General features: G+C 41.3%; 2 long non-coding RNA genes across 3 annotated transcripts; both read right to left on the bottom strand.

The window, feature by feature from the left end:
• Positions 1–8,636: 8,636 nt before the first annotated feature.
• Positions 8,637–44,328, bottom strand: LOC133049166 (uncharacterized). Of its 2 annotated transcripts, none has more exons than XR_009691231.1 (3): positions 43,999–44,328; positions 39,653–39,714; positions 8,637–10,209 (listed from the first exon to the last, which is right to left on the bottom strand). It is a non-coding gene; the product is annotated as an uncharacterized LOC133049166 (long non-coding RNA). The 2 variants fall into 2 exon arrangements; XR_009691232.1 differs by lacking the exon at positions 43,999–44,328 and adding an exon at positions 40,167–40,287.
• Positions 32,861–37,893, bottom strand: LOC133049167 (uncharacterized). The gene is made up of 3 exons (XR_009691233.1): positions 37,812–37,893; positions 36,764–36,855; positions 32,861–34,582 (listed from the first exon to the last, which is right to left on the bottom strand). It is a non-coding gene; the product is annotated as an uncharacterized LOC133049167 (long non-coding RNA).
• Positions 44,329–72,089: the final 27,761 nt, after the last annotated feature.

The raw sequence follows: 72,089 nt of genomic DNA on the forward strand, positions 1-72,089 counted from the left end.
TGTGCTTGTTTTTTATTTGCATGAAAAGTATTATAAACCTATTACATTACAGTAGTATACAGCCAATTGTGTTAGCTGGGTTCCTAGACTAATTTTGTTGGACCTAACGAAAAAAAATTAGACTTATGGAACATGCTCTTGCAACAAAACTCATACGTATGTAGGGGACTTAGTGTAATGTGAGTCTGAACCAAGACAGGAGATGTAGGGAATAAAAAGGAATGGACAATTCAAGAAGTATTTAGTAAATAAAATAAAAAAGGACTGGCTGACTGAATTTAGGGGAGAGAGACAGACAGAGAGGGGAAGGGAGAGGAGGAGGAGGGAACAAGAGAGAAAAGAGAAAGGTGAGGGGATGGAGAAAAGGTAAATGATGAGGTTGGGTGGTGATCCAATGGAGGCAGTGCCATTAACTCAGGCGAGCAACACAGGAGAAGGACGAGGTCCTGGGGAAACAGGCAGTGCTCATCTTGGGGCTGGTTCGGTTTGCGAAACACAGACTGTAGTGCAGTTTGTGGAAAGAAAGCTGTATTGCCATTGGCAGCAAGATTCTTCCTTTGTGCAGATGAAATTCACAACTCAGGCCATGAAAAGGGAGAGCGTGTCAGGGTTCCTCTTTTATTTGGTGCTTGGTTGGGGACGGGTGTGCTTATCAGCAGTACTTAATAGGACTTTACACCACCTGCCTCTTAGGCCCACCGCTTACCTGACTTGTTTAGGAGGATGAGGGGGTGATACTTGCCCAAGCCAGCTGGAAAACAAGACGAAGGACTCTACAAGTGCCACAAGGGCCGACTAATGCTACAGTGAATCCAGAAAAGGAGACAGGACTGTGGGTGAAATCAAGAGAGTGGCCTTGCTCTTTTTCATAAGTCCGGAGGAGGCACACAAGTCTTTTCGGTGCTGGGATGGATCACAAGCAGTGGCCCACAGACAGGAATAAGCTTTGGGTGGAAGGATCGGGACCTGGAGAGTACACTGGGAGGGAGGGGGAAGGGAGACGGGTCCTGAAGCCCGGGCAGGGGTTAGGACTCAGCAGGGCAGACCAACGGCGATGTGGCAGAGATTTGGGGTCCGTAGACTACAGTTATTTCATGGGCTTTTATGTAAATTGAAGTCATTAAAATTAATTTTGCACTGTGAATTTTCTGAAGAGTTTCTCTACATTTCTTTGGATAGTTGATATCCTGAGACCAACGAGATTCAGCAGAGACCTTTATCTAACAAAGCCTTGCTTTCTGTGTTCACAGTTGAGGATTAAAGGACTTTCTATTACTTGAGGGGGCTTAGTAAGTGTTGATTACAATGACTTGGAAAATCCTTAGGGCATCAGATGGTGATGCAGCCTAAGTCTTCCAGAACACATTCCACTTTGAAGCACGCGGTCCAGAGGGCCTGGAGAACAAGGAGGCAAGCCAGCTCTGGCCACTGAGTGATCTCAAGCAAAGGGCATGACCTTTTTTTATCTGCAGTTTTCTAGTCTGTAAAATGGGAATTGTAATTTCTTCCTTCACTCAATGAATGCTTTATGAGCATCTTCTGTGTACCAAGCAAGATTCTACCCATGTTACAGAGTTATTTTGAGAATTAAATGAAGCAACATAAGTGAAAGTGCTTAGTATAGGGTCTAGAATCTACCATGTGTGAGTTGTATTCACTTTTTTATCCAAAAGAATTTTTTTTTTTTTTTTGCTACAACATGAATGGGCATTTGAGCCAGTATTGGGTCAGGCCAACAATGGGCCAAGCGTATTCAGAGTGCTTGTTATAAATATCAGGATGTCTTGCAGGGGGAAAGGATTGACTGCGTTGGGGATCCAAGAAGGAGATGACTTTTAATTTAAAGGTACATTTTAGAAGCAGTAGGATGAAGGGCAAAATGTTGCTCTCGGGAAAGCGAACCCTATGTCAAGGTCATTCTGGGAAGTCTGCATAGGGTGTAATGAAGCAGCACAGATGTTCCGAGTTATGACCTGTTGGGTCTAGAACATTGAGAAAGAACTATCAGGTAGCTTGCTTCATCAGCATGTTTAGAGTTAAGGTGCATGACAAAATAACTGTTCTCCTGAGACATCTTAACTGTAAACACTGCAATGCACTCACTGAAGCCTGGGAAGTGAATCTGCAATTCAGAATACATATTTGGAATTAACTGGTAAGGACCCTGATAATTCATATATTAGCATTTCCCAGTGCCCTGGGTAATTCATTTTTTCAAAGAGTAAAGGAAGAAAGCCTGACTCAAGCTGGAAAACATGTTTTCTCTCAGTATTACTTTTGCTTCCAAAATGAGTTGATTCATTATCAAGGGGTGTGGGGTTTTCCATTTTCCTTTTATAAACTGGACTTTAGCCCAGACTGTGAAGAGCCTAATGAGGTTGGTCCGAAGTCACAATGAGATGGAATATACCTGATACTCAAAGAGAGAAGGGGAAGATCCAGGCTGCTTGCATGTGTCCCCCTGGTACTCTGAAAGACAGTAACATCACTTGTTACATTATGATAACTGTCACTGCCAGATTATTTTTCAATCTTCCCAATAAACTTTTAGCTCCTCAAGAACAAGGACTGTGTATTATTTTTAAATTTTTTTTAAAATTTATTTATTTTTGGCTGTGCTGGGTCTTCTTTGCTGCAAGCAGGCTTTCTCTAGCTGTGGGGAGTGGGGGCTACTCTCTAGTGCCATGCACCGGCTTCTCATTGTGGTGACTTCTCTTATTGTGGAGCACAGGCTCTAGCCACATGGGCTTCAGTAGTTGTGGTGCATGGGCTTAGTGGCATGTGGGATCCTCCTGGACCAGGGATCAAACCCACGTTCCCTGCATTGGCAGGTGGATTCTTAACCACTGGACCACCAGGGAAGTCCAAGGACTGTGTATTATTAATCACTGTAACTCCCGTTGCTTAAATACCCCTCATAGGAGAGGCTCAGTAAACGCTTTATACTGAGCAAGGGGTTCTGCGAATTAGAGGGGTGGATGGACCAAGAGAAGGGTAGACAGATAAATCTTGGGTTCCTGACATTAAAGAGATAAATGCCATAACAATACAGAAATGGTGCTCGGGTTAAAGGGGAAAAGAGACTGATTGATTGGGGCCCAAAAGAGTCGCTGAGGAGGGATCCGATTTTAGAGTCTTTTAAGAAAAAGCAAACATGGATCTGTTTCAGCTCAGTTTCTCCTAATCCATCCTGCTGGGACTCTAGAAAGAAAGCTGGTATGGGGTAAATGAGGCTGCCTTGTGGTGATCAAGAACTAGGAAGAACTCCAGGGCTTTCCCGAGGGACAGAAGGCCCTTCTCCTCCTTGACTATGGATCTGTAATCCTGAGAGGCAAATCTCCATCAGCCTGAGGTGGGAGGGTTACAGGGTTCTAGTGCCCACTGAACAGCCTCCAAATGGTCACTTCTCATAATGGATGGACAATGGTGGAGTAAGGGGTGGAGGAGCTTCTGGGAGTGGAGGCCGTGGGGGTCAGCTTGAAGACTTCAGGGTGGCAGTGTGAGTGCCAGGGGCCATATTTCATACCAAGGGATTTGGTCAGGTCAGCAGCTGCAGGGCACCGGAAGCATAAACCTTTTACTTCCAGGGCATCTCAGACTGAGCCTATCCACAGAGTAATAAAAAAAAACTGCAACCGGCCAGAACTGGAAACAGCCAGAAGAGGGCGCCTCCAGGGACAACTCTCTGGTCTGCAGAGGAGCGAAAGGTGAAAATGTTAATCGGGACCCCAAGGACTGTAGCCTGCCAGGCTCCTCTGTCCATGGAATTCTCCAGGCAAGAATACTGAAGTGGGTTGCCATTCACTTCTCCAGAGGATCTTCCCAACCCAGGGATCGAACAGAGGTCTCCTGCATTGCAGGCAGATGCTTTTCCATCTGATCTGCCAGGAGCTAAAAAGCTGTGGGGAGGAAGGGACTGCAGGGTCCCCTTCCTGGGCAACACTGACCCAAGGCCCTTTGAGAGAAGGTTGTGCCACAAGAATGGTCACTAGAGAACGTAGTCTCTGCCTTTCTTCTGGCCAGTGGAACTTGAAAAAATAGATCGACTCTCAACTAACTGCATGGAAAGCAGCAGATACAAATACATCTGTCCAAGGGAAACCTCTCCACTCCCCAACGCTTTACATGATTCACATGAAGATCTGAAATTTCTTTTTTTTTTCCTGATCTGAAATTTCAAATTTATAATCTACACATTCAACAGGGTGGGGGATATTGGAGGGGCGGGATCAAACGTACTGTGAAAGAGAAAGCTTGAATTTATAGATTATTCTATTGCTGTCATCTCTAACCATTAAGGATGTAGCAGATCACCATTTTTAAGAGCATGTGAGCCAAATGCTAGGGTTTCAATCCAGGCTTAGATGCCTTTTACTCTGAGACTGTGAGCACGTCTCTTCACCTCCTAAGTCTCTGCTTCTTCTGTAGAAGGGGATAATAAGAACACCAATCATAGAATTGTTAAGATTAATGAAAGTAATCCAAGTAAATGCTGGCACATAATAAGAACTCAGGCTTCCCTGGTGGCTCAGCTGGTAAAGAATCCCCCTGCGATGAGGGAGACCTGAGTTCCATCCCTGGGTCAAGAAGATCCCCTGGAGAAGGGAATGGCTACCCACTCTAGTATTCTGGCCTGGAGAATTCCATGGACTGTATAGTCCATGGGGTCACAAAGAGTTGGACACAACTGAGTGATTTTCACTTTCACAATAAGAACTCAGGAAATCAGCATTCATATAAAATATGACTTGAATAATAAAATTTGAATTGCATCACATTTGGCCAAACATTCCCAAGTTTCCTGGGCTTCCCTGGTGACTCAGTGGTAAAGAATCCACCTGCCAATGCAGGAAACCACCTGCAATGCAGGAGACCAAGGTTTGATCCCTGGGTCAGGAAGATCCCCTGAAGAAGGGCATGGAAATCCACTCCAATATTCTTGCCTGGAGAATCCCTATGGACAGAGGAGCCTGACAGGCTACAGTCCATGGGGTCAGAAAGAGTCACACACAAGTTAGTGACTAAACCACCACCACCACCATCACCACTAGCTTTTTTCCTACATAATTACTGGTAGAGTGAACTCATGAGACAAATCAAAAACATATATTCGGATACAGTCTTTTCCTTCTAAGATACTTAAGGATCTCTTGTTGAGCCTCCGAAGTTTTTACAGAATGTAGTTTGGAAACAATTGCTTTATTCGGCCAAAAATAAAAGCCATACATCCTAACCTGATTATAGTGAGTTCAATACTTTACATCCGGCCCACTCATGCTGTAATAACCATAGACAACGTCTGAAGTTGGCTCCATTGAAGCTCCTTCTAATATTTGGTGTCTGTCTGAGCTGGTATGATCCTGAACCTATGTGAAGGGTACATAATTGACACTGCCAAGGAAAACAGTTTAGAAGACCTTAGGTTAGAGGAAATGAAAATCTGTTATTTGGAGTCACTGTGAATAGACACAGAAGCTTTTAAAACATATATAATAGGATGAGAGAGTTGGACCATGGAAGAAGGCTGAGTGCCAAAGAATTGGTGCTTCTGAATTGTGGTGCTGGAGAAGACTCTTGAGACTCCATTGGACAGCACAGAGATCAAACCAGTCCATCCTAAAGGAAATCAACCCTGAATATTCATTGGAAGGACTGATGCTGAAGCTGAAGCTCCAATCCTTTGGCCACCTGATGTGAAGAGCTGGCTCTTTGAAAAAGACCCTGATGCTGGGAAAGATTTAAGGCAAAAGAAGAAGGTGGCAGAGGATGAGATGGTTAGGTAGCATTACCGACTCAATGGACGTGAATTTGAGCAAACTGTAGGAGACAGTGAAAGACAGGGAAGCCTGTTGTGCTGCAGTCCATGTGGTCACAAAGAGTCAGACACAATTTGGCGACTGAACAACAACAATGGAATGGTGGTAAGATGCTCAGTAAAAAATTTGGGTGCCTGTGAACTTCACGTAAAAAATACACTGGCACAACATGGTAAAGCAATTATACTCCAATAAAATTAAAAAAAAATACAAATAATGGGGCTTTAACAAAGGACGTAGAAAGATAGAGTGATGAGCAGATATGAAAACAGACTAAGAGATTAACAACCACATCAAATTTGCTCAGAGGTCTAAGAAAAATTGGCCACTGTTTCTGTTAAGTTATTTATGTCATTTAAAACTGTGATATGAGGTGTAATCTCTATTTCTGTTAAAGAAGAAAAAGGCTTTGGAATTTGATTGTCACTTAAAGATGACTGGAACTTAAGTCTGTGAATCACTGACTTCTTTTAAACCTGTGTTTTAAAAATATTAACTGTGGGTGGTGAAGTTAAGGGGAAGGCCTGGGGAAAACTTTGTTTCATGTCTACCCTCCCCTCTGTTCTCTTCTCCTTTCCATTCCTTACCCTATGTCTCTTTCATGTAGCAAATAGCTGGGAGTTGAATTTCATGTGCTTAATTACATGAAATAATTACCTAAATTTTCTGTTTTGCCTGGAAGCAAAACCACAATGGACAAGGCTATAACCAAATGATAAGGTTATGACAGCAACTAATTAGGAAAGCCCAATATACATGAACAGAGTTTTGCCATTTCCAAATAAAGACTAATGAAGTTAATATTATTAGGACCTAATAATACAGAGCTATATTATGCTGGTAGACAATTAGGCATAATTGGTAAGTAATCATATGTGTAGCCTGTGTTACTTTTATGTATGCAAATTATACTTCTACAGGTTAAGTCTTCTCATTTTAGGTCCACACAACAGTATTATCTCAGCAAAGCAGGGTTGGGGTGAGAGAACTAGACCAGAAGTAACTGACAAAGCAGAGGACCCATGAAAGCAGACCCTGCATTCCTGGCAATTGGAGGTCTTGGATAAAATACTAGGGTGAGTGAAGGGAAAGCGATTCATGATAAGGCAGGAAGGAACACAGTAGGGATGGAGAAGGGATTTAGGGATTTTTTTTTTTTTTAAGGAGGGGGTTTTGGTCAAGGGTAATTGAGATTTTTCCTGTTCTCATTACCCACCTTTCACCACTCCCTCAAAACATTTATGGTATCCAGAACGCCATAAGCAGTAATTATCTCCACAATTAGAGACAAACTTTGATAAGCAAGCCAGCTGGCAGAGGTAACATGAAACTCTTTCTCACTAAAATGTTAATGGCTAATACTGGATCCTCTGCTATTTCCATAGGAAGAAAAAGTAAGAGTATGGCAGGGCTGTGGCACCAGAGGTCTTCCCAAGGAAGGAAAGCATATTAAATGGCAACAGGAGAGATAACTAACACTTACTGAGTACTGTGGCCAGGTTCTGTTCTAAATGCGCTCATGGGTTAACTCATTCCCTCCCAAAGCACTTTGTCTGAGGAAGGTACTCTTACTAATCCCTATTTTTCAGATGAGAAAGCTGAGTCACAGAGAAATTAGGTGACTTGCTCAGGGTCATGGGGGTGAGACCAAGATTTGAATTTTGGCATTTCTAGTCCTAGAGCCCATACTCTTGGCCATTGTTGTTGTTCAGTCACTAAGTCAGGTCCAACTCTCTGTGACCAAATGGACTGCAGCATGCCGGGCTTTCCCTGTCCTTCACCATCTCCCAGGGCTTGCTCAGACTCTTGGCCATAGTTAAAAGGAAATTGATTTGGAGAGAAGATGGCCCAGGAGACAAAACTCCCCTATGATGTTGCCCAAAGTCAGCCTGTTTACTTCTGAGTGTTGGAATGAGAAGGAGTCCATGCAGAGGTGTTTTATCTTGTCATAGAGTTATGTATTTGCTACTTAGAACACCAGTGCTGGGGAGGATATTACATTGGGTCCTATGGAACATTTTGATACCGCCTTGGTTCCCATGTGTGTATGGCTCTGCTGCCTGAATTAGTGATCCTGTTGCAGTTATTTAAGCTTTCTATGCCTCTGAGTGCACATTTGGAAACTGGGTTATTTCCACTTGTCAGCTTCCTGACTCAGAGGAATGCCAAGGGTAATGGACTGATCCATGCAAAGTGCTTTGAGCCATCTCAAAGCTAACTGAACTTTGAGAGAACAGTGTAACTTGGCAGCTATATTTGGATTAAAAGAAGTGGTAGCATAGTCTCATAGTAGCCTCTTTAGATGTTCTTGGTTCAGCCGCCTGGTCTGCTATGGCCTCCTGGATTCTCCTCTAGACTTTCAAATGGCACGCTATAATGAAGGACAACTGTCTAGTAGACTTGGGCCATGTCCATATAGTCTGGGATTGTTCAAATTATGTAGAGATAAGAATTCCTAATTCAAAACAAGAATCTTCAAGCCAGGACTTTGAAAGCCATTACTTATCAAAAAAAGGTTAAAAAGAACTGGATCTACTCCAAGGAAACTTTTAACCTAATAGCAAACACCATACCTTACTATTCAATTCAAATGATAGTGATCTAATTGACATCACAAGGGCAGAACCATTGCAAAGTTGTTTAAAATCATCATCATAATAATAATGATTTATAAAGAGGCATGGGTAAGAAGATGCCCAAGACAAAGAGGATGGGGAGAGAAGATGTCTCAGTTGTAGCTACAATTAAGAAACTGCAAACCCAAAAGAAGTATAAAGCTACTTTTTTTAAAAAAAAAAAAAAGAAAAATGTGTCTGATTAATCCACACTATCTGGTGGAATTTCTCTTCCATTTTTTAAAGCATACAAATATTAATTACCAACCTATGTCTTCAAATAAAACAGATGAAAGCAGGAGGGTGATCACAATATTTTTAATAGATGCAGTTATTAACTCAGCGATTTAACCTTGGGTTCTTGTCGTCTTAGGACAGAGTTATATCTTGGGGCAGTCAGGTCTCTCTCGACCCAAGAAAGGATCATGTGAGCTAAAGAATAAACACAACCAGTGGGAACCAAGGTGGGAATTCAGGATCAGAAATAGGACAGATTAAAATAGTTTACGGAAGGAGCTTGAGAGCAAGGGAATGAAATCGAGTGACAGAAGGGAAGACCATATAGTATTAAGGAGCAACAAACCCAAAACAAGAAAAATAAGAGAGAGTTTTTCTGAGTGCTGCTCTAATTCAAACCATTTCAAATAAACACTATGACTGATTTCAGAAACCTTGAGATACAGATTTGGTTTCAAGAGGCTGAGACTTCCTTGTGGGAGCTGCCTAGGCTCATCAGTGTTTTGTTGGTGTTATTGGCAGCTTGTTAGTCTTAAACTTGGCAGTGTGTTTTCATATCTATGGATTCTTCTCTTTAAACACTAAGGCCCTGTCTACTCCTCACAAAAGGAAAATGGTGATACAGGCTTTTTAGTGTGAAAGTAAGGCACGGTATAATCTTCCCAGGAGAATTTGGAGACTAAAGCATCATGAGAAGGAATTTTTCAGGTCAAAAGCTGGTGGACGAGGTACAAGAACCTTCTTGGTGTCCCTTCTCCCAAATCTCATGGAAGGCGGTTTCTGCATTTGCCTCTGTCTCCCACTACCCCATTTATGATGGCGGTTACCTGGTTTACAGACACATCTTCACGGGGTCTTTGCTGGATTGAAAGAGGTTCCTTTCACTAAAGAACAGTGGGATTTGTGGGGGAAAAAGGTCATTTAGGTAAACTCACACCATGGAGACCGGAGGTAAGGGGGCAGGCCACAACCTTAAAAGAATGGCATAGCCATTGAGGATACAACAAAAACTGCTTAGCCAACTACTAGGCCCCAAATCGTGGGTGATTCTACTTCTAGTACACCCTGAGCCTCATTATACACTCACTGTAATGTATTAACATCTAAATGACAAACCCACAGGCACTATGATAGTAGTGAGGACAACCACACAAGGCCAAATCGTGGGCTGTGGACCAGTTCCTGATAATCCCCTCCCCTTCCCCAAAATAGTTGGAATAAGCCTCCCACTCGTTAGCCTATGAAATCACCCAGCCCATAAAAACTAACCACCCCTTCCTCCGGGCCCCTTCACCTTCTGAGGCGGCCCACACTCCGCGAATGGAGTGTAAGTCTCCCTGAATAAATCTGCTTTCGCTCTGCCTGCTCTTGGATTCTTTCCCGCAGGAAGCCAAGGAGCCTCCCTTGGCGGCCGTCCAGCGGACTCACCCGAGACCGGGGATGTGACCATCCTCTCTTGTCCCCGTATTCCTGCAACACTATGATTCTTCGTTATGTTCAATCTGTGATAAGGTCTTTGAAGGTCCACTCCCGAGCAGTTCCTGTTTTATATGTCAGAGAGACAGATAGTCACTAACCAGCCCATTTCACATAGAAAAAAAAAGTTCCTTGCGTTTGCTGGGGATGGGGTTGCCAGGGCTGGTGCTCTGCGTCTCCGTGTCTAAGCCTGTTTACAGGAGGTGAAGGATGGCTTCCTTGCCCACACTCTGCGGGCCTGCCACACCCTGCGCTGGCCTCAATGGAAGGAAGGGTGGAGCAGTCACACAGAGTTCTGACAATGCTCCAGGACTTTGCACACCAAGTATTTACTGAGACAGTCAGGTAATTCTTTAGAGAGGCTGGGCCTAACCTATAAAAGCTGGCAGAGGGACAGGAGAAGAAAGAAGTGCTCCCTCTATCTGGAAAAGGCGTGCTCCGTGCACCTGTAATAATTGCAAAAGCTGTGATACAGAAACACAGGGATGGTCCTCCACACCCTCTTGCAACTGGTCAGCCATCTGACAGATCAGCTTCAGGGCAAGGAGCCTAGGCAGCTCCCACACACCACTCTCCTGGGTCTACAGGCAGCTGTTTCCTCTGCCTGGAAGAGGCTCTTCTCACTTAAAGCTACCTTTTCTTCACAGAGTCCTCTCCAGCCCTCTCCATATCCCACTTCCTGTATTAAGCTTCTCCCAGCTGTCTCAGCCCACAGTCATCACTTTGTTCTTTGGCCTCCCACACCACTCACCCAGCACTTGGTAATTTCTGTGGTTTATCTGTTTATCCCTTCAACTCCCCCCGCCCCACAGCCGGACTTTGTCCGAAACAGTCAGCCTTGACGACGTGCTTATAAATGATGATAAATCATTGCAGTAGAGTGGTTTAGGCATGCCTGACACAAGTTCATGTTTATGTAATTTTTAAACTCAAACGAAAAGTTTCTCATGGCTAGAACTTTTGAAATGCAGTAAATCCTTAGCGTGTGACTGTTTTCAAACATCGTGGATTTGTTAAGGAGGCATAAGGAACAGGCCTCATCAGATCTGGGGAAAGAGAGGAACAAACAGCAGGTTCAGAGTCCTAAACGTACACTGGTGTGACCCACTCGCCCTGTTCACCCGGAACTTTGCTGGTTTCAACACCGAAAGTCCTGTGTTCTGGGCAAGCTCTCAGTCCCAGGCGGACCTGGACAGTTGGTCACTTACCAGGTGGCCAATGCACGTTTTGACAAGAAGCAAATGGAAGTCTTAAATAATGGACTGCACCTATTTTGTCTTCTCTCACCTCAAATCCTGGTGCCGCAGCCTCTCCAAGGACACTCCACTCTCGGTGACAAGTGGAGAGGCAGGCAATGATGCCCAGTTCTCGAGAAGGAACCTTGAGTTTATTCAGCCCTGCTCACTACAGAAGCCTTCTCAGGCCTGGGAGGACAAATGGTCGAGGGAAAAAGCTTTGTACAGAGTTCTCACAAAACAGAAACTAAAAGGAATATTTGGAACAGGAAACAGTGACCTTTATGGCACGATTCCCAAAGGGAAAGGCAATGGCAGAGATTCAGCAAGGCAGAAGTCCAGGGTCCACAGGAACTCCGTCTTACACCGAACACTCCACACCCGGCCTGCCTGCTCAGTGCCTCTCCAGAGCATCTGTTTTGATAACGCTCCTGGGTAATCAGGTCAACTGTGACAATTCAAGTGGCTTGGCGCTAGCGGTAAAGAATCTGCCTGCCAATGCAGGAGACGCAAGAGACATGGGTTCAATCCCTGGGTTGGGAAGATCCCCTGGATAAAGGCATGGCAACCCATTCCAGTATTCTTGCCTGGAGAATCCCATGGACAGAGGAGCCTGGCGGGCTACAGTCCATCGGGTTGCAAAGAGTCGGACACGACTGAAGTGACTTAGCACACACAGAACAGATAAACAAGAAGACTGGGATCTATGACCACAAATACCTCTGAATGTCACAGCAATCAGCAGGACTAGTAATACTTTCTGAGCACCCAAAATCTCTTATAAGAATGGATACATTTGGAAAACCCAGATGGTCCTGAAATGAGCCTAACAATAGATACATCATTAATAATGGTACACACAAAAATCCAGTCCAGGTTGATAGTTTGTATAATGATCAGAAATTTTTCCATAATAAAATAACAAAATGAAGCATTTTAATCTGCACAGCATATAACTCAGTAACTCACAACAACAAAAAGCTTAATTGGGAAATGGAAATGTTACTGCCTGTATCTCTTTATATCACTGAAGATTAAGGTGGAGCTGATTTCTCTAAGTGTGGTTTCCTTTGACTGACAATGCTCATGTGTCCCAGAACCAGGGGGTGGGGGGGCTGAAATTTAGGGTGTCCAGGGTGTACAGTGCAGGAATGTGCTCTAACCACCAGAGGGTATTCTTTCCTCCTCCGGATTGTAGGCAAGTTTATGGAACCACAGACTAACCCTAAACCAGCCCCCTACTAAAAATGGGCCAGGCCAGATCACAGGGAAGTGCATTGATTTGTAATATTCACACAAATTCCCCCTTGCCCTCCCATTTGAGAGAGCATTCAGTTTTCTTCAGAGAGGGTTCAAAAAGAATCATGCTGGCAGCAGGCCAACCTACACACACACACACACACACACACACACACACACACACACACACACACACGGCAGAAAACAAATCACATCTCTCCTGCTGGTCAAAACAAGAGAGGAGTCACTTCAGAAATAAGCCCACGTGGTTATTTCAGATTATCCACCCCACACGCACCTCCCCTCCAACAACTCCCCACCCCAGCCCCAACTCCCCATGGGTAGAGCAGGATTTTCAAGAAAGTGAGGATGCACTGGTCAGAAAGAAAGAGCTGAGGGATTTCAGGGGCTGTGGGGCCTCCTGCCTGAATTTTGATCTAGGCTAATTTACAACTGAAAAAGGCCGAGGTCTCATTGGAGACCAGAAAGCCTAGGAAAGTTACCAGAGAGCTTTGACAACGTCCAGAGTCAGCCTGGGAGTCTGTCCCAGCGCATTAATATACCAAGTTTAGAAAGCAAGGTCCTGGAAAGATGCCCTAGGGAGATGCCCAAGGGAGTCAGTTTGAATCCAGCCAAATGCTTACTCTGGAAAAAGAAAGACTTTGTCCCTTCCAGCTTGTCCAGTGCCAGAAGCTCTGTCAGGGAGAAAGGCCGTGAAATTGAGAAATATGGGATATTGGGTCATCTGCCCAAGTTGAAGGCAGCTTCAGCAAACCCAGACTTCAAGTTGATAGTTTCCTCTTGTTTTTCAAATGACTTCAAATAATACTTATTCGCTGCTAAAAATGCAAACAGTACAGAAATAAAAGTAAGAAGTGAAGCACTTTTATCTAAGAGCCAGCCTACTCCCTACAGCCCCACTCACCAGAAATACTGTGGATAATTGGCTCATGCTTTTCAAGGCTTTCGATTTCTATAAATTACAAAAAACTGATCTCTCTACTCATCTAGTTCTCCATCTCTTCATCTCACATATCTCTCAGTCATCCACTCGGGGGCTTTTTGTTGTCGTTTTGTTTTGTAAAAACTGGAGATCCTGAAACGGGTAGATATGATTTGACTTGAGATGTTCATTGCACAAATCATTGCATTTTTCCAGGTCCTCATTCCATTTAGTGGTGACACTGGGTTGTTCCATTGCTCAGATATGCCAAAAGCTTGTACCCTATGGATGGACATTTATGTTGTTTCCAATTTCTCTTCCTATTACAAAAATGCTATAATGCAATTCTTAATTAAAAGAAATAACTATTAATGGGTATTAATGGGTATTGATTAATTAACCCATTAATAACTATTAATAGGTTGTATTATGGCTCAGCCCCTGCCTATGCTAAGCCCTCTAGAGGATGTTAAGGTGAATAAAATAGATTTTTTTTTTTTTTTGCCTTCTTGGAGCTTGCTCTCTAGTGGGAAAGATCTATAAGCATCTTACTGATGCAAGAAAAAATGACTTAAATACTAAGAACTTGGACAAGTAAGATATTCAAACATACAACATATTCCCTGCCTAGGGAGCATACCGAAAGAAGTTATCCAATACTGACAGCAGGAGTGAGAGAAGGTTTCATAAGCAGGCTTCATCTATGGAGAGATTTGCTTTAGTGTGTTTGATGTAGGGAAACTGATATGGGAGCTTGTAAAACTCCTTTAAAAAAAAATTTTTTTTTTTAAATTTATTTGGCTGCACTGGGTCTTAGTTGTGTCTTATGGGATCTAATTCCCTGAGCAGAGTTTGAATCTGGGTGCTCTGCACTGGAAGTGTGGAGTCTTAGCCACTGGGCCACCAGGCAAATCCCCCTAAAAGCCTTAAAATCATCCTGTTGACCGGGACAAAGGACTCTAGGAGTTTTGCTTTTGAATTTCCTTTAACGAATACAATCTCAAATAGGACTAGGAATGCTCTGTCCCTCTTGTAAGCATGCTTGACTGAGTTTAGTTTACAACTTTGTCTGGCAACCTGAAAAATCCATTTACAAACACCCAACATGCTTATTGCTTTTGCTCTATCTCCAGATTTTCTAGGCAAGAGTGTGATCTCCACATAAGCGCATCACAGTTGAATTACCTGTTACATCTGGTGTGACTGTCCAGAGAAAGAGGTTTTACTGGTACTCCAAATCCAACGGTATCTTATGAAAAGAAAACATGAAATGACTTGCCTGTGATAACAAATCTCTGTAAGTCAGAATCTTCCCAGCCATCACCTACATATGCTGAAAGGAGAAGTTTTCTTTTCAAGCAACCTTAATGAGTAGGTCTTTTTCTTATTAACATCTTCAAAGTGCTTTGAGCTCCTCCCCAGACGAAAGGTCCTGTGTGAGTACAAATTATTATTATGCTCACAAAATGCGTATTCACTAAATGCAGGAAAAGTGCGAACGATTTACCTCCATGGCCTGCAATGCCCTTGAGACCCTTTGATCTGCCAATATAACCACCAATTATTCTATATCCTTTTCTCTCTAAATGCATGCATCAAAGCATTCTCATGCACACCCTTGTAAATCCAGCTGTTTATTCCACAGTAGCTCCTCTTAATTAACCCCGTTTCCTTTCTCTTTAGTTGGCAGCTGCTGATTCAGCCTTTCTTCGGCTAAAGAGAAGGTATATGCAACCCTGGGTATGGAATGGAAAATAACTCCATTTTTTTTTTTTTTCTCTACAAAGAGGGCCATGACATAGAAGATGTGTATTAGTAAAGATTCTTTGATGATCCTAGAAAAATGCATATGATACAGTAAAGTGAAAAAAACATGATACAAAAATGTAGAGATTGAATGACATGTACACACTGCTATTTTTTCTATGCATCTTGAGATTTATTGTTAACACACTGCTACATTTAAAACAGACCTACTGTAAAAATAAAAAATAAGTTAAAAAACAAAGTAGAGAGTTATCTCAACTGTAATATGAGTAATTTGTCACATGAAGTGAATCAAACCATGCCAATCACTGAACTGAATGCTTTGCCTAGTGATAGACTTTCATTTTCAGTATGAGGTAAGTACTGTCACCCCTCTTTTAAAGATAAACACGCTGAGACTTAGATAGGTTAAGTGATGGGATCCTCTCTGGCATTGTCTGGCTCCAAAATTTGTCCCTTTAATGAAAGTCATGCTGCCTTTTAACAATGATTGTCCTTAGATAGAGAAACATGGGTTTTTTCCCCCAACATTTTATACTTACACAGTTTCAAAAGGAAACAAAACTAACATATTAATGACATGAGTTGATCAAACAAAAATGAAGAGGACTAAGCCACTCTTTTATTGATGGGTGTGATGACAGGATAAATACAGGCAATGTGTCTTTAAGCTCAGAGTTCTCTAGATCTCTGCTTTCTTATCTTTAAAATAATGGGTTGAACCAAGGTACCTTAAAGCACTTTTCAGTTCTAATATTGCTTTAGTCCCTTCATTTCTGTTTATGCTTCAGAGATGGCACTTTTCTTGAACAATAAGTAGATTCCAGTTCCTTAAGTCTGCTCAAAGAGCTCTGCTAAGCACCAAAGAAAGAACCATGGAGCTGAGTGTTCAGTGAATTCAGTTTGTGAGTCATCTTTGAACACCAGGAAAGAATAAAGACTATTTGTGTTAATGATAAATGTTGAAAAGTACTAATTAATGTAAATTATTGCACAATTATAAAATTATCATTGTGAATCAAGAATAACATACTTTTCTGATCTAATTCTAGAGTAAAAGACAAGTTAGCCTGGAAATCAGAGCCAGGTCTCTTTCTGACGGGGGTTTAGTTTGGACATGTCTAGCATGCAGGAGTAAGAAACCGTTGGAAAGAACATGAAGAGTGGGTGTCTCCAGCTGAGAGGAGCATTTGATCTTTTCTTGGAAAATAACTACCTGCAACACAAAGGAGAGTTGCTTGTCCCCACGGAAGGATGAGTTCCTCAGACAGGAAGCATGTGGCACCATCCATGAAGAGCCATCTGTGATGCTATAAATATTAAGATGTCTGGGAAGTATGAAGAATTTTTATTTCTGCCCACTGAGCATTACATTTATTTATTTATTTTCTATTTCTGAGAGTAGTCTTTATTTGTAACTCTTTCATGCCCAGTATTGTATTTTTCAACACAGAGAAATGCAACGATTCAGCACACAATATCAGCTCAATGAAGGAAGCATATTAATATTTAAGCTTCAGTTAGTACAGTGTTTTTAAGGTAAGCCTTAGGAACAGTACCCTCTCCATAATTAATACTTAGAATTCAATCTTCTACAGAACCTAGAATCTTTCTTTAAATCATCAATTTAAAAAATCCTTCCAGGGATCAAAGATTCAGGAATGAAAAATAAAATCATTTTTATACTTGAAGAAAACATGGAAGAATTTCTTTATAAAGTTAAGGTGGGGAAGATCTTTCTATTACAACTAAAATCCAGAAATCATCAAGGAGAAATAATAATGTTAGATAAGGTTAGCAATATAACAATTAAAAACAACAAAAACACACACACATTTTTTTTAAAAAATGAAAGATTAACTACAAACAGATAAAAAAGTTTGAAATTCATATCAAGATAAAAAGTGAATGTACCAGTGTATGAGTTCTCAGAACAATAAGAAATGGATCAACAAGCCAGTAGGAAAACAGGCAAAGAAAATGAACTGAGAGTTCACAGATAAAGAAACACATATGGGAGATACTCACTTTTACTCAAGCATCTTCAAGAAATGCAAGATATAACTATTCTAAGTTGTTTTGCCCTACCCATCAGATGGGCAAAAATCTACACATTTGATAACATGTTCCATAGCTAAGACCTTGCGAAGGAAAGCATTGTGGGTAGAAGAATAAATTGAACAGCAATACAGAAATATCTATCAAAATTACAAAGGCACACAACCCAAGGCAAGTTTTAGGACCACTTGCTTGCACAGATCCCTTTCCAGGCCCTGGAAAGAGTCTCAATAATTCTTCAACATATTATGTTGTTTTTGAAAACTTTGCAAAAATTAGATATTTTCATCACGATTGTTTAAGACCACTGTTCCCTTTCCACTGAGACTCCCTCTCTATTCCACTTTCCCTTGTGAAGTGTGGCACCGAAATGGCATCAGGAGCTGTTGGGGTCAGGCTAAAGGAAAGTTGATGTGTAGATACATTTAGTCTGGATTTAGTAGCATACCTTTCTGTGGTATGCAGTCACTTCCATTATAGCCAAGTTATCGCCTGATGTCCCGCTGCAAGAACGGTTTCCAGAAATATTCCTATCACCCACTTTGCCAACTACCTGCTATCCTGACTAGAAGTTACAGGGCCAAAAGTTCTACGGAAATACAAACATGTCTTACGGTGCCTGATACCAGAATTATGTAGGGAGTGGAAAAGAAACAAGGTTTAAAATATATGAAGCCTGAAGCCAATCTATGGAAAATTATTTTAATTGTTAGATATGTAAAATTATAAGGGGACTCCTTAGCTTTTAACCAGTATCTGGTCAAAATGGATGTACTTCACAAAGTAGCAATTATAAATGGACCATGTATTTATAATCATTTTTGAAATGAGAATCATGTGAAACAGACTTTATCAGAATGTCTGGACTGTAGGGCACAAATCTATAGCAGCGCTACAAATGGCAAATGTTTGCAAGATTTGAATGCTTCATGCATGCCAACTGTCAAAAAATAATTTTTAAAATGTAAATTAACCACACTAAAGCAGAGCCTAAATTATCTTTCTGCTTTCTCTCGTTAAAATATCACAACATTGTAGCTACATGAAGAGGTAATCAAAGTGTATGCAGCCAATTAAAAAAAAGAAAGAAAAAGAAAGCAAAATGGAGATGTCTCAGGTAGTTAATCAGTAAAACTATCATGTTACTTTTCAGAATATTCATGGTATTTTTTTAGCTTTTCAAAGTTAGTAGTCTATTGTGATTTTCTTTCTATATAAATATTCATTTTCATGCCAATTTTGAATTGGATAATTTTGTATTCTTTTTCCTAACTAAGATGCACAGAATTATAATCCTCAGGGTACATACAACATGAAGCATTCTTTGTAATCATCCAATGCACTAGAAAACCTCAAGCATGGAAATTTATCTTACAGTTGTTCTTGTACAGGTCTGTGCAAGTTTATTCAGTCCCAAATTGTTTTGAAAAAAGATTGAACTCAGTAGGCTGAACAGATTATGGGCATATCCCTATAATGGACTATTATACAGCTCTAAAACTGGGGGCACACTTAATATTCTGGTATGGAAATGGCCACAAGATATATTTTTCAGTGAATATATCTTGGTGTAGATCAATGTGTACAGTATACTTTTTATTTTAAAAATAAGCAGAAAGAAAAGTAACATACATTACCATTTGTTTTGTTTATTTTTGCATAAATAGATTCTGAAAATGAATACAAGTGATTGTAGGGAGGGGGCACTGAGTGGACACAGAGGTGGGAATGAGATTGTTTGTTTTTGGCTGCACCATGCAGTTTGTAGGATCTTAATTCCCTGATGGGGAATTGAACCCAGGCCCTCTGAAGTGAAAGGGTTGAGTCCTAACCACTGGACTGTCAGGAAATTCCCTGACACCTTTTTAAAATGCCAGTGTAGTTGCTTGTTAGCTCTGAGTCTTAAATTCATATGTATTCATTTCAGCACCATTTATAATAGTCAGACTTCAATCAAAAGAATTTTGAAAACCTGAGTGAATTTTAAATAAGGATTCAAGAAAACATAACACCATTGAAAATATTAAATTATATGAAAAATCTTAAATTTCTGCACTTGGAAAGAAATAAAGGCAAACAAATAGGATTTATTGTCTTTAATATCCAATTCATACAAAAGGAAACTCTCAAAATTACTCAATAAATAGTGAGCAATGGATATGAATAGTCTAGCCAAAAATTTAAAAAACAGATAAAAATATTAAACTTAGAAAGCATTGTTAGCTTCTCCTCTGCTATACCCCCAAGTCCAATATGCTGCAAAGCAGTGTCATTTTATCTCCATTGTCAACATAATCACCATTATCACTGTCACGATTCTAGCCCAAGCCACCCCTTTCTCTCATTAGGATCAGTGCAGGATTTTCCAGGTGATCTAGTAGCTAAGACTCCATGCTCACCCCCAACGTAGAGGCCTGGGTTCCATCCCGGGCTGGGAAACTAGATTCCACATGGCACAACTCAGAGTTTTCATGCCGCAACTAAAGATCCTGAATGCTGCGACTAAGACTCAGCGCATTGGATATAGTCCCAGAAGTAGCATTGCTGAGTACTTTTTATAAATGAAATTCACATACCATCAAACTGAACCATTTCCTTTAACCATTTCAGAGCAAGCAAGTCAGTGGCATTTAGTATGTTCACAACACTATGCCACCACCTCCATCTAGTTCCAAAACATTCTCATCACTTCAAAAAGAAAGGCCATACTCATTAAGCAATTGCTCCCCATTCTCTTCCCCACTCAGCCCCTCACAGCTAACAATCTGCTTTCTGTCTCTATGGATTTACCTATTCTAGGTATTTCATGTAAATGGAATTGCACAATATGTAGTTGGTGTCTGACTTCTTTCACTTTAGCATGATGTTTTCAAGGCCAATCTACAATGTAGCTTGTATCAATACATCATTTGTTTTTTCTGTTTTTTTGGTTTTTTTTTACATCATTTGTTTTAATGAATAAATACTGTTTGACTACCTGTGTATGCCACACCTTGACTAAACCGGTCATCTGTTGATGGACACTTGGGTTGTTTTCCTCTTTGGGCTATTGTGAATAGTGCTGCTATGATCAGCCACCTTTTTGATGGGCATATAAATTAGTACTGAGCAGACTGACCAACGAGCCTGCTGGATTCCTATCCAGAGAAGGAATCTGGCAGGGACCCTCCACCACGGCACACCAGCTAGTGCCTCTGCCATTAGTGGTTAAATATGTTGAATAGTTATGAGCAGATTACCATAACTTGAACATATTAACAACTCATCTATTTCATCATCTGTTCACATTACCAATTTATCTACTTCCTTTCATATTTTCTTGCTTCTTTTTTTTTTTTTCTTGCTTCTCTTAAGCCCACAAAAGATTGAGACAGAGATGGGCATTTAATCCAGAGCAGCCAAGGATAATCTGTTCGAGTGACCAAGGATGTAGCCTGAAGTAAAAATTCAACCTAATAGGCATGATGACTGTCAGTTGGGTCAGTCATGGGGAAAATGAAAATATGAAAAGAAGTAGATAAATCGGTAATGTGAGCAGATGATGAAATAGATGAGTTGTTAATGGCATCTTGAAGGTAGAGCTTCCTGGGCGACAACTGCTGACCGGTGACAAGGGGACAGGCTGGTCCCCAGAGCTCTCCTACATCCTGAATGACCTTCACCTGCAGCCTATGTAGTTCTGCTAGTTCTTGTTCACTCTGTGATGTTACAGGAGCTCTGGCTTTATGGCTTGGATTCCTGCCCTCAATGTTTCTACAGCTTTCATTCCTACAAGCTTCCTAGTGACTGAGGGAACTTGAGTAATTCCTTGCATCCAGGAATGTGCTTCAGGAAAACACCTCTGAAAAGAAGTTAGGTTGCAGATACCTAGAGCTTTACAATCATTTCCACTCTCTGATTCCACAACTTCTCTCTGGAACTGCAATCTAAGGCAATAATCCCTATGTCAGGAAAATTCACATGCACAAAGAAGTTAATCTCAATTTTAGTTTAATGCAAGAAATTGGAAATCTGTGTCAAATTTAGGAGAATTTGAAAAAGAAAAAAAAGAAGTGTCCTAATTTTATTTAATAACTTATTTATTTTAAATTAGATGAAGTACTTTAATCTAATACCCGATACAGAATTATATAGCTATATTAACATTGATATATTGTTATATTAGAACCTTAACTGAAAAAAAGAAATATATATTCATGTGAAAAATATTCATAGAAAGAAATGACAAAATAGGAACAGTGTTTATCTTTGGGTGATATTTTTCCCCTACATTAAAAAATTTCTAATGATGGTGTATGGCAGAAATCAACACAATATTGTAAAGTAATTATCCTTCAATTAAAAATAAGTAAATTTAAAAAAATTATAGTGAAATGTGCATGTGTTGTTCTTATAATGGAAAAATGCTTTAAAAAAATAAAAGCAGAGGGGTTTCCCTGATGGTCCAGTGGTAAAGACTCCATGCTTCCACTGCAGAGGGCATGAGTTTGACCCATTTAGGGACCTAAGATCCCACATCATGCATGACATGCAGCATGGCACACAGCCCTACTCCCCACCAAAAAAAGGGGAATACAACATGGTTTTAAACAAAGCTTAATCATCCTAAAGTGATATTTATTTATTAGGAAAGAGGCAGTGACAAAAACTAAGTGAGTAGTAGAGTAGTGAGTGAGTAGAAACTAAGAGGAAAAGATGATGGAGATTTAAAGGATTTCATCTCTACTGTACTCCTCAAAGGAACCTGATAGGATCTGGCTTTTCCAGAAGAGACAGGATACTGCCTTTTGTGGCAAGGACAAAGAAAGGTTGGGGTAGCTAAGACACTACAAGACTTTCTGACAAGTTTAAGCCCTCCATGGCCGAGCAGGGCCAAGACCCAGAGCTTATTAGAGAAAACTTGTGCCAGAGAGGCAGTTCCAAATGGCCAGACTTGTGACTTTTCCGTGTGGGTCAGAAACATATGCCCATGATACAGCAGGGTAGTGAGACTACCAGAATGGCAGGCTATGGAAACTATTTGAACATTTGTTTCATGTGTATTTTTTATTGACTCTTCAGACTTGCTAGTAAAGAGTGCCTTTCAGTAGCTGAATAAGCTTTTGTAGCTTGTGCAACAGCAGAAAGGGCCAAAAGTTGGGGGCTGTGATCTGTTTTCAAATAACATGGCTTGAAATAATTTTTTAAAAATGATGTCAGGGAGAGATCTGGTAGTAAATTAATTCATTAAGCACATATTCATTGAGTGTTTACTATGGGCCAGGCACGACTGTGAGCCTTAGGGAGAGAATTTCTTGTCGCCATGGTACACACATTCTCTGGTGGGGGACTGCAAGGTGCAGAGAGGGGGATACAATAAATAAAAAGAATAGGTAAATAATACAGTATGTTGGACAGCTATGGAGAAAATAAAACAACGGAAGGCGTTAAGGAGAGTCAGTTGTCAGGTTTTAGCATTTAAATAAGGTGAATCAGGGAAGATAGCACAGGAATGTCCCTGGTGGTCCAGTGGCTAAGACTTTGTGCTGCCAAGGCAGGGGCCCTGGGTTGGATCCCTGGTCAGGGAACTAGATCCCTCATGCCGAAACCTCAACGAAGATGGAAGATCCAGCATGCCCACAACTAAGACCCAACACAGCCAAATAAATAATTGAAAATAAATATTATTTTAAAAGGAAAGGTAGCGCAGGGACATTGAAGCAAAGATGTGAATAAGATGGGAAATACACCTCAAGAAAAGCATTCTGGGCAAAACCCTGGGCAGGGCTGTATCTGGCCTGGTCAAGGAATAGCAAGCAAGGAGGTCAGGGAAGCTAGGAGCAGAGTGATTGAAGGGAGAGTAGTGCGAAAGGAGAGGTGATGAGGGAGGGTCAGGTCACATAAAGTCTTGAAGGCTGTTGTCAGGAGAATAAAGGGGACAGACTCACCAGCAGAGGCCAACAAGCTGTGGAAGCTGATAAAGGGAGACATGGCAAAGGTCACTTTTAAGAGTGATTAGGGCTCAATGGTGTCATTAGTGAGATAGGAAACACCAGTTCAGTTCAGTTCAGTTCAGTCACTCAGTTGTGTCCAACTCTTTGCAACCCCATGAATCACAGCACGCCAGGCCTCCCTGTCCATCACAAACTCCCGGAGTTTACTCAAACTCATGTCCATAGAGTTGGTGATGCCATCCAGCCATCTCATCATCTGTTGTCCCCTTCTCCTCCTGCCCCCAATCCCTCCCAGCATCAGGGTCTTCTCCAACGAGTCAACTCTTCACATGACGTGGCCAAAGTACTGGAGTTTCAGCTTCAGCATCAGCCCTTCCAATGAACACCAGGACTGATCTCCTTTAGGATGGACTGGTTGGATCTCCTTGCAGTCCAAGGGACTCTAAAGAGTCTTCTCCAACACCACAGTTCAAAAGCATTAATTCTTCGGCACTCAGCTTTCTTCACAGTCCAACTATCACATCCATACATGACTACTGGAAAAACCATAGCCTTGACCAGACGGACCTTTGTTGGCAAAGCAATGTCTCTGCCTTTTAACATGCTATCTAGGTTGGTCATAACTTTCCTTCCAAGGAGTAAGCATCTTTTAATTTCATGGCTGCAGTCACCATCCGCAGTGATTTTGGAGCCCAAAAAAATAAAGTCTGACACTGTTTACACTGTCTCCCCATCTATTTCCCATGAGGAGATGGGATCAGATGCCATGATCTTAGTTTTCTGAATGTTAAGCTTTAAGCCAACTTTTTCACTCTCCTCTTTCACTTTCATCAAGAGGCTTTTTAGTTCCTCTTCACTCTCTGCCATAAGGGTGGTGTCATCTGCATATCTGAGGTTATTGATATTTCTCCCAGCAATCTTGATTCCAGCTGTGTTTCTTCCAGCCCAGCGTTTCTCATGATGTATTCTGCATAGAAGTTAAATAAGCAGGGTGACAATATACAGCCTTGACGTACTCCTTTTCCTATTTGGAACCAGTCTGTTGTTCCATGTCCAGTTCGAACTGTTGCTTCCTGACCTGCATACAGGTTTCTCAAGAGGCAGGAAACACAAGACGAGGAATATATTTGTGCCAGGGAGGAAAGAGGAGAAGTCATTTGTTTGGAAGGTGGTTCTTTTGAGGTGCAAAGAGGGCCCCAGAAGTTAGAGCTGGTACATCAGGAAACAGGTCGGGATGGAGATGCAAGTGGTGAATTATCAGGAAAGACTGCATTCCCCAGCCTTTCTTGCAGTTAAGTTTGGCCATATGACTAATTTCTGGACAATGGGATATAAGTAGAAGTTTTCTGAAGAAACTGGAAAAGTTCCTTCAAGGAAATGGACTCAGCTGGGTCAATTTGTCATCTCTCTTTTCTCTTTTCTGCAGTCTGGAATGTGGATGATTTAGCTGGAGCTCCAGCAGCCATTCTGAAATAAAGAGGTGCCTTTGAGGATGGAGGCCAAGGGTTAGGATAATAAAACAAATAAAGAGAAGTTCCCTGGGTTTCTGATGACTATTAAGCCACTGTATCCCATACAAGTCTAGTTTGCTCTCCTTGAAAATTTTCATATATTGAATAAAACCAAATATATTTTAAGCCACTATTATTTGGGTTTTTTTCCTGATACATTCAAACTAAATTAACCTTAAGGGTTATAACTGGAAATACAGATTTGAGAGTCAATATCATATAGATAAGGGCTTCCCAGGTGACTCAGTGGTAAAGATTTCACCTGCCAATACAGGAGATGCAAGTGATGCAGGTTTGATCCCTGGGTCAGGAAGATCCCCTGGAGTAGGAAATGGAAACCCCACTCCAGTATTCTTGCCTGGACAATTCCATGGGCAGAGAAGGCTGTTGGGCTACAGTCCACAGGATAACAGAGAGTTGAACACAACTGTGTGACTGAGCATGCACGCATGCTATCATATAGATGGTATTTAAAACAATGGGACTGGTGAAATTACCAAATAAAGACTGTAGAGATGATCAGGATTGAGATCAAACCCTGGAATTAGGCTCAGAAATTACACATGGAAGGTGGGACCAGCAAAGAAGACTGAAAAGGGAAAATGAAGTAAGTGGAAAACCAGGAGAGTGTGTTGCCAACAGAGTTTAAGAGTAGAAATTATTTCTGGAAGGATGGCGGAATGAACTATGTCAAATACTGCTGGGAAGTGAAAATGAGGACAGAGAACTGACTATCAGATTTAGCAAAATTGGACTTCCCTGGTGGTCCAGTGGTTAAGACTCTGTGCTTCCAATGCAGAAGGTGTGGGTTCAATCAGTCTCTGGTTGGCAAACTAAGATCCCACACGCAATGTGGCACAACCAAAAAAAGAGGAAAAAAGGATTTAGCAAAACAGAAGTCATTAATGAGCCTGATAAGAGTCATTTCAGTAGAGTGATGAAGACATGAAGCCCTACTGGAGCAAATTGAAAAGAACAGGAGCTGACAATGTGGAGAAGGCAGATGCAGACAACTCTTTAGAGATGTTTTACTATAAAGGGGAACAAAGAAGAGGTAATGGGGTTAAGAAAGAGATTAAGATGAGCAATATTCAGTCAACTTAACAGATTGATGGGGGTGATTCAATAAAAGGGAGAAACTGATAATGCAGAAAAAAGTAAAGAAATGCAGAGGCAGAGTCTTTGAGATGAAGACGAGATAGAACCCAGAGCACGCGGGGAAGGTTGCCTCTGATAGACACCGACCTTTGGGAGAAGAGTTCTACGAAAATGGAGGAGGCAAAATCCAACTGTGCATGGTCCAGGAGTGAACACAGAGTGAGCTAAAAATGACACAAGTAAAATGATATTAATGGATGCCTCTGGGTAATACAGGACTTGGATTATTTTTTTCCTGTGCTTCTTTTTGCATTTCTGTGACTTGCAAATTTTCTAGGGGAGTACCTACTACTATCATAATAAGAAAAGACTTGAAAAAAGTGGAAGGAAAGGAAAGTCAGCCAGTGTGCTCATTTCTGTCTATCTTGGAACTGGGAATAGAGGAAGTACAAGCTAGACATAGATGTGACTCTGCAGGAAGGCCTTATTTATGATGAAACCATTTCTTTTTTCTTATTCCCTCATCCCCTCTCTGTTGGGAGCTACTAACCCAAAGTGCTCCAATAAAGGAGGAAGCCCGGTGTAGCAGACAAAACACAGTGGCTAGAGCCATGGTGGGCTTCCCTGGTGGCTCAGTGGTGAAAAATCTGCCTGCAATGCAGGAGCCCCGGGTTCGATCCCTGAGTCAGGAAGATCCCCTGGAGGTGGGCATGGCAATCCACTCCGGTACTCTTGTCTAGAGAATCCCATGGACAGAGGAGCCTGGCGGGCTATAGTCTATAGGGTCGCACAGAGCCGGACACGACTGAAGTGACTAAGCAGGAGCAGAATCATGGTTATTGATATGAATTGAGGGCCCAGGCCGATTCCTGGGGGTTCGACAGGTGGATAGGAATAAGGCATCACAAGCAGGCGAGGCTTGGAAGTCTAGGTAGATAGGCAGTAGCACTAGAAATGTCTACCTGCAGGCAGCCCCTCAACTCAGGCTGAAGAGCAGACTTGGTAGAGTCAGAGCTGGGCTTGGAAGAACAAAGCTAAGGTCAAACAGGGCCCACCACGGTGCTCCACTTAACAAGCCGCACGTGTATGAAGGGCTCCGAGCTAGCTGTTGGTGAGTCTCACACACATTACCGAGACTGAGCGGACTGACGTTTGAAACACGCCTCACACAGTTTGGAACATGCCTCTTATTACCAGATCATTCGTCAGTCATGAATTAAGATATTTACAATCCCACAATTGCCTTATGAGCAGCACAATTTTTTATTTTCAAAATCCTTGTGTTTTTAAATGGAGATATTTAAAATAAACTACATTTTTGTAGTATGAACCCTATTTTAGAATTTATTTTTATCTAATTAATAGCCTTTATTTTTTAGAACAGTGTCAGATTTACAGAAAAGTTGAGCAGATGGTTCAGAGTTCCCATATCCTCCCCCCACCCCCTACTTTCACACACAGTTCCTTCTTTTATTAACATTTTGTGTTAGTGTGGTATATTTGTTACAGTTGGTGAACCAGTTTTGATACATAATTAACTAAAGTCCATAGGCCTAGTGGTAAAGAACCCATCTACCAGTGCAGGAGATGTAGGAAACTCGGATTTGATCCCTGGGTGGGAATATCCCCTGGAGGAGGGCATGGCAACCTGCTACAGTATTCTTGCCTGGAGAATCCCATGGACAGAGGAGCCTGGCAGGCCACAGTCCATGAGGTCACAAAGATTGGACACTACTGAAGTGACTTAGCTATCAGCTATAGTTTACATTAAGGTTCATGTTGTACAAATCTAAACGTTTACAAATGCACAAAGTCATATATCCACAATGACAGTATCACACAGACTAGTTTTGCTGCACTAAAAATCCCCTGTGTTTTACCTATTCATCCCTCACCTTTGGACTCACCCATCCCCCTGGACTCACCCTCCCTCTGGACTCTTGGAAACTATTGATTTTTTACTGTCTCCACAGTTCTGCCTTTTCCAGAATGTCATAGGGTTGGAATCTTACAGTGTATAACCTTTTCATATTGGATTCTTTCACTTACCAATATGCATCTAAAGTTCCTTCATGTCTTTTCATGACTTGATGGCTCATTTCTTTTTTTTTTTTAATCACTGGATAATATGCCATTGTTCAATATACCACAGTTTATTTATCCATCCAATTTTTTATTTGGATACCTTGGTTGCTTCTAAGTTTGGGCAATTATGAACAAAGATGCTACACATGCAGGTTTATATATGAACATAAGTTCCCATTTATTTGGTTAAAATTTTTTAGTTTTCATACTGCCGCTAAAGATCCTGTGTGCCACAACTCAGACACAGTGCAGTCAAATAAATTAATAAATGTTAAAAAAAAAAAAAAAAGAGTCTATAGTGAGGAGTGAGGGCACTATAATGGCCAGGCCTTCACAGCCTCCAGTCATACGCCCCTGGTGGGTGAGTCTGGGTCTGTCCTGTCAGGGAAAAGCTCTGCGTCTGCACACGGTTAAGGTTTCAAGTTAAATATCCTCAGAGTCTGCCACTGAGAGGAGCAGTAAGAAGGCTCCAAGGAAGGCAGAAAACCCAAGCTAAACTCAAACTGTAGACCTGGGGAAGAAGACGGAGAGCCCAGTCATCAGAAGGGAGGGCCACAGAGCAATTGGGTGCTTGTTTTCAGAGCTGAGCTGCGCATCCTGAGATCCCTGTGACCTCAGGATCATCCCAGGGCTGAGTCTTGACGTAGGGTCAGGGGAGCTTGACTATAGAAACAAGCCAACAGAGCACATCTGTGTGAGACCAGCAGCTGGATCACGATGGGGAGAAGACTTGGGCAGCAGACCCTATGGAGCAATTGCATCCTACACCCTGCAAGAGCCACTCCTTCAGGACTCAGCTCCTGAAAAGCCATAAGCAGTTTGTAAGCTGACTGACACTTAAAGAGACCTAGAGAGATTTGTTGTTTAAAGGAAATAACACAGTGAATGCTTTTTGTAATGTGAATTATTCCCTAATTGTTACTACTCGTTGTTGGAAGGACGGATGCTGAAGCTGAAGCTCCAGTATTATGGTCATCTGATTCAAAGAGCTGACTCATTGGAAACGTCCCTGCTGCTGGGAAAGGTTGAGGGCAGGAGGAGAAGAGGGTATCAGAGAATGAGATGGCTGGATGGCATCACCAATGCAATGGACACGAACTTGGGCGATCATCGGGAGATGGTGAGGAACAGGGAGGCCTCGTGTGCTGCAGTCCATGTGGTCACACAACCAAGCAACTGAACAACTATTGCTATTGTCGCTATTTTTGAAAATTTGATTTTAATCCATTGATGTTCTTAAATAGAGCATCTTTTTAATCTGGTTTCCTTATATCCTAGGAAAGGATATATCTATAGATATATAGATCTGACATTTCCAAAAACAGAGACAGGTGCTACTAACACATCCTAGTTAGTAAGGTTTAAATTTGAATCTTTGCAATGTATTCATGAAGCTAAAAAAATTTAGTCTAAACCAGAATTTCCCAAAACTGACTATCAGTCAGTTCAGTTGCTCAGTCGTGTCTGACTCTTTGTGACCCCATGAATCGCAGCACGCCAGGTCTCCCTGTCCATCACCAACTCCGGGAGATTACTCAAACTCATGCCCATCAAGTCGGTGATGCCATCCAGCCATCTCATCCTCTGTCATCCCCTTCTCCTCCTGCCCCCAATCCCATAGAATTAAACTGGGAGTGTTAAAAACAGATTCCTGGGTCCCACCTCTTGAGCTTCTGAGTCAAAAGGAAACATGGGAAGGCTTGGGGGCTCCTGATGACGGCTTGTGGCTTAGAAACTTTTGTGCAGCCGTGGAAATTGAGCACATGGACATTAACACAGAAACGATCCTATTGTTCCTGTCCCTGGCTGCCCCTCACCGAGTGCAGGAGGGAAGTATTTCTAGCTTATGCTGAACACAGTGATCCTGTGGGTGGCCGGGGGCGGGGAGGGATGGGGTGGGCTACTGGCCTAATAAGGAGGTCTCAGAACCAAGGGAGGGGCCCCTGCTGTGCAGTCCAGGGTACAGGCAGACCTTGGTGGCTACAGGTTCCTCAGCTCCTGGAGAAGACCTCTAAATACAAGGCCAGGGGTGTGACTGTGCTCAAGAGGCTGTGAACTTTATCTGGAATTCAAAGAAATGGGTTTTGTATTCGCTCCTATGCTCCCTAAAAATCATTAGGGGAAAACTGACTTTGCTCCTGTGGCAAGCAGAACAATGACTCCACCCCCAGTGATGTCCACGTCCTACTCCCTGAAACTGGCTGTGTCAGATCACAAGGCAGAAGTAGATGGTTGTTAATCAGCTGACCTTGAGATGGGGAGATTATCCTGATTATCTGGGTGGGCCCAATGTCCTCACAAGGGCTCTTAAAAAATGAAAGACAGAGGCAGAAGGGAGCCAGAGAGATAACTGTGTGAGGAGGACTCCATGTTGCTGGAGAAATGGGGCCACAAGCTGTGAAATGTGGGTAACCTCTGGAAGCCTAAAGAATCTGCTTATAATACAGGACACCTGGGTTTGATCCCTGGGTCAGGAAGTTCCTTTGGAGAAGGAAATGGCTATCCACTCCAGTATTCTTGCCTGGAGAATTCCATGGACAGAGAAGCCTGGCGGGCTACAGCCCATGGGGTCACAAAGAGTCAGACACGACTGAGCAAGTAACACCTTCACACTTTTCGGGAAGCCAGAGGAGGTAAGAAAGTGAACCAAAAAGGACCACAGCTGACCGGTTGATGTCAGCTGAGAACCTATGTCACACTCTGACCTCCAGAACACTAAGTTTCTAGCCCCTAAATCTAGACTTAAAACAACACAGATTTTATTTTCACAGCAAGAATAGGAAACTAATACAACACTTATGACCAAGTTCTTAATGTTTTTTCTTTAGAATTCAAGAAAAGAAAAACTAGAACTTAACATCTGACAGTCTGTCACGTCTTGTCACAAGGCCCTGCAAGCCATCTTGAACATTTAACTTTTCTTCTGTTTGAAGAGACAGAGAAGATTCTATATCTAAGATAAGCAGGCTCATTTATTGGGCCAAGTTTTTAACACAGTATGATAAAATTGTTGGAAGATCCAGGATCCATATTTAAAAAATCTCCCTTGGTGTCTCTAAATTGACAGCCAGGTTTGCAAACCACCGGGCTAAAATTTTAAATTCTAAACCACATAATTACGAGTTCCTGCATGCCTGGAGAATGAGCACACTGGATTATTATTAACTGAGAAGGCATAGCAATGTGGTGTCCACAGAGACTAGGCCTGGTGATGTAACATTTCATCAATGACCTGAATAATGAAATGGTGAGCATGCTCATTAAATGTGAATGTGGTACCAAAATGGAAAGCAGGCGGACGGAGGAAGGCATTTTAATTAATTAATGAGGGTTGTTTGGATGGAGAGCATATTGATTCAAAGGACAGGTGAGGAAGTGCAGGAGGAGTCGCTAGGAACAGAATGACGGTCAGGGAAGGCCAGCACAGAAGGATACACGTGCTGTAGACGGGAAGGAGATGGCCCAGTAACGGGCAGGGTGGGGGCAGACTGGAACAGGAGAGAAGGATCCCGTGGCAAGGCTGATCACAGAGTTGGCGGTGCTGGGGGCGGGGGTGGGGTTGGTGGAAGGCCACTTGGCTTGGGCCTCGCATTCACATAGTCTCTGAAATTTAGAATTCTGACATCATGCTGGTATCTGATAAAGGCGTTCATTTGTTAATGTAAAGCCCAGTTTTATAATCCCAATATTTTGCAACTTTTCCTTTCTTAATGTATTGGGAGCCTCAGAAAACGAAAGTAGCCTAGACATCTCAGCTTCAAGAGTCCTGCCTGGAGATCACAGAGGATCACAAGACGCACTACTGCAAGCACAGGTGTGCAGCCAGGGAGTATTTTGAGGATTCACAAGGAGCAGTGAGGGGTCTCTAGCCAGCAAGGCTGGGGGGATTTGAATCCCAAGAGGATGGGAGATTTGGTTTTTCCTGAAGAAATTATCAATAGGTCCTGTTTTGATTTTTCTGTTCCCGCCCACTCCAAGAGTTATATATTTGTATAATCTATTATTTATTTGCTTGTTTATTTTTTTGGATGCACCAAGTGGCATTTGAGATCTTAATTCTCCAACCAGGAACTGAACCTGTGCCCCTGCAGTGGAAGCATGGAGACTTAACCACTGGACCACCAGGGAAGTCCCCATGTGTATAATCTAAAAATTACACACATGTAGAATACAGTTCTACAAGGTGTGTTGTGAAAAACACAAATCCTCTAGAAATCCCTCCTCACCATTTCCCACACTCTCACCTCTTCTAGATGATTCTTTAGGTCTTCAGGTCTCTAACTGAACATGCTTGAAATACTTTTCCTTGCTCTTTCAACGGTGGCTATTGTCTGAGTTGTCCCCCCCATAGAAATAAGGATTTGGTGTCTTTCCTCTTGTGCCCCACCACGTATGTGCATGCTTCCCCATCACTCACTCTTCCAACATAGCAACCCTGTAATCTCTGTTAGGTAAATATTCAGTGTGTTACTATTAACAGACGAACTATAGTAAATTATGATACATCCTCCCTTCTCCTATGTTTTTTTTTTTTTTTTTTTGGTCCCTGGAACTAGTAACTATCTTGTTTCTTCTTTTTTTATTTTCTGCACTTTTATTTATTTTAAATTTTTGAATTTTTTTGGTGGGGTGTGTGGGGGGGCCACCGAACTATGTGGCTTACAAGATCTTAGTTCCCTGAGCAGCGATTGAACCCAGGAGCTCGGCAGAGAAAGCACTGGCTCCTAACCACAGGAGTGCCAGGGAATTCCCTTTCTACATATTTATATTTGCTGTTTGTTTTTATCTGCTCTCAAGGTCATTGAGAATATTCAGATATTCTAATAATTTCAGCAGTGTCTCCCAAAGCCTCTGAAAATGCTGCCGCCTGGACCTGAGACAGGGTTCTCATCTTTAGCCCTCTTTTTCCCCTCATCTCAGGGACGCCTCCCTCCTGGGTAAACTTTGGGTCCTCTTTCTTTATTTGTTTCATCTTCTGACTTGTGTTCTGGACACTTCCTGAGGCAGGTGCACAAGATATGAATTTTCGAGAACTTGTATGTCTGAAACGTGTTTAATCTGTCTTGACACGTTGGGGTTGGGTACATATAGAATTCTAAATTGGAAATCATTTTCTTTGAGGACTTGGAAGGCTGTGGCCATCTGTCCTTCAGGGTTGCTGCTGAGGAGTCTGAATCTGTTCTGATTCACCATCCTTTATTTCCTCTTCCTTGAAAGCTTGTAGCATCTTTCCTTTGTCTTATTGTTTCCAGATCTCACCTTGGTGTGCTTTGGCATGAGCCTGTTTTCAATTCTATGTGGGCATTTGGTGGCCCTTTCATTCTAGAAACGAGCTCCTCTGTTCCAGGAAATGGTTTTGAATCACATTTTTAATGACTTCCTCTATGCTGGTTTCTCTGTTCTCACTTTTTGGAAGTCTATTTTCATGTATTAGATCTCCTGTTCTAGAGACTCATTTTTCTTTTCTTTCATTGGTCCATTTCTTTTTCTTTTGCTCTAACTTCAGGAAAATTTACTCTCCTTTATTTTCTAACTCCTTTATTGAATTGTTATGCATATGTGTTCACTCATGTCTCATTCTTTGCAACACTATAGACTGTAGCCCACCAGGCTCTACTGTCCATGGGATTCCCAGACAAGAATACTGGAGTGGATTGCCATTCATCCTCCAGGGCATCTTTCCGACCCTGGGATCAAGCCCAGGTCTCCTGTGTCTCCTGCATTGCAGGGGGATTCTTTACTGTTCGAGCTATTAGGGAAGCCCCCGATTTTTATTTATATTATCCTATTTCTAGTTTCCAAGAGGTCTTATCTGCTCCCTGAATGCTCCTTTTTCTGACGTCATATTCTTATTTGATGGTTACACATCTTAGTTCTGAGGTTATTAATCAGAGGATATTTGATGATTTCTTCAACCTGCACTGTCTCTCTTTTCTCCAGGTTGCCTTTTTCTATTCATTTTGGTCTTTGTAACTCATGTGAGAGGCATCCACAGTGTCTGGGAAATGTGGATTATCTGTTCTTATATAAAATGGGGGGTGGCGAGGGTGGGGCTGGGGGTAGTGGCTGAAGAGCTGAGTGGAAAGTCTGAACCTGTAAGGGCTTTGTGAACAGAAGCTCCACTGTGCGTTCCAGCAGGGCTGTTTGGTTGGAAGATGCCCACATCAGTTCAGTTCAGTCGCTCAGTCGTGTCCAACTTTGTGACTCCGTGGACTGTAGCACGCCAGGCTTCCCTGTCCTTCACCATCTCCCAGAGCTTGCCTAAACTCATGTTCATTGAATCGGTGATGTCATCCAACCATCTCATCCTCTGTCATCCCCTTCTCCTCCTGCCCTTAATCTTTCCCAGCATCAGGGTCTTTTCAAATGAATCAGTTCTTCGCATCATGTGGACAAAGTATTGGAGCTTCAGGTTCAGCATCAGTACTTCCAGTGAGTATTCAGGGTTGATCTCTTTTAGGATTGCCTGGTTTGATCTCCTTGCTGTCTAAGGGGCACTCAAGAGTCTTCTCCAGCATCACAGTTTGAAAGCATCAGTTCTTTGGTGCTCAGTCTTCTTTATGGTTCAACTGTCACATCCATGCATGAAAGAGGTGAAAGTGAAAGTGTTAGTCACTCAGTCCTCTAACAACTGACTCTTTGTGACCCGATGGACTGTAGCCTGCCAGGCTACTCAGTCCATGGAGTTCTCCAGGCAAGAATACTGGAGTGGGTTGCCATTCCCTTCTCCAGGGGATTGTCCCAACATAAGGATCAAACCCAGGTCTCCTGCATTGCAGGCAGATTCTTTACCATCTGAGTCACCAGGGAAGCCCAAATCCATACATGACTACTTGAAAAACCATAGCTTTGACTATATGGACCTTTGTCGGCAAAATAACTCTCTGCTTTTTAATGTGCTGTCTAATTTCTTCCTAAATGAACTTTGAACTGGTGCTCTGGTTTTATCATGCCGCCACTTCTTCTCCAAAGGTGCCTGGTGCAGCCTGTTCATGAGCCTTTGGGGGATTCTGGATGGCTTCTTGATTTGTTCCACTGCTGGCTTAGGATTCTATTTTCCCTTCTGCTCTGTCATTAGCCATGTTTCTTACTTTCGAGCTTTTGAAATTTTGTTGCTATGGGAAGTTAAACATTTTTTTGTTGCTATTATTTCTTCCCTTACAAAATTCATTTGCATCATTGCATGAGATTTCTAAAAAGAGAAAATGAAGATGTGTGCTTGTTCCATTTTCCATCTTCACCAGGAAGATTTACTTCTTACTTTTTCCATTTTCCGATAGTTTTATTTTTTAACCAATATTTGTTTACAAATTATCATTCATTGTTTTGCTTTTCAAGTTAAGACAATCTAGTGGCTTTTTTCAAAGAGTATAGCACAGGACTTCCCTGGTGGTCCACTGGTTAAGAATCTGCCTGCTGGGGACTTCCCTGGTGGTTCAGTGGCTAAGACTCTCTGCTTCCAATGCAGGGGGCCCGGGTTCATACCCTGGTCAGGGAACAAGATCCCATGTGCTGTAACTAAGTCTCTGTAACTAAGACCTCATGCAGTCAAATAAATAAATATATATATAAAAAAAAAAAAAAAAAAAGAATCTGCCTGCTAAGGCAGGGGACACAGGTTTGATCCCTGGTCCAGGAAGATTTCATGTGCCATGGAGCAACTTAACCCGTGTGCCACAACTACTAAGCCTGCACTCTAGAGCCCGAGAGCTCCAATTACTGAGCCCACGTGCCCTAGAGCCTATGCTCCCCAACAAAAGAAGCCACCACAATGAGAAGCCTGCGCTCCTGCCACTGAAGAATCACTGGCTTACCACAATTAGAGAAAGCCCATGCCCAGCAATGAAGACTCAGGGCAGCCATAAATAAATAAATAAACATGTCAAAAAATTAATAAACATTAAAAAAGAAAGAGTATAGTTCATAGCAACTATGAAATAATGATTGGCTTTTTTAGGGCTTTGAGAGCTTCGCAAATGCTGACCTGTGTAGTAGGGGCTTGTATGTGCATGTATACCTACCATCGTCGAGACAGCTGCAGCCTCCCTGGGGAAGATCATATACCCACAGCTGATGATACAAGACCAGTAAATAGCAATACACTTCTAAGAAGGAAACTAAATGGGTCAAAATGACTCATCAGCAGTCATGTGAGAGACATTTCCTTGTCTCAGCCTGGAGTTGTTAGATATTTAAGTTATTCCACACATAATGAATTCTCTGAAGCAGTTGTCTCCAAGTTTTTTCATTGACACTCTTATAAGAAACACATTTTTAACATGCCTTCGAATATGCAAATTGATTTATTTACAAATTATACATGTCTTCCTATAGCATTATCATATGCAATATTAATATATATAAGTAGAATCTTTTTCAAGGAGGTGATAGAAAATAAAATTAGAAGTTCTAGTATTTTTCTTCAGTATCTCAGTGAATCATCTTGCACACCATGGAATTTTCAACCAGGATGAGTTGAGGATCAGAACACCTGGGAAGGTTTTTCAAAAGCCTCCTTTCCAGGGCCTACCTGGGCACTCTGAATCAGGACTTCTGAGGATGGGACCCTGGCAAGGATATTTTGAAAAAGTTTCCCTGATGATTCCCATGCACACTTTTGGTTAAGAAATACAACTCTACAGACTTAAAAATCAGCGGCCTTAAGAAACTGTGACTAGTGGTCAAACATCTACACTGAGTTGCAAATTAGGAAATGTACAGCTTGATTAAATATCTGAATTATCACAGACCTCAAAAAACTTTGTCTCCTTCCCGCAGCTCTGTCTTTTTCTTCCTCTGTATCTGTCCTCTTCCTTCACTTTTTAGTATAATCTTGATATTTCTATTATAGACAACAGACATTCATTTTGAAAACATAGACAAGAGAAGAAAACTAAAACTCATCTAGAATCCTTCCATTCCAAGCTAACCCTTAAATTTTTCATTTATAGCCTTATAGATATTTATGCCAACATATATTTAAAAGTATATTTAAAACATATGCTATACATGCTATTTTTAACCTATTTTCTCACTTGGTAATTCTATTTTTTTCTGACAAATTTGCAAGTGATGGGATAGCTGGTGCACGTGCTCAGAGCAGGTAGTGACACTGAAGCCCCCTAGATCGGGCTGAACTGAAAGTTCCTCAGACTAATATTCTCTCCCCTCCCCCTTCAGATCCTCCCTTACTTGGTTTCTCTTGCTTTCTGCACGCTCTTTCTCTTTTCTTTTACCTTCTACCCTCCTCTCTGTTCATTAAGCCAACCGAAGCCTTCAGGACAGGGTTAATATTCATATTTGACGATATGAAACTTCCTGATAACTTGACCAGAGATGTATAACCAGGGAACTGAAGAGACAGCTGTGCCTTCCTCTGCAAAGAGCTTTTCTGAGCAAGCCCAGGCAAGAGCCTGCTGTTCTTGATGATTATCTGTTATTTCCACTTGGGAGCCCAAATTAAAGCTGCTTATTTGCCTTCTAAGCAAGGTGTGGCCAGAGGCAGCCGGAGGCGCCCAGGTTGTCAGAGAAGGGCCGTTTCAGGGAAATTGCAGTTTCTGGAATTGTAACCGAGAGACGGGACTGCAGCTGACACAAGGCAAGGTCTGAGAAGCAGCAGGCTCCACAGTCCAGAACCAACCAGCTGCAGTGCTTCCACTAGGAAGGCAATCAGTTTTCCCACTGCTGCTACTCATAAAAAAGCGGTTACAGAAAACCAGTTCCTCCTGTTTGAACCGGGCTGGTTACCCTCGCCCGGTTCCTCAACCCACTGCCTTAGACATTTCCATGTGTAGTTACCAGGGCATGGAGCGTGAGGGAAGCTTCTGAAATTTGAAAACTTCATTGGTATGATCTGAAAGCAAGTAAGCCCCTTCCACTGCAGTAGAGCCAAATTGTGTTTTCCAGAGGCTGTGGAAAAGGATCGTTTTCATTAAATGCAAATCATTGCCCCCAAATCGACAATGAAGTTGGCAGTGGCTTCCTTTACTGTAAGAGCCTACATTAGCCAGCTCTCTAAGGACATTCTGCTGTGGAAGGTCCCAGGAAATGAGTAGAAAGGAACTTGATCTCCAACTTCACCCTCAATACCACCCCCTCCCAAGCTTCATTAGTTATCAGTTGGAATGGGAGGAAGAGGGGAGTGTATCACACTTGTCCCTATGCTAGGAGATGCTTCAGGAGGACAGCAATTAAGTGCTTTAATAGAGTGTTGGTCACAGTGGGTGGGACTCCTCATTCTACAGAGGCAGAGCCAGAGAAGCTGATGATAGCTGAAGGCCCCCGTTCCCACCCCCACCACACATAGAACCTCTTCCTTTCCCAGCAAGAGCTACTTAATAAGCACCACTAAGCTTGTGTATAAGCTTATGTGAAATAAGGGGGAAGCATTTTTACATAAATATGTCCAGAAAAGAATTCTTACAGAAAGAATAACCTCTCACTTATGGTAAATTTGAAAATTTAAAAAAAAAAAATTTTTTTTTTTCCTTTAAGAAAGACTGGAAAATTTTTTCTTCTCCCCAGGGAAACAAATCTTTACTTGTAGTGGCACCTGAAATTCCACCATTGGTGACTAATTTCAATGTGTACTATAGGCAACCTGGAATTTAAGGGGCCTGTATCAAAATGCGTATTCTTTATATGAGGGCAGCCAGTAATTCTTGCTGAAATCGGAATCTTTGAGATGCCTTTTTAATGCAGACAGCTGGCGCCATCGCGCCAGCCCCGACTATGACCATGACCTTTAGCCAATAGGTGGGTCTCCAGTTTTCTGGTGTCTTAGTCATCTCAGGCTAAAACAAAATACCAGAGGCTGGGTGACTTAAACAACAGGCATTTAGTTCTCATAGTTCTGGAGGGTGGAAGCCCAGGATCCAAGTGCCAACAGTTTACGGTGAGAATGCTTCTTGGTTTGTAGATGACCACCTTCTGCCTATTCCTTGTACAGCTCTGTTCGTTTGCTTGTGCATGTGGAGAGAGCAAGAACTCTCTATCTTCCTCTTCTTATAAAGACACTTATCCCATCATGACCTCCTATGAACCTAATGATAACCCAAAAGCCGCGCCTCCAGATAACATCACATTGGGAATTTGATCTACAGTATATGAATTTGCAGGGGCAGGAGAGAACATACAAACATTTAGCTCATAATAGCTGGCTTCTGATAGGACCTTGGGGTAATTAACTTTAGTTCAGAATAGGTAGTTGACCTGCTTTTGCAGGTTAGAAAATGCTTTCCACCGTAGATGATGATTGGGTTGCTTCAATCAGAACTGACCCTCTATAATTAAGGAAGAAGGCAATGAAAACTGGAAATGGTTGTTTGTAAGATGTTGACACTTCAAAGGGAAGTACAGACAATAATCAACACTGTCACTCTTCCTGCACTGAGTCCATGGTCCCTCTCGTCTCTTTCTTTTCTCCCTACTTTCTCTACCAGCACATTTCTTGTCTTCTCCTCCTGAAAGGGCAAACATATTAGGAATGCAATGTGTGTTTGTTACACATACACTCGTCTTGTACTTTCTTTATGTCACATGGGTTTAATATTTCACTTGGAGATGTAGTTATTTCACTGTGTTGGCCTCTCTTAACTTGATGGGGCCGTGGCTGCAACAACAACAAAAAAGGTCCTTACCTTTGTCTCATGACCTTCAGAGTAAAGGAATCATGTATCAGGTGGTGACGTTGCAGGAGCCCCTAAAGAGTGTGAGAGGGCAGTAAGGAGTAAGTTGAGGCTGAAAGAAGTAAGACAAGGTGCCCCTACCTGCCAGTTTTGCAAAGAACAAGCTTCATTATGTTAAAGTCAGTTCTGGTCAGCAGTCTACAAGGAGGAAGCAGACAGTCCAAGGTCCCTCAGGTTGCTCACTACTTATACCCTACCTCAGATTTCCCTCGGGTGGAGATGTACTTGGAGCCCAGAGTCACTGCACAGGGGTGGGAGAACACAACTGTGCCTCTCCTGCCTGTTGGCCTCCTTTTCCCCACCTCCATGCAGGGAGGGTGAAATTAAATTGAAATTAACACCAAGGACCCTACAAAGGGTAAAGAAACTAGGACAGGGCCATGCAGGCAGAGCCCGTGGCTAGAAGAAGCAGAAGGTCATTTCAGGTTCTTTAGGCATTTAGGAGAACTTTCGAGGATTAAGTTACTTTTATTTTCCTGGTCCTCTTCTCCCCTGTGCGCTGTGTAGGCTGCCTGTCGCACCTCCTAGCTCCAGGCAGCAGCTCTGCACTGCATCCTGAGCGCGCGATGTGCACGGAAGAGTGCAATGAAGAAAGAGCAAGCTGCTGGGCCCCTCGGCTTCCCAGACCGACCACTGGTCTCTTTGCTGGTTCTCTCGCCTGGGCCCCTCGCCTTCCCAGACCGACCAGGAGGCTCTTTGCTGGTTCCGCTGGTTTTACACCGCTCCCAGGCAGCGGCATGTGACAGAGCCACAGCCTCCGGTCACTCTGTCAGCTATCTGCAGTTCCTCCTTTCTTTTCCTTTTCCTGACCTGATAAACAATGACCGTTAAAGCATCCCACTATCTACAGATCTTGAGCCACAGTTAGTTTTGGTTAAGAGAAAAATTCTACATTCACCAAAACAGCGGTCAGAATGCCTTACTGAATGAGCAGGAACTTTACTTTCTCTGATACAGATTACCAAATCTATTAGTCACCATTCCTGTTTTCTGCATGTTTATAGTTGATAGCAAAGTCGATGCTACCCAAGAAATCGACAAGGGACTTCTTGGTAATGGGAGGAAGTAACCCAGCAGTTGCAAGCAGAGAGTCAGGAACTAGCTTTGTTCTGTGTTCAATTCCTCCTCTCATTTCTAAGACTTCCCTCCTCTCTGAAAAAAGAACAACAGGAAGAGCAAAATCAACAAATTGTGAACTCGGTTTCCCACCTGTCCTAAGAATGCTGGTGTCCCCTGTCCCACCCTTGCCTCAGTCAGAATTCTGAATAGTAAATTAGAGCAAACACAGAAATCTACTATTACAAGCAGGTGAATGTATGCCTCTACCATCACTTCCCAAAGACAGGAAGGGTTCTCGTTCGTCTAAATGGCAGTTGCCAATCCTTCCAGCTTTCTCTTCTATAAGCTAATGTCTAAAGACGGCATTTCAAAACAGTGGAGGGAAAGACGGATTATCCAGTACATATTATTGAGGCAACCATATAGCCCATGGGGAAAAAATAGAATAAAATCCATGTGAAGCAAAGATTTAAATATAAATATGAAAACATAAAAGTACTAGGGAAAATGGTTTAAATTTTTTAATGGTTTTTTAAATAGTTTTGGGAGTGAGGCAGTATTACATAAAACCAAGAAGCCATAAAACGTTCAACTATATAAAACTGGTAGATGGAAGTATAAAAAATAAAATTTTAAAAATTCATGAGAAAAATGACCAGAGATGAAGACAAAGGACAAATGACAAACTGGGGGAAAGTGTCTGCAATTCTGGTCACAAGAGGATAATTTCCCCCAGGTAAAAAGAACTCAACTTTTTTTTTAAATTGAGGTAGTGTTGATTTACAATATTATATAAGTTTCAGGTGTCCAACATAGTGATTCACAACTTTTAAAAGTAATACTCCATTTATAGTTTTATAAAATATTGGCTATATTCCCTGCACTGTGCAATATATCCTTGTAACATTGATTTTACACATAGTAATTTGTACCTCTTAACCTACACACTATCTTGCCTCTTCCCCTTCCCTCATTCCACTGGTAACACTTGTTTGTTCTCTTTATCTGTGCATGCGTGTGTGCTAAGTCTCTTCAGTCGTGTCCAACTCTTTGCAGCCCTATGGACTGCAGCCCGCCAAGCTCCTCTGTCCATGGGAGTCTTCAGGCAAGAATACTGGAGTGGGTTGCCATGCCCTCCTCCAAGGGAACTTCCCCACCCAGGGATCAAACCTGCATCTCCCATGTCTCCTGCATTGGCAGGCAAGTTCTTTACCACTAGCGCCACCTGGGAAGCCCCTTTATCTGTAAGTCCGTTTCAAAAAGAACACCTAAAATTAATAAGCAGGCTAACAAAACCCAATAGAAAAAAACAGAAAAAGGATACAAGCAGAGAGCTCACAAAAAAGGATACAGAAATAACTCACAAATACATAAAAAGATGCTCAACCTCAATCATAATAAAAAGAAAGGAAATTTAAACCACCCTGATAGATTCCGCCCCCCACCATCAGATTGACAAAAACAAAAGTTTGGCGACATATTTTGAAGGCTGAGCTGTGAGGACACAAGCATCTTACCCCTTGCTAGTGAGTGTAAATTAGTACTGTCTCAACAGGTCTTCCCTGGCAGCTCAGATGGTGAAGAATCTGCCTGTAATGCAGGAGACTGGGGTTCAGTCCCTGGGTTGGGAAGATCCCCTGAAGGAGGAAATGGAAACCCAGTCCAGTATTCTCACCTGGGGAATTCTAGTGACAGTGAAGCCTGGCGGGCTACAGTCCTTGGGGTCACAAAGAGTTGTACTTGACGGAGCAACTAACACTTTCTTTCAGTTTCAACAGAAGTCAATTTAACAATGGCTTCCAGCTTCCAAATAGGCATAACCTTTGACCAACAATTCCACTTGTAGGAATTGGTCCTACAGATATATACACAAAGGGAAGTATATTCAAAGTAATTCACAACAATGTTTTATGTGTATATAGATTACATGGAACTGTAAAAGAGAATAAGGAAGTTCTGTATGCACTGGGATGGAACCATCTTCAACATATTTTGTTACATGAAGGAAAACAAAGAGTGTATGCGTGTGTTTAAATAGTCTAAGAACTTTTTATTTATTTAAGAATTTTCAGAAAGTGAAAACCAAAAAACTCATAACATTGGTGTCCTCTAGGGAAGGAAATTGGATGGCTGGGGGACAGAAGGGGAAGGGAGACTATTTACTGGATATATTTTTAAACCTTGTGAATTTTAAACCATGTAAATATATCACTGTCCTCAAAATAAAATATTATAATAAAGAATTAGTATAGGAATTCCCTGGCAGTCCAGTGGTTAGGACTCTGTGCTACCACTGTAGGGGGCTCAGGTTCGATCCCTGGTGGGGGAACTAGGATCCCACAAGCTGCATGGGACAGCTAAAAGAATAATTTTAAAAAAAGAAACGACAACTACCAGCTTGAGTGAACTTCAAAAATGATAAGGAGGATGGTGAACTTTATGCTTTGAGAATTTCATCTTAATTGAAAAAAAAAAAAAAAAATTGAGCAGGATCCCGACAAAGAAATAGAGACCAAGCCTGGTCTTCTTCTGGCAGGCCTCTGTCTTGGGGCATGGTACTATCCCATGTGCTGTAAATGTTTAACAAATGCCTCCCTAGGAGGAAAAAAAAAACCAAAACACTGATTTGTAGCCTTTGTCGATTTCTGGGTTATAAATATTCCCAGCACTGAATAAAGAATTGGGACAAGGCACACACAGTGTGCTCTAGTGAGCCAGCACAATCCAGCTTCATTAGACAACCAGCATCTCTCCAGTTATTGAAACCAGCACCTCGAGAAACATCTTTGATTCCCAAATGCTTTCTGTGCCCACTCCTTACTGCCCACTCTGCCCTCAATAGCCACTCCACTCCTCCCCAGTTGAGTAGAACGCTCATGGTTTGGGAATGGATCCGATCCCCAGCAGGTGTGTCCTCATTGTTTAACCCAACACACCGTGGTTCCCCATTGCTGTGCAGAAAAAGATTTATCCCTTGGGATGGCCAGATGGGCCCTGAGCATTCTGGAGCTCCAGCTGAGGCCAATGAGATGTAAAGGAGATTCGCTGGAAGCATCTCTAGTTTCCTACTTTTCAAAGACAATGGCAGGAAGAGACTGTTTCTCTCTTCCTCATACAGATGAGGCTAGAGCAGCTGTGTCATCTGGTCAAGCAGCCTGTTTGCAGGGGAGGGCCGAAGCCAGAGCCTAAGCATCCCACCCTACTTCTGATGTTCCTGGGCCGAAAACCAGTATACTCACTATTTATGCCCTTCTCAGCTTCTTCCGTTGAATGAATCTTAAGCAACACGTTTTTAACCCTCTTGTGCTGGTTTATTTTCTGTCTCAATGTGACTAGGCTACAGCACCCAGTTATTCAATCAAATACCAATTAGGGTGTTGCTTTGATGGTATTCTGTAGATATGATTAACATCTACTTCACTTGGCTGTAAATGAAGATTATCTTCACAATCTGCTGCATGGGCTTTGTCCAGTCAGCTGAACGGTCTTAAGAGCAAAACTGAAGTTTCCCTGAGGAAGAAAAAAATTTCCTGTAAAGAGCAGCATCGGCTCTTGCCCAAGATTTTCCATCCAGCCCTTCCTGATGGCCTGAATTATCAATCTCAGACCTGCTGAGCCAGCCCCACAATCGCATAAGCCAACTCCTTGTGATAAATACCTCCCTCTCCCATATATATGTGTGTGTGTTCCTGTTTCTTTTCTCCTACAGAACTTTGAACGACACACCTGTTTTTCCTTTACAGGACTTATCTCAATTCAGGGTTATGTACTTTGCATTTATTTGTCTGTTTGTTGCTTTTCCTAGTTAAGACTACAGCCTTTATGCATACATGTGACTAATTGGTAGAATAGCTAGTCAAAAGTTATGTACGTTTGGAAGATGAAAAATATTGTTAAACTAGCTTCCCTGGAAGGATTTATACTCGATTGTAGGCTTTATGTTTTTGTATTCCTATGTGTTCTTAGCATATAGTACCTGTTCAATAAATATGGACAGATGGAATTCTTGGAGGAGAAACATGGATTAAGGCAGAAAGTCCTGAAGGTATGCTAGGCTGTGGAGTTCCAATCATAACATATCCATTTGGCTGTCCAAATTTAATGCCATTCATTAATGATTTTTTTGTTGTTATTCAGATTACACACCAAACAAAATTTCTCTAATAGTTTGAGCTCCTCTGTGGCCTGTCTATAAGGAATCGTCTCTGGTCAGGCTCACCTGGCCAGTCAGCTCTCCCCAAGCTAACTTTCCACTCAAACATCTGTATTCTTAATCATTCTGGGGGTCAGTCTGATCAGAACAGTCTGATCCAGATGAACGAGGAAAGAGAAATCAGATCTTTGACTAACCTACAACTCCAATTAAGGGGAGAAAAGAAAAATAGAGCATGAGAAGAAATTGTCCAAGAGCTGGGAAATCGCTAAAGCACCCACATCTGTAGGGGGATGGCACCTTTGTGAACCTCGCCTTCTCTGCTACGCTGATCTCATATCAGCCTCTGTTTAGGAAGCCAGGGCAAGCACTTGTCCCGCTTGTTCCTGAAAAGACTTAAGGCAGGTGGACCTTGATGGTGATCCTCCTTGATTAACGACAAACCTAAAGTGGTAAAACGAGGAGGTATGTCCAGAATCACATAATTTTTGCAGAAACATTCAGAGAACAAGCGTTAGCTTCCTCGGAGTACAAAGCTTTTGCCAAAGAACCAAATTGAAGATGCAACAGGAAGAGTATCTGATCTGGACAGAATGTTGAGTCCAGAAGACGTGAGGACGGTGTTAGATTAGGACTAGAGTTCTATGATCTATAATTCAAATTTTATGCTTTTGTAATTGCCTTATTTCAGTCTCTTGAGTTCTTTTAGATTTTTTATTTATAATATACAGTATGCAAAATGTAAAAAAGAAAAAAATTAGATGTTATCTTTCATTTATTTTTAATTGATATATAATTGACATATATTGTTATGTTAGTTTCAGGTATACAACATTATAATTCAATATTTGTATCTAAAAAAGGAAAACTTTGAGGACTTTCCTAGCAGTTCAGTGGTTAAGACAATGTGCTTCCACTGCAGGGGGCATGGGTTCCACCCCTGGTCAGAGAACTAAGATTCTGCGAGCCTCATGCCATGGCCAAAAAACACTGGGGGGGATCTTTTCGAATCTAGCCATAACATGGTAGTTTTCATTAAACCAAGTGAAAGTTGTTAAAAGCTGGACAAAATATTTAGCACACCATTTGAAGGAATTTGGGGAGTGACCAACACAGATGATCCCTAAGAGAAGGTGGGCACATCAACGTGACCTCCATATTCACCCTGGCTCAATTCACAGGGCAAGGAACAGAGTACAAGGCAGCTACTTTATTAGTCTGTTGCACAAAGAAGCCAGATTGGAGTATGAAGTTGCCAAAGTGGCTGGGATTTAGGTGGTAAAATCCCAGAGAGAAGGAAATTTCAGAGAAGTGAACCCAAAGACTAGATGCAATCTCTCCTTGAGCTGTCTGACAGCTCCTATGCTGAGCAAACGCAGCAGAGACTGCAAGAAACCTAATAGAAAGCAGCTGCTGGGAGGCTGATGCACTGTGTGAAGTTTTTGCTGCAGTGTGGTGTTAATGAGGTGGGAGTGCAAGGTGCACCAGGGTGAAATAGCAACACTCAAACTTCTGGTTGAGACCTCAGAAAGACCTCATCCTGGTACAGAATCCAAAACCAAAAGAGACCAAAGCTAATAAATTAACCCTTGACATAATAAGGTGATTTATCTGTACTAACTGTCTCCCTTTTAGAAGGAACATAAAATAATACAGAGCCTCTAAAAGTGAATAACCAGTATTCTAAAATAAGAGGAAAAATGAAATAATAAAAAGTATTTGATTCCTCCCCTCAAAAAAAGAGAAGAAAGGAGAAGTAAAGTAATAAAAAACAGAAATAGAAACAAGAAAGTACATATAGGCATTTCAATGATTACATTAAATGTTAATAGATTATTACTCCAATTAAAAGAAAAAATTGCTTTTGGATAAAAAATCAAAATCTCTATGCTATTAATGAGACAATTGTAAAGACAGAACATTAAAAAAAAAGAAAAAAAAATGTCATGTAAACACTAACCAAAAGAAAATTAGTGTAGCTATATTAATATCAGACAATACAGGTTTTAGGGGAAGAAATATTTCTAGATATTAAAAGAGACATTTCATAATGATAAAAGTGTCAATTAATGATCAAATAAAATAATCCCAAGTTTGTAATGTACTAAAGAATATATAAGTAATTTATAAAAAAATACCAAAATTTTATTATATATTAAGCAAAGTTGATAGAACTAAAAGAAGAAATGGATAAATCCACAATCATTATTGGAGATTTTACCACTTCTTTCATTAGCCAATAGAACAAGTAATCAAAAAAGATGTAAAAAAAGGGAAAAGACTTGAATAACACAAGTAATCAAATTAACCCAATTAACATACATAGAATATTACAATGAAAAATGACCTTATACCGTTGTTTTCAAAAGTATATGAACATTTATCAAAATGGGCCATATGTTAGGCCATAAAGTGAAAGTGAAAATCGCTCATTTGTGTCTGACTCTTTGTGACCCCATGGACCATACAGTCCCTGGAATTCTCCAGGCCATAATACTGGAGTGGGTAGCCTTTCCCTTCTCCAGGGGAATCTTCCCCACCCAGGGATCAAACCCAGGTCTCCTGCATTGCGGGCAGATTCTTTACCAGCTGAGCCACTAGAGAAGCCCAAGAGTACTGGAGTGGGCAGCCTATCCCTTCTCCAGAGGATCTTCCTGACCCAGGAATAGAACCGGGGTCTCCTGCATTGCAGGCAGACTCTTTACCAACTGAGCTATGAGGGAAGCCCGAGCCATAAAGCAAGTCTCAAAAATTTTCAAAGGACTGAAATCATACAAACTATGTTCTCCAACTACAAAGGAATCAAACTAGAAACCAATAACAGGAAGAAAACTAGAAAATCTCCAAATGTTTGGAAAGTAAGCGACATATTTTTAAATAGATTGTAAGTCTAAGAAAAAATTGCAATGAAATTAGAAAATATTTTAAGGCAAATGATAATGAAAATATGACATATTAAAACATTTGTGATGCAAGGCTTACAGGGAAATGTATAGCTTTAAATGTATATATTTGAGAAGAAAGACTGAAAATCCACATGATCTAAGCTTCCATCTTAAGGAGCTAGAAAAAGAACAGCAAATTAAACCCAAAGGAAATGGGAGGCTACAATAAAGATAAGTGTAGAAATCTTTGAAATAGAAAATACGCACGCAATAAAGAAAGTCTACCAATTCTAAAATGGACTCGAGGTGCCGATCTTTGTTTCTCAGTTGAGGTTTGTTTTAGTTCTTTTTCAATGTTTACCTTTTATTTCCTTTTCCTATCTGATTGCACTAGCTAGGCCTTTCAGTATGTTACTGAATAGCAGTGATGACAGAGGACTTCTTGCCCTTTTCTAACCTTAAAGGTAAGAATATAGTTTCTCACAATTAAGTGGAATGTTATTTATTTATTTATTTATCCATGCAGCCAGCAGGATCTTAGTTCCCTGACCAGGGATTGAATTCAGGTCCCAGCAAAAAAAGGGCTGAATCCTAACCACTGGACCACCAGGGGATTCCCAAGTGGATGTTATTTGTAGGTTTTTGTAGATTTTTTTTTTTTAAATCAAGTTGAGGAAGTTCCTCTCTATTCTTAATTTGCTAAGAATTTTCATCTTGAATGAGTGTTGGATTTTGTTAAATGCTTTTTTCTGCATCGATTGATATGATCATCTGATTTTTCTTCTTTAGCCTGTTGATGTGGTGGATTACATTGACTGATTCTTTAAACATTGAATCAGCCTTGCATATCTGAAATAAATACAATTTAGTTGTGGTACATAATTCTTTTTATACATTGTTAGATTTGATTTGCTAATGTTTTGTTGAGGATTTCTACATCTGTATCCAGGAAAGATACTGGTCTGTAGTTTTCTTTTTTGTTTTTTTTTTTTGTCTTTTTTCAGTTTTTTGTTATTTTTTTCTTTCTTTTTTTTTCTGTAGTTTTCTTTTTTGAAATGTCTTTATCTGGTTTGGGTATTAGGGTAATGCTCGCCTCATAGAGCAAGTTAGAAAGCAAAGATTACTTTCTAAAAGTTTCCTTGCGATGTGGATGGTGGTGATGACTGTGTGACATTATAAATGTATTTAACATCACTGAACTTTATACTCAAGAATAGTTAAGATAGCAAGTTTTATGTTATATATGTTTCACCACAATAAAAAGAAAAATATTTTTTGAGTCTTTTTGAGCGTCGATTGTACTAAGTGCTCTATGTGAGATCTGGAGAGCCTTAGTTGAAGGATCCAGAAAACTCTAGTAGAAAAGGAGCAGGAAGCCAGGAAAGACGCTGGAACCAAGGATTATAGGAAGTAACTCTGGTAGCTGAAGGTTAAATACACAGTTCAGTTCAGTTCAGTTGCTCAGTCATGTCTGACTCTTTGTAACCCCATGGACCACAGCACACCAGGCCTCCCTGTCTATCACCAACTCCTGGAGTTTACTCAAACTCATCTCCATTGAGTCAGTGATGCCATCCAACCGTCTCATCCTCTGTCATCCCCTTCTCCTCCTGACCTCAATCTTTCCCAGCATCAGGGTCTTTTCAAATGAGTCGGCTCTTGGCATCAGGTGCCAAAGTATTGGAGTTTCAGCTTCAACATCAGTCATTCCAATGAACACTCAGGACTGATCTCCTTTAGGATGGACTGGTTGGATCTCCTTGCAGTAATGAATATTAAATTCACAATGGAAGATAATATATTGGCCAAAAAAAAACCACCTCCTGGATGGTAAATGATGTAGAATTTGAGAAAGGGATATCCATGAGTCCTTTTCTTCTTCTAAACTAAGTGTAGTCTTCTTTTAACTCATCTACCACCCAGAGGGCCAAGGATTGGGGTGATGGGTATGTGAGACCTTGCCACAACTATATGAAAAGACAGCATTTTACATTCAGGGGGTAGGAAATACACCACATTAAAATCCTATTAAGTTCCTATAATTTAAAGACACATTATTCTATCCAAGGTTGACAAAGCATACTTTTGTAATGTGGAGACAGAGATTGCTAATCAAGTTAATGGTGTAGGAAAAATTGTGTTGGAGGTAGAAATGGAGGAAGGAATGATTTGGACTTACTTAAAAAGAACAAACGCTTCAAGCCTGTTAACAGTTAGGGTAAAGCCTCATTAAGTTGAACTTCACCAGTTTGGCATTTGTGCCAAATTTCAGTGCTAGTGCTGAATTTTACTTTCACTAAATACAATATTCCTTGTAAAAAGAGTGTGTTAAAGGCTTTCCTTCCCTGATTCCTCAAAACACCATGAAATACAAAGTAGTTATGGTTTACAGATTATTCTTATTTTACAAAACATCCTCTGCTTTTGACACCATCAGTTATAGTTCACCATGAAAACACTATTTTTAATATACAAACTTTTAAAGACCCATTCTAGTTTTTGAAATGGTAAATGTGGGAAATGTCCATCTTAGAATTAAATTCTAAGCCCATTACTTCTTTCTCATCTTTAGACTCCTCAGTCCAACTGCCTGCTGGGCACCACTGCCTCTGAGCACCCCTGAAATTTCATCCTTTATGCCATCAGTCCCCTTATCCAAATCTGTCTTGTCCCTATTATCCATTTCTATTTCCATTGTCAAAATCTTGCTCAAGTCAGAAACCTTGAGCCAGACTGCTCCTTCTCTCTCATCCTCCACATCCATCCAGTCACCGAGATCTCTGTTCATTGCACCTCCTGGACACATTTTGACCCCATCCACTTCCTAATATCCCTGTCACCTATCCCATTCAGCCTCTCTCTCCTGGAAGACTACAACATCTCCCATTGATTTCCTCTTCTCCTCACTGCAGCTGAAACAGTCTTAAAAACCCTGCATTTCAAATCTTTTCAACAGTTGCCCAAGGCCCTTAAAACAAAATATCAAGTCCTTATTTTAGCACCCAAGGCCCTCTCTCACAGAAACTGGTTTGTTCTCCATCATCACCTCAGTTCATTTGCCTCTCTGCTCTCAAAACTCCAGCTGTACTGACTTCCTTCAGTTCCTCAAGCATTCGGGGAAGGGTGTGCCCGGCTGTTGACTGCCCTCACTTCCCCTTTGTTTAGCCTCTGTGCATGTATCCTTTAGGCCTCAGCTAAACTGTCCCTTTCTCAAGGAGGCTTTCCCTGACCCCAGTTAGACCAGGTCCTCTGTCCTGTTCTCCCATAGCACAATGTTCCTTCACTTTCACAGCACATATCATGCTCATAATCAGTTATTCAAGTCCATCTTCCCTACTAGAAAGCAAGCTACATCCCTGCACTAAGCATAATGCCTGGCACACAGTAATGCTAAAATTTTAGCTGCTCAGTCATGTCTGACTCTTTGCAACCCCATAGACGGTAGCCCACCCCCCAGGGTCTCTGTCCATGAAATTCTCCAGGAAAGAATACTCGAGTGGGATGTCATTCCCTTCTCCAGGGAATCATGACCCAGGGATGAAACCTGGATCTCCTGCATTATAAGCAGATTCTTTACCATCTAAGCCAGTAGGGAAGCAGTAAGCTCTCCTTAAAGTTTTGACAAATATATTAAATTCCATTCAATTATATCAAGTATTATATTTTATATGTTATATTTTATTAATATTAATATTTTAAGTAAATTAAATATATTAGAGAATAATGTCATTAAAGAAGAAATGTCTTAAAGAATAAATATTCACATATATGCTGCTTAACAATATGGACTCTGGGATCTGTCTGCTGGGTTCATACCTCAACTTCCCCACTTACTAGCACGGAGACAAATTACATAACCTTTTCGCATCTTTCTAAGTGGATATAGCAACACTATCTGCTTCTCATAACTTGGGTCAGTTATGGGGACTAAATAAATTAGTATGTGTAAATCACTTAGGATATCGTCTGGCACATAGCAAGCACTCAACAAATATTAGTTATTATTATCTCTTTTGTCTGTCCCAGCAAATCCTAGGAAAAATTATAGTCAGTAAATTAAGGTATATACACAGTGAGAGTCTCCAGAGTTTGAGGATGTGCTGAGGAAAACATCATTGTCTTGAAGTGGAACTATCAAAAGTCAACATAAAAAAACATAAATTCAGCCCTCATCTTGAGTAGTCCTTCCTTCAGCTGCTACAGATAAAGCTTCGGGAACCATCCAAATGAATCAAGAGAGCATCTTCAGGTCCAGATTAAATGAGATAATGCACATCAGGAGCACGTAGAAAATTGTAAAGTATGATATAAATGTTTGTGGCTGTAATGACTGCTATTAGTAGTAGAATAATTCTATTACCCAATCAATAGTGCATATTGTAATCTGACTGTCTGAAGCAACACAATTGCTTGTAATCACAAGGACCTATTAGTCGAGCAGAGGAATTGACGTGGGAAGGAAGAAATAGGTGATATATATCCAGCACAATCCAATTAAGAGTGATGCTTGTGTGAGGCAAGAGAGGTAAAACTCATGGAACAAGTTTCTCCGTATCCTTTGCAGATATTTTGGTTCTAATTGTCCATGCTCATCAAGCAAGTATTTTGCCTTTGATCAGTTCTGCAGGAACCAGGAAAAAGAATAAACTGGATATTAATCACTCTAAGGAATAAACGTATTCATTGTTTCTCAGCCATTGCATACTTACTGAGCTGCTAGTGTAGGGCAGGCACCTACAGGTGTTAGTGGTAGGTGGTTCCTGCCTTCTTGTTACAGTCCAGAGAGGAGACAGGAAGGAGATCACATAAACAAAAACGTAACTGCATCTTGTGATAAGTGCTATCTCAGACTAGATAATTAAGGCTTAATTCCGACACTTTAAGTGGACCTAGGGATTAACCAGACAATGGAATGAGTGTAAGCTGTCAGGTCGAAGGTAGTAAAGAGCTTGGTGTGTTGAGACTTGAAAGGCCAATGCAGATTGGAAATATCAAGGAAGAGAAGGGCCATGAGTCTGGAGAGGTAGGCAGGAGCCAGATCACAAGGGCCTCAGAGGCCACTCAGGGGCAGCTTGGATTTGAGTACAAAATACGAAGATAATGTTAGACATGATGACATCTGTTCTTTCAAATGAACCTTTTGGTTGCTATGTAAAGAATGGATTGGAGTGGGCATGAAAGTGGAAAGGGAGAGACCAGGTAGGAGAAATCTGCAATCACTCCCTCCAGGGACAATACTCACATGGATAAGAGTATTGGCAGCAGACAGAAAGGGACAGATGTATGATATATTTAGGAGATAGGGTTACAAGGGCTTGGAGAGAGAGTGGATGTAGGGGAGGAACCTGAAGTATCCTGGCTTGAGTAATCAGGTTGAAGAGTTATAGTGTGTTAGTCACTCAGTCACATCCAACTCTTTGTGACCCCGTGGACTGTATGTAGGCTGCCAGGCTTCCCTGTCCATGGAATTCTCCAGGCAAGAATACTGGAGCGGGTTGCCATTCCCTTCTCCAGGGATCTTCCCGACCCAGGGATCGAACACAGGTCTCCTGCATTGCAGGCAGATTCTTTACCATTTGAGCCACAAGGGAAGCTTGAAGAGTTGCCATCCATTCACTAAAATGAGCAAAGATTAAATGTGACTCTAGGTCAGAACATAGATGTTTCAGAGTGAAGAAGAGTTTCGTTTGAGTATGTTAAGTTTGAAAAGGATGTGAAATTTCCCAGGGGAAGTAAGTGTCGAGTGACCATTTTGATATATGGTAAGGCGGCTTAGTAGAGGGACCCAGTTTTCTGAACATTTGAGGGTCACTGGTGTATAAAAAGCATCTGAAGCCTTGGGATTAGAGAGGTCGCCTAGGGAAAAAGCATAGACAAGATAAGCCACGGGAATCTCTAGAGTCATATTCTTACAACCTGTTAACTCTGGGTAGGTTAGTAAGATCAGGTTTCTGAACACAAAGGACTTGATAATCATCTCTATATCTATGGTGACCCCAGTAAGGTAGTTAGCCAAAACAAGCAGCAGACCATTCCATCCTCTTCTAAAACACAACAGATATTACTATCCCCGTTTTACAAACGGGGCACAGTGAGGCTATGTGAATTTAAGTGATCTGGTTAAAACTAAAGAATCAGTAAGTTACAGATAGGATTAAGGCTGAATTCAGGTCATTATCATTGCAGTTCAGAACTCTTTCCATCCTTCAAAAAGCTTTGCCTGCAATTAATTATCCAAAGCTTGTGAAGAAACACAAAAGTTTATTATGCTAGTGGGAAGATCATAGAACAAAGAAGGCAGTTAGGCAAAGTTAAATTCTAAACCTGTGGAAAGAAGTGATCACCATGAACTCGGGGAGTTAATGAAGAGTCTAGTGTGGACTGTGAAGGTTAAGAAGGAATTAGGATGAAGGGAAGTGAAAGTTGCTCAGTCGTGTCCGACTGTGACCCCATAGACTATACAGTTCATAGACTTCTCCAGGCCAGAATACTAGAGTGGGTAGCCTTTCCTTTCTCTAGGGGAATCTTCCCAACCCAGGGATCGAACCCAGGTCTCCTGCATTACAGGCGGATTCTTTACCAGCTGAGCCAGAAGGGAAGCCCAGGATGAAGGAAAGAGAGGGGGTAAACTCTCAGACTTAAGGACGTGATGAACCAAGATACGGAGCACACCAGGGTATAGAAAAGAACTGATGGCAAATGGGCTTCCGTTTCACATGTCAACTCTAATAGACTGGTGTGGCTCAGTGCAGGGGGATTACCAGGATCTGTCAAGGGCAGGAGGTGAGGAAGTGGGGGCAGGGCTCCCCTGTTACCTCTCTCAGACTCAGGGATCTGTGTGTGACTGAAAAAAAACATACTTGGATAACAAGTAAGGTTAGATTATTTCTACCTGGAAAACCAGGCTGAAAATGTTGAGCATTTAGTAGTTCAAATAGGAACCTTTATAAATTTTTGAAGAGGCAAAAAAATACCAGGAAATCTTCAGGAAATGCATGCGCTGTTGCTGGTGGTGTGTTACACAAGCCTGAAAGGACTGAACTCCCAGAGGAAAACTAGGAAGCTGTTAGCCTAAGGTAAACCAGGGACTTCTCAAAGTTTCCTTAGCAGGGAATCCCTTCTAAATATGAAATCTTATGCGAAATTCCAACATATAAACAAAAAATAAAAATAAATAAAACAAAAATTAAAAAGTGATTCTTTTATTAGGAGAATATTTTATGGCTTTGAACATATGTTTGTAATAATGTCAAAGCAAAGATAAAAGAAGTTGATTAAATAAATGCGAAAATTTTAACTCTGGGATCATTGAAGAGAGTTACATCTTGTATTAGGTTTAGCACTTAACTGTCCAATTCATTTCTGAATTTTATTTTAGTTTTATATAGCAAGAAAATCCTCATACAATGATTCACAGAGATAAATACTTACATATGGTAATTTTTGTTTGTTTTATTTATTTTACAGTTGATCTACAATCACAAGTGTTAGTCACTCAGTCATGTCCAACTCTTTGTCACCCCACCGACTGTAGCCCACCAGGCTTCTCTATCCATGAAATTCTCCAGGCAAGAATACTGGAGTGGGTTGCCATCTCCTTCTCCAGGGGATCTTCCCGACCCAGGGATCGAACCCGGGCCTCCTGCATCGCAGGCAGATTCTTTACCTTCTGAGCTATCAGGGAAGCCCATCACAAACAGTCACAAGGCACTCTTCAATTAAATGAATCCAGGAAGGAGTGGCAGAAATTTTTTTTTTTTCCTTAACGAAAATATGAATAGCCAGAAGCCTCCAGGGAATATAAGTGCGCAGACACCTGTAGTGTGAGATTTTCATGCTGGGCCATGGTGTAGGTCGTCTGATAAAGTGCAGTCACTACTGTGTGTGAAGAGCAAGCCTAGGAAAGATGCTTTGGAGTCCAGCCGTTTAGTCTAGCGCAGTGCGCCCGCGCGGGGCCCTGGGTTGCAATTTTACGCGAGCGGATGTGCCCACTCCCGAGTGCAAAAAGAGCAGTGTACGGTTTCAGCTTTCCCAACATCAAAAACGTTAGGTTTTGCGTCTGTGTTCGGATCTGCGGGCATCACAATTCTTTATTTTACTTGAATTGCCCCCAAGAAGAGAAACTAAGCAGGCAAGGGGAGAAGAGGAGAAGGTTCCAGGTCTGAGATTTCTTTCCAGCTGTAGAAGAGCTTTTGTAATTTATTTAGTAATAGGCTTGGATCAAGCCCCAAGGATTAACATAGATCATTTACAAACCAAGTGAGCAATTTTCATTTTGTAACACATTTGCATATTACATGCCTAATGGTTGAAGTAATGTTGTATTTAACAGAAATGTTTTAAAGTGCTAATAATTCCCTTCCTTAAAGAAGGCTGGTGTGGATCATTTATATTCCAGAAATTTCAGGACCCTAATGAGCAAAGAGACTGTGAGGAATAAGGTTTCATTTACTTTAAACATATCTAGGGTCTGTCTTTTAATATTGTCAGATGTTTATTTGGTGGTTTTTTTGTTTTTTTTTTTAATGTCTTGGACAGGAAAGAAACCTTAGGCGTAGAGAAAACTATTTACACTGACGAGGATATCAAATTGATACTCCATTTTTTAGTTATAAAATTAAAAATTTAGTTTTCCTTGAGTTTAAATTAGTGATCTTGTTATGCAAATTAAAATTATTCTCTCACTTTTCCTTGATTAATATTTGGTTTGCTCATGCTAAGAAACTAAATTAGGTTAAATAATCAGTACAAGCTTGGATAATTAAATCCCCTTAAACATTTTAAACTGCATTTATAAATTTAATAGAGCCAATTTTTATTATAAACATTTCAAAAAGCCTGCAGAGCAAATTTATAACCTTATGAGTGCTTCCCCAAATACTTAAATAACCCTTATTAATTGAATGCATTAAATGCATAACTATGGCAAATTAAATTCTCTTAGGCATTTTACTTACTTGGAAAAAAGAGTGTTAATACTGAAAGGAATGAGGAACTTGGAAAGAGAAGGTGGTGTGATAAAGACATGCTGATGCAAGGCCTTAAAAGATGTGCCATAAGAAATTGTTACTAACTGGGAATTCCTTGGTAGTCCAGTGGTTCAGAGTCTGCACTTTCACTGACTAGGTCTCAGGTTTAATCTCTGGTCGGGGAACTAAGATCTCGCGATCTGTGTGGCATGGCCAGAAAAAAAGAAAATGAAATTGATACTAAGAGGTTTGGGAATGAGGTTCCCTGAAATTAGAATCACAGGAGTCCTTCAACATACACATGCCCAAGCTCCAGCACAGACCTACTCAATCTCAAATACTGCAAATATTTTGAAAAGGCTCCCTGATTCCTGAGGCTGCCCAAGTCTCCCCAAATTTCCCTCTCCCTCACTCCAGTCCTATAATCTCACATCTTGCACCCTCAACCTGCTTGTGAATCACAGGTTGGAGCCCAGGGAAAAGTTCCTTCAAGAAATGTTGATTTGATATTAATATTATCACCTTGATAGTGTCTACCTTGTAAGCAGCTCCCATGGAGCAAATGCTTAGAAAGTAGAGCACCAAGGCTTGGGAGGACACCAGATCAAAGGGACAGAAGGAATAGAAGCCTAACGAGGTCATGGAATTTATCGTTTGCACTCTGCACAGCAGATCTGGGTTTCTATACCCCTCCTCCTCTACATATGTGTGTATATATTTGTTATCAATGCCTTGGAATAGAAATCAGATGCTAAAAATCTATATTTGAATTCTGACAAGGATATAGACCAATGGCCTGATGTATGTATGGCTTCATGACAGGGTTCAGGTAAAGATTTTTTCAAAAAAGTGCTCAAATTTTTTGCCTTGAATGACAAAAAAATTCAACAAATCCTTTCTTTCCCTCCCTTCTTCCTTCCCTTCCTTTTTTCCTTCCTTCCTCCTTCTTTCTTCCGGTAATTCCTTCCTCCATTCCCCCCACCCCTTTCTTTCTTTCACAGGAGCTACTGCATGCCCAGCATGGAATGAGGCACTGGGAGATTGTGCAAGAAATTCATGTGCCTTGGTCCTTTCTTCTAGACTCTACAATTTAGCTGAAGAGATGAACCTAACCCAAGTAAAACAATGAGAAAAACAGAAGACCACGTGCAATCGGATGTTAGGTGGAATCTAACAATAAGTAACAGTAAATAAGAGATGGGAGGTCTCTCCTCATGGTTGGAAAAGGCAGTTTGGGCTCTTCCAAGATGCAAAGACATCAGCTGACTCTCACAGACTGAGTGAGATGGATGTACAGCCCATATCAGGTGCAGAGGCCTCCGGACACCAGGCAAGCAAAGGCCCATTAGAGAAAGACTGAAAATTCTGAGGAAGCTGACCACATTTTCCATAAAAATATCAGGACACATGGTTCGACACATGGTCTGACAACAGGAAAGAATATTTCTAATTGGGGCCGTACCAGAAAATCTAGAACATATGGTTACTCTATTTATGGGCCAAGAAAAATCTAATACAAGAGAGGGCTGAACTCGCCAACCCTAGGTAGACGACACACAGCCACACCATCTGAGAGGCTGCTAGACTGTTTCCCGTCATTGGAGTTTGTTTTGTTGTTAAGATTTCTGTTAATCTTTTCAAAGAAAAGGTCAACGCTTGAACAAGAAAAGACAAGAACCAGAAGAGAGAATTTATATTCAGATTTCTTAAATCACATCCTTTAATACCTTCTCAATTGCCTCAAGTAATTTTTGTAGTAGACAGGGTATAAATAATGAATGCAAAAATGTTTCTTTCTCCTGGGGTAATAAAATAAAATGCAATGTAAGAAATTCTTCCTTTCTTGTAAGAAAAAGAGAACATCCATATCTGGTGTAGTTCCAGGCTTGTGATCAGAGCCTTCATTCATATTTTTAAAATATATTTTAAATTACCAGGATTGTTATATGTAATTTTGCCTTTTAAGTCCCTGATGTCTCTCTGTTTTTCTTGCTGTTTTAGTTCCTTGCTGTCTGAAATAAAGCATAGGCCAGAAGCTTCCTTACCCAGTTCTGCAATTTAATAATCTTAGCAATTATTGGAAAAGAAACAGTTTTAAAGGCTTTAACTCAAGTCTTGGCAGGTTAAAACATCTTCCCTTTCACCTTTCAACCCATCCCAGAGCTCAGAAATCACTTGCCAACTCATTCTCAATATTATCAAGGAATTGCACATTTCTTTCCTTCTATGGTCAGTAAATACATTGACCAAGATGATGTGGTAATCCCTGCTGAAGCACAACAACAAAGCCACACATTTGAACAACTGGCTTCCTCTACTTCTAAAAAAAATTCTTAAATGCATCTTAAAATATATGTATTTCCGCTGAAAGCATGAGGGTATGTTTTTAATGAGATTTCTTGGATACTAGACTTGTCAATAGTTTTCTTCAACTTCCCAGTTTTTTCAGGCCTCAAAAAACATAGGTACATTTAAAGGCAGAGCTTGATTTTCATTAACTAGAGTTGCTAAGAAAGAGGAAATACCTAAAGGCACACAACAGAAAGGGAATGTTTTGCAACCATTAAAATAAAAAAACTGTGTTCCTCCTTAAGAAGGAATGAACTTCTGGCATAGGCTACGGACTTCGCCGATGGCTCAGATGGTAAAGCGTCTGCCTACAATGTGGGAGACCCGGGTTTGATCCCTGGATCAGGAAGATCCCCTGGAGAAGGAAATGGCACCCCACTCCAGTACTCTTGCCTGGAAAATCCCAGGCTATAGTCCACGGGGTCGCAAAGAGTCGGACACAACTGAGCAACTTCACTTCACTTTCACAGCATGGATGAACCATGAAGAGATTATGCTAAGTGAAATAACTTAGGCACAAAAAGACAAATACCGCATGAATCTTTGTAATACAACGGGCGACCTCAAACTCACAGAGATTGAAAGTAGGATGGTGGTTGCCAGGTGCTGGGGTGAGAAGAAAATGAGGTGTTATTGTTTAATAGGTGCAGAGTTTCAGTTCTGGAAGATGAGCAGAATTCTGGAAATGAATATTGCTAATGGTTGCACAACAATGTGGATGTATTTAATGCCACTGATCTACACACTTTAAAATGGCTAAAATGGTAAACTGTATGTTATGTACATTTTCCCAAGTTTTTTTAAAAATTAAAAAATGTAATTAAGGATAAATCAAATCTACCTGAATTAAACCTCTCTGTCCCAGTTCCCAAACCTAGGTCCAAAGCTAACAGGTGAATTACCTATGGCTTTTGGAGAATTTAGTCGAATCCTAAATAGTCAATAAATGATAAAGAGAGATGGAAAAGATAAAAATTGTTTGTTACACAAAAAAGTGTGATAAAGAATACTGTCGGGACCACAAAGAAGGGCTCACTTCTACCCAGAACGGGACATTTTGCTTATTTTTCCCTTCAACTCTAATTTCACTGGTATAACGTGTACATAAATTGGGCAACAGAGAAAGATAAAACAAGTTCTCAGGGTCTTTCTCGGTGGCTCAGTGGTGAAGAATCGGCCTGCCAATGCAGGAGATACGGGTTCAATCCCTGATCTGGGAGGATCCCACATGCCACAAGGAGACTAAGCCCAGGTACCACAACTACTGAGCCTGTGCTCTAGACCCGAGGAGCCACAACTACTGAAGCCTGCCCGCCCTGAGCCCCTGCTCAAGAAGAGATGCCACTGCAATGAGAAGCTGGAACTACAGAGTAGCCCCCACTTGCCACGACCAGAGAAAGCCTGCAGGCAGCAACAAAGGCCCAGCACAGCGAAAAATAAATAAGTAAATAAAATGATTAAAAAAAAAAAAAAAGTTCTCCGAAGATACTTGAGGACTTCCCTGGTGGTCCAGTGGTTAAGAATCTGCCTGCCAATGCAGGAGACATGGGTTCAATCCCTGGTCGGGGAAGATCCCACATGCCACTGGGCAACTAAGCCTGTGCCCCACAGCTACTAAGCTCAAGCTCTAGAGCCTGAGTGCCCCAACTACTGAAGCCCATGCTCTGCACAAGTGAAGACATCTCAATGAGAAGCCCGCACACCAAAATGAACAGTAGCCCCTGCTCGCCGCGACTAAAGAAAACCCACGTGCAGCAAAGACTCAGGACAGCCAAAAATAAGTAAATAAACGTTTTTAGAAAAGAAAATACTTGACAATATAAAAATACAAGAGGATAGAAAACCCTTTAGACATGTCTGACTTTTTGCTACCCCATGGACTGTACCAAGCTCCTCTGTCTGTGAGATTTCCCAGGCAAGAATACTGGAGTGGGTTGCCATCTCCTCCTCCAGGGATCTTTCCAGCCCAGGGACCAAACCCATGGCTCCTACCATATTTCCTGCATTGCAGGCAGATTCTTCACTGCCGAGCCACCAGGAAGGGCCATTTAAATGCTATACGTTAACTATAAGAAGGCTATAAAGGCTAGGTTACAAAGAAGAGAAGAGGAACTGTGATTAGGAGGAAAAAGTGATAAAATGACCACAGTAAGCAGTAAGTGTTACTTAGTATGTTTGATAGGATAAACTACAAAAGAATAGAAGGACGTGCACTTTATTGTTAAGGATTCTGCCATCTGACCGACAAACAAAAGGCACAAATAAGAAAGAAACACATGTTTAAGCAATGATTCATAAGAGCAACATAGGGATCAGGCAGGGGAATAAAAACAATAAGATCCCAGACATTTGGGGTCCAATTTGGAAATAAAGGAAGGATGATGTAGGTGAAGAGGAAAAGGGGCATTGCAAACTGGAAAGAGCAGCAACAGAGCCCCAGTGATTGGAGCCAACTAAGCCCCCTAAACCGGCACAAGAATTTCCAGAGGAAGCAAGCATCGTCCTACACGGTGACTGTCCACAGATGACTTGGAGGAATTCAGGGCACTAAGAAATACTTGCAAGTTCCTTGAAAGGCATCTAAAAGTATGCTTCCAAAGTTGTTCTAATTTTAATGTTGTAGTCCTAGAAAGGGGAATCACTGCAATTGTGTGGATTCAGCTAGCCAAAGGCTGACCTGGAAATAGGTCAAGTATTTACCTTATTAAAATGGAACCATCAGCAGGACTCAAAGTTGTCACAGACCACTTACTCTTGAGTCCATGTCAGATCTTGAGTAACAGACTTGGGCTAAGTCTGGATTCAGTATAGGAAAGAGATCCCATCAAATGGAAAGTCTGCTCTGCAAAGTCTAATAATAGCAGCTGTTACAGATTGCATGTGTCACTGGGCACGGGACATTACTCCCAGGGCTCTCCAAGGGCTCACTCATTTCATCTTCATGATCCTCCTGGGGGTAGGAAGTGGTGCCGCTGCCCCTAGAGCCCAGGCCCTTAAGCCCTTGGCTACACCAATCTTCTCCTGCTTTTCAAACGATTACGTGAACTTGTGTCTGTTCTTGGACTGGAAGGGCCATGAGGTGTATACATGAATGCAACCTAAAACAAAACATTGCAGCTGTGAGCTACACAACCTCAAGAACCTGTTCTATCTTTGGGACTTCCCTGGTGGTCCAGTGGCTAAGACTCCAAGCTCCCAACGCATGGGGCCTGGGTTCCATCGCTGGTCAGGGATCCAGATCCCACATGCCACAAAAAAGAATTCGCATGCCAGAACCTAAAGATCCCAGGCTGAAGATCCCTTGTGCTACAACTAAGACCTGGCACAGCCAAATAAATATTAAAAGAAGAAGAATTTGCTCTGTTTTTAATGAACTAAAAATGAATGTAATAAATTTACTTTTAGCCTGGCCACATGCCATGAAAGCTTTGAGACCAAAAGAAATATAGGTTTATGGGAAGTAGATTGTGAATTAGGCAGACTCTATATATGATACCATAAAAAATGTTCTTCTGAATTTTGAAAATGAGTCACAGAGAAGTTATTAGACTGGAAAGAGTTTATTCCCCAGACCTCTGTTTGCTTACAGCTTTAGAGACTTAGAACTAGTCAAGCCCTTCTTGGGAGTTATGACATATGCTCATCTGGGAACTCAGCAGGTATCAATTCACAACCCAATCTGGTCCCTGAAAGATAATGAATGACTTTGTAATATCAGGCATTAAAGAATAAATATTCATTTTCTGATACTCTGAAGAGAAGATAAATTTAAAATGTCAGTTGCATTTCATCCTAACTAGATGAAAATTTGTTTCATTCCTATCAATCTGTTAAATAAAGAAGCTCCAAAACATACAAACACACTGAAAAAGAAGACTGGAAGCTGCAAGTGTTGTAATAGAGTAAACATCACACTTTCCCTAGAAATGACCAGTGCTTGGAGTGCAATGATAGTGTCTGGTCTATGGTCTCAACTTTTCCAGTTCTTCCTGATGCAATTGCTTGTTTTATTGTCATTTGTTATGGACTGATTTCTGTCTCCCCTAAATTCATACTCCAATGTCCTAAACCCAGTACAGGTGACCCCTCAGAGGGTGATGATATTTTGAAGATAGGATCTTTTTTTTTTTCTTAGTCAAAAGGCCGAGAAGCAATGGAGACAGCATCTTGAAAGAGGTAATTAAATTGAAATGAGGTCATAAGGGTGGACCTTAATCCAGTATGACTTGTAAGGAGAGGAATTTTGGACACAGTCACACTCAGTTTGAAAATATAAACATAGAGGGAGAAGGTGATTATCAGCTAAGGAGGGAGACCTTGGAAGAAACCAACACTCCAACATCTCGATCTTGGCCTCCAGAATTGTATAATAAAAATTTGTGTTCTTTTAAGCCACCCAGTCTGTGGTCTTTTGTTCTGGCAACCCTGGCAAACTACTGCACTATGCCTTCTACCAGATTGTAAGCTTCTCGTGGGCCAGCCTGTGTCCAGATATCTTCTCTACCCTTGTATCCCCGGCACATATCATGAGCCTGGTGAAGAGTAGGTGCTTAATAAATATTATTGAATCAACAGCTGACTGCCACTGGATGTCTTGGTCCATTTTATTGGAGTACAGGTATGTAACTATTACCAAAAATGATCAAGGGTAACTTTCTCTCTTTATTAAAAAAATAACTTTGGGACTTCCCTCCCTGGTGGTCCAGCGGTGAAGAATCTGCCTTCCAGTGTGGGGGACAGGGGTTTAATCCATGGAGGGGGAGGTAAGATCACACATGCTGCGGGGCAACTAAGCCCATTTGGTGCAAGGAATAGCCCACGCACCACATGGATGACCCAGCACAGCGCCCCCACCCCCACAAAAACTATATGGCTTGCAAAATGAGTTCATTAATTAAAATAAGTTTAAAAATAACTTCATGTTCTGATTGAAAATGCTGATCATTGTGAAAAACAGAGAGCAGTATAAAAAAAGTAGAAAATCATTTAAAACCCTGCCACGTAGAGATAACCACTTTAAGTTTTGACACTTTCCAGTCCTTTTATTATTATATATGTATACATATTTCAATACAATAAAATAATACTGTATCACTTACCACATGTTACATTTTCCCTACAGAGTTAACAATTCTTCATAAACATGCTAAATGACTATAAAATGTGTAATATCAGGTAAATTTTTTATAATTGAAATCCTCATTGTTAGACATTCAGGTGTTTCTAATTTCTTCTATCATAATTAGCACTGCAATGAATTTCTTTGTGTGAAAATGCTTTTATCCACTTTTCTGAAGTTTTTAAAGGATAATATCCTAACACTGCAATTATTGATTCAAACGATGTGGCTGTTTGAATCACTTGTTAAGGCTTTTGATCCATAATCTTCTGGTTTTTTTTTTTTTTAAAGATAAACCAATTTATACTCTCACAAGCAGTCCATGAGATTTCCCATCACTTTACCCTTAAGTATGATTTTACAAATCTTATTAATGTGATAAGATAAAATGGCATCTGGGTGGCATTTAAATTTTCATCCTTTGAATATTAAGGGAGCTTTCCGTTTTCCTCTGTCATTTATAATTTTACCTTTAGAATTGTCTGCATGTCTTTTCAAAGGGATTTTTCTGAGTGATTTTTAGGAAGTAGTCTTCTAGCCAGACTCCTACTGCAATATTGCCTGCCCTTCATCAGAGGCCTCTATTCTGAATTAATTAGACCACACATTTTAGAGTGGTCCCAGAATCTTATCACTGGCTGCTACACTGTAATGAAGTCTTTACAGTTCTGAATAGACAGACAAGCTTGGCCAGTTATTCATCTTCTACTAACAAATTTTGATACAGCAAGTACAAGTGGATATATTTAATTTAGTTATCTAAGTCTAAAATCAATTTTCATTGTAGAATGAAAAGACAGTTCTCGCTTTAAAATAATAATAATAATACAACCAAACTTTTGTAAGGAAGGGAGATAGCAGTTTACCTCTAATACAATTTTAGCATAAATGTGCCTATTTCTTGGGCTTCCCTGGTGGCTCAGATGGTAAAAGCATCTGCCTACAATGAGGAAGACCCGGGTTTGATCCCTGGGTCGGGAAGATTCCCTGAAGAAGGAAATGGCAACCCACTCCAGTACTCTTGCCTATTTCTTAGCTGCATTTATTAAATTGGGGACACAGAGGAAATTAAAAATACATACATTCTTCAACTGCTTCATTCTAAAATTCACATCCATGGTAAAACATAATCTTGCGCCATGAAGAAATCTTGGAGGTCTTCTCATCAAATACCTTTCATCAAGGAAAACTCCAAAAGAGAAGGTTTTAAGGTGGTGGTTAGTGACAGAGTTTGGCTTTAGAGAGAGTAATAGACTAGAACAGTTGGAATTTGGAGGGATATTAGTAATACCAAACAGACTAGGGGAAGCCCCACATTGAGCAGAGTGAAATAAATACCATGCAGGGACTTTCCGGTGGTCCAGCGGCTAAGACGCCATGCTCCCAATGCAGGGGGCCTGGGTTCGATCCCTGGTCCGGGAACTAGATCCTGCATGATGCAACTAAAGAGCTCGAATGCTGCAATGAAGATAGAAGACCCCAGGTGCTGCAACTCAAGACCTGGTGCAGCCAAAAAAATAGATCAATATTTTTAAAAACTGGATTATTTAAAAAACACAACCAAGACCGTACAACTTGGAATCCTTCACTCTGCTTCTCTTCCAAGTCCTCACTTGCTAATCCTCGCCCATCCTTGCCCCCCGTCCCACAGTCACAGCGGGAGAAGTGTCCTATGCTTTTCCCCTGCTGTTCCCCTCCTCATCCTCTCCCTTCACACCTCCGGGTGTCACCTGTCCCTTCCCCTCTGTGTTGTCATCCTTCCCTGTCCATCTGTTCCTTAAACTAAAAATACATTCGACTTTCTTTTTAGTAAAAAAAAAAAAAAAAAAAAAAGATAGCTAACATTGCCTGGTGTGTCCCCTGTTCAAAGCCCCTGGAAATGTACCCTGTGTTTCTCTTTTCTTTCAGCTCTCTTCCCACACACACATATATTAAGGTAGCTGCTGCTCAGACACCACCCCCACTTCCTATTAGGTTTGCGTGTTCTTAAACTTCATATAAATGGATTCCTGCAGCTGTACTCTTTTGTGTCTGGCTTCTTTTATGCCTTTATTCTTTTTTGTGTGTAAAATATACATAACATTAAATGTACTATTCTGTTTCGAGCATACAGTTCAGTGGCACTAAATACATTCACATTGTCATGCAGTCATCACTACCATCCATCCACAGATCTTTTTCATCTTTCCCAACTGAAACTGTATACCCATTAAACAATAACTCCTCGGTCTCCCCTCCCCTCTAGCCCCAGGTAACCTCTATTCTACTTTCTGTCTCTATGAATTTGCCAATTGTAAGTACTTTATATAAGTGGAATTGAGCACTATTTACCCTTTTGTGTCTGCTTTATTTCACTTAGTGTAATGTATGAAAGGCTTTCCTCAGTCGGTAAAGGGTTTGCCCACAATTCAGAGACCTGGGTTCGATCCCTGGGTCGGGAAGAGCTCCTGCAGAAGGAAATAGCAACCCACTCCATTATTCTTGCTGGAGAATTCCATGGACAGAGGAGCATGGTGTCACAGTCCATGGGGTCACAAAGAGTCGGACACGACTGAGTTACTAAGTTTCATTTTCACTTTCAACGTATTCAAGATTCAGTCACACTATAACAGAACTTCATTCCCTTTTATAATGATAATATTCCATTGTATGCATATACCAAATTTTGATTACTGACTTTGTTTATCCAAAGGTGGACATTTAGCTTGTTTCCATTTTTTGGCTATTGTGAACAGTGCTGTGTGAACACTGGTGTACAAATAGCCATTTGAGTCCCTGCTTTCAATCCTTTTGAGTAGTGGCATCCACGGGTCATGTTGCTAAGGAGTATAAGCTCATACTGCTTGCCCCACAACAGGCCAATACATTGAGAGATGAGTTGTTGGGGCAAGGAATAACGATATTATTTGGAAAGCTGCTAGGCCAAGAAGATGGTAGACTTGTGTCCCAAAGAACCATCTTCCCTGAATTAGGATTCAGGTTTCTTTTACACCAAAAGAGAACAGAAAAAAGCCCTGGTTCCAGCCAGACTCTGGAGGAGATGTGGTAATTTCTTCCTCCCTGCAGTCATTCATATGTGGGCCTGGTCAGAGTGTTTGCTGGGAGCTAAACAAAGTATTTTAGCTTAATGCTTATTACCTGGGATACAGGGTTCCCAGAGATGGGCCATTATGTATAATTTAACTTACAGGGCATCATCCCTTTAGTGATCAACTTGTAATAGAATGCAAAAGGTCTTTGCTTTTACAATATGATAATTCTATATTTAACTTCCTGAAGAATTTCCAAACTGTTTTCCACACAGCTGCAACATTTTGCATCCCCACCAGCAGTGAATTTTCTCCACATCCTCACCAAGACTTATTTTTCTTTCTGTTTTTTAAAAAATAATAGCCATCCTATTGAGTGTGAAGTGGTATCTCACTGTGGTTTTAATGTATGCATTTGTTCTTAAAATGCTCTCTGTCTTTGATTCCTGCTTTCATATTGGTTCTTTGTTTACTTTTCATGCATCTTGGGTGACTTCTCCATCTCTCTCTGCCTCTTTAATTTGGTTTCCTGGGTTCCTCCTCAGCCTCTCCTACCTGCTTTGCACACAGTCCCTGGAGATTTCCTTCAGTCCATGATAGAAGTATCACACCGATGCTGCTAACTAACAAATCTGTACTTCTGTAGTCAGGGCTTCTCTCTGAACATAAGATTGCTTTTAAATCATTATCTTAGAAAATAAAAGAGTGGAAATTTAAAACTTGATTAAAAATATGGACACTTTGATGGTCTTTGTTGCTGCTGAGAGGAGGGAGAGAGGAGGAAAAGACTCTTGCTTTTGTGAAAAAGTGTGATTAAAAAACACAGAACATAAATGTACTATTATAACCAATTTTTAAAAATAAACTTTATTGGACTTCTCTGATAGACCAGCAGTTAAGAATCGCCTGCCAATGCAGGGGACACAGATTCGATCCCCGGGCCAGGATGTTTCCACATGCTGCGGAGCAACTAAGCCCGTGTGCCACAACTACTGAGCCTGCGCTCCAGAGCCCGCGAGCCACAAGTACTGAAGCACACGTGCCTAGAGCCCATGGTCCACAACAAGAGAAGCCACCGCAATGAGAAGCCCTCACACCACCGCGAAGAGTAGCCCCTGCTCACTGCAGCTAGAGAAACCCCGCAGGCATCAGTGAAGATCCATGGCAGCCAAATAAATAAATAAACAAAAATATTAAAAACAGACTTTATTTTTTAGAGTAGTACTAGGTTCACAGCAAAACTGAGGTGAAGGTATAGAGATTTCCCAAATACCTCTTTCCCCCATGTACACATAGCCTCTCCCATATCAAAATCGCCCACCAGACTGCTGCATTTGTTACCACTGATGGATCTACACTAACGCAACATCATCACCCAGAATCCATAGTTTACATTAGGAATCACTCTTGGTGTTGCTCATCCCGTGAGTTTGGACAAATGTATAAGGACCTGGTCACTATAATATCATGTTAAGTAGTTTTACTGCACTAAAAATCCTCTGTGTTCCACCTATTCATCCCCCTCTTCCCCCTAACCTTTGACAACCACTGATCTTTTGACTGTCTTCATTGTTTTGCTTTTTCAGAATATCATATAGCTGGAATCATATAGTAGGTAGTCTTTTCAGGGTGGTTTCTTTCACTTAGTAACATGCATTTAAGTTCCTCCATGTCTTTTCATAGCTTGATAGCTCATTTCTTTTTAGCACTAATATTATGAATACATTGTCTGGATATACCACAGTTTATTTATCCATTCATCTGCTGAAGAACATCTTGGTTGCTTCCAAGTTTTGGCAATTATGAATAAAGCTGCTATAATCATCTGTGTGCAGATTTTTGTGTGAATGTGAGTCTTCAACTCATTTGGGTAAAATGAAGGCTCATGATTGCTAAATCACATGGTAAGAGAATGTTTCATTTTGCAAGAAACTGTCATACTGTCTTCTGAAGTGGCTATGTCATTTTGTATCCAACTAGCAATGAATAAGAATTGCTGTTGCTCTACATCTTCACTACTATTTGGTATTGTTAGTGAAAGACGAATGGATATGCTGGACATTATTAAAATTTAAAACTTCTGCTCCGCAAAAGACACTTGCAAGAGAATGAGAAGACAAGCCACAGACTGAGAACATGTTCGTGAAAGATATAGCTGATAAGACTGTTATCCAAAGTATACAAACAACCCTTAAAACTCAGCAATAACAAAACAAACAATCCAGCTAAAAAATAGGCAAGGAACTTGAACAGACACTTTACTAAAGAAGATGTAAAGATGGCGGATGTGCACATGAAAAAATGTCCAGCTTCATGTTATGGAGTTGAAAATTAAAATGATGAGATACCCTACACACTTATTAAAATGGCCATCATCCATCATACCCATTTTAAGTGTGCACCTTCTGCAGTATTTATTCACTGTGGTGCAACCAATCTGCAGAAGTCTTTTGATCTTGCAGAACTGAAACTGTATACCCACTGGGCTGCATTTCCCCCTCCCCCAGCCTCCGGCAAGCACTATTCTACTTTCTGTTTCTGTGTATTTGACTACTTTAGTTAACTCACAGAGGAGAATCAGAATCAGGTGTGTCCTTTGGGGACTAATCTATTTCACTAAGCATAATGTCCTCAAGGGTCATCCACACTGTAGGGTCATCCATGCACATCCTTGCACAGGCAGGATTTCCCATGGTTTTTTTAATCACAAAAAATTACTGATGCTTTCAATTAGGTAATATATGTTGTGCTAGCTGTTTGTTCCACCTGCCCCCATCAGACATTCTCTATCCTCCTCTCCCTGCTGAGTCCCAGGAGGCTGACTTCTACAGATTGCATTCCCCCCTGCCCTCTGGTTTCTGGTTGCAGTTGGATTGGCACATGGGAAGCACCGTCAGGAGACTGAAGGACCTGAGGGCGTTCGGTTATCCCCCACACAAACACTCCCTTCCTGCCCAGCACGGTTCAGGGAGTGGCTGCTCTTCACCCCACTTCCTCAGCACCAGCTCACTCTAGGCTCCATTAACACCATTCCCCACTCTGACTGCCCCCTGCCCCGTAGGCCTGGAGCTAGGAGCAACTTCCTGCTGTTGCTAGTCCCTGCACGCTTTCCCATCCCTTTTATTCTTCCTTTAGCCTCACCCATACATGTGTAAATCATCTCTTTATTAAAGTCTCTTCATCAAACCCTTTTGAATACGTCATCTGTTCATAAGGAATCCTGCTCTGATCCTGAGTCAGACACATGCAGCTATGTTTAAAGAAAAAAAAATTAATGGTGTAGAAGGCTAAGAAGTGAAAAAAGAAATCTGTTTCTACCCCATAGCCTTTAATTCCATTCCATTCTATGCCCAGTTGCCATTTATTTGCTTGAGGATTTGGGGCGGGGTGGGTGGGGTGGGTGGGGTGGGAGATGGAGGTAGGATGACCTTGACCTCACCTCTTGGGTGAACTCTAATGTCTCGGATAACATGTTAAACCCTCCCTGTGTGCTGTGTTTGCTTAGTCGCTCAGTCGTGTCTGAGTCTTTGCGACCCCATGGACTACAGCCTGCCAGCCACCTCTGTCCATAGGGATTCTCCAGGCAAGAATAGTGAAGTGGGTTGCCAATCCTTCCTCCAGGGGATCTTCTAAACCCAGAGATCAGACCTAGGTCTCCCACATTGCAGGCAGTTTCTTTACCGTCTGAGCTACCAAGGAAGTCCAAGAATTCTGGAGTGGGTAGCCTATCCCTTCTCCAGGGGATCTTCCTGACTCAGGAATTGAACCGGGGTCTCCTGCATTGCAGGTGGATTCTTTACCAGCTGAGCTGTGAGGGAAGCCCAAATCACCCCTTACTGGTACCTGGTTCAGATTGCTAGGCCTAAGCTATCCTTGTAGGGTATTTTCCTGTCCTAGAGATTCAGCTGAGAATGGGCTCTTGAGTCACTGCTATGATTCAGTTCAGGCCAATGAGATGCAAGGACAAATTTGCTGGGGTGGTTCCTCTCATGAGAACCATAACTGGAGAAGTCCCAGAACTGCTAGAACTAGTCTGAGAAGTCAACAGAGGAGGTTGGGCCAGGAGAATCAGAGCAACAGTCAGGCCAGCAGGTCAAGCCATTGAAGCTAAACCCTATATCCAGAAAGCCTCTACACTGCAAACCATGGGATCTGATCAGTTTCATGATTATCTGTTTACTTACAACAAAAGCATCCTAACCAATACATTCTTATACTGTAAAACACACATACGCAAATGGGATCATATCAGATTTTGTATGGCAAATTGCTTTTTTCACTAAGTCATACATTCTAAACATCTTTCCATGTGAAAATATTGAGCCCTGCTTCTCTATTTTAAATGTTGGATGGTGTTTTCTCAAAGGGAAACGTCAGAGTTTTTCCTTTCTTCTGCGGAATAACATTTAGGTTGTTTGCAGATTTTCCTTATTACAGATGGTGGCATAATGACACATATTTTGGAGTGTCTATATTAATACATACATAAGATAAATTCCTCATAGTATTGCTTGGTCAATAAGTCTGAGAATTTTAAATGTTCATAAATACTGCTAAGTTGTCTTCATTAGTTTACTTCATTAATAAAAAGGTTTCATTAGTTTACACTCTTACTATGAATATGTGAGTATACTTATTTCTTCACACCCCTGCCGCTACTGGGTATTATAAAAAGTTTAAACCTTTAGTAATCAGATGAAAATTACATCTCATTAGTGAGTTAATATTTTATTCATGGGTTAGGTCAAAGGAGAAAAGAAAAGAGATACCCATCTGAATGCAGAGTTCCAAAGAATAGCAAGGAGAGATAAGAAAGCCTTCCTCAG

The sequence above is a fragment of the Dama dama genome, chromosome 30, assembly GCF_033118175.1.
Source record: "Dama dama isolate Ldn47 chromosome 30, ASM3311817v1, whole genome shotgun sequence".
Classification (NCBI taxonomy): Eukaryota; Metazoa; Chordata; class Mammalia; order Artiodactyla; family Cervidae; genus Dama; species Dama dama.